Genomic DNA, 61,588 nt, shown 5'->3' on the forward strand with positions numbered 1-61,588 from the left:
AAGTCACACCTCGTAGTGAATACCTAACATGAATTACCCTTTCTTCTCATCCAGGCACTGCAGTTATTTTGACAACTGTATAGAATGAATATAACGATATATCAGAAATGTATTAATAAAAATAAAAAGAAGAAACAGAGTGCGACCCTTGGCGCATAATAGATTTCATGGCACGTAACTGATTAATACATATTGAGTGTCTTTGACCTTGATGAGGATCAGAAAACTGTTCGACATTCGTTGACATCACTGCCACATGATTTGGATAGGCTCCATCAATAATTAATTGGCTATAATTTTCACTGAGTCATTCATTTCATACTTTAACTTTGATTGTACTTTTCGGATTTATCCACTAATAAGTACATAACAATTATCAATATAGAGGTTTGTGGAGACAACTGAATATTGTCATGATCGCAAACCGATCTAAATTCAGTTCACGCTATTATTATAACTATGCCTTAGATACATATCTTGGTATTGCCTGTTCTTGTTTGTTGTCCGAATAATACCTGATATAGCGTTTCTACTGATTGCAATGTAGATGCCTTCAAGTCACCAGTATTTTATAGAACAAACTTAATATCCATTACAAAGTAGTAAGGTCTTGGTCACTAAATGTACTTGACGTCAGTAATTTAAACTGTGTTTGCCAAATTAGTAGCGTCACAGAGACCTACAAATTAGGAAAGAAAAATCAATATTTCAATCCACATTACTTATTAAAAGGCTTCAGTAAGTAGGAATCTATTACTAACATATTAAAAAATCCAAAGGGGATTTTGTGGATATTATAGTAATTTTAATAGTTAAGATTATGAGTCAATTGAAGTAAAGCGTTCGAGAGCGAGACCGATAGGTCCTGGTTTTGAATCTTATGAGGTAGAAGTTCTAGTGAGAAGTCATGACTAGTGGAGTTCAATCGTGTCAGTTGTGAGGCAGTTATTTACTGAAGACATTGGTGAACTCTGACTCAATTTTGTCGATTGGTTGAAGTTAGATATTAACACCATTGGATATCAGTCAGCTCAGTGGTCTAGAGGTCAGGCGTTCGCGATCGAGACCGATAGGTCCTGGGTTAGAATCTTACGAGGCGGGATCGTGGATGCTCACTGTCAAGGAGGAGTTCCACAATACGACGAAATGGCCATTAAGTGCTTCTAGTTTTACTATAGTGATCTAGTTTCAATTGACTAATGATCTCAACTATTAAAATATTTTTCTAAAAAAAGCCAAACTCATTGATTTGTTGAAACACCATGTACAATCTTGACCTTTAAACTTTGAACCATGTACGGAGGTCAGTAATGAATCATTTGACTGTTTTTTTTTTAAACATCCAGTCTAGTTATGACAAAAGACAATGCTAAACAGTATGTGATGATTTCACAATGATGAGTGTTAGGTAAATCATACTAGTTACCAGTAATGATTAATAGCCATTGATTGACCAGCCTCTATTGGATAACTGCCTCAATATAGTCATTTAGTTACAAGCCTTTGATGTATTAGATCGTAGTGGAATGTAGGATACATGTTTTTATCTTGTTTGAAACCCATCTTGATTCTTAGTGTTGGTATTCTGGACTTTAATAAGATGTCCTCTATTCAAATACATTAAAACTTTCAATTACAGGTCTATATTGAAGTAATTCAATCACTATAGAATAGGTTAGTGGTTATACGAACTCAGTTGCTCTCTGGATAACGCACTGGTGTTTAGAGTGAAAGGTAATAGATTCAAGTCTTAGAGTAAATTTCAATGCCAGAATTTGAGATTCCAGTATTAGTCACAATTTAAACATGACAGATCACAACAAGCTTAATAAACCAACTACTGAACTTCGACTCAGTGTTTATTTTAGTTGAAGATGTTTCGTTCAGATTGGTTGGATTCCTCACAGATTGGACTTAGTTAAAGGACCATTTGAAATCCGTAAGCAATGAATAACTGTGTTATTCTGTTATGTGACTCTCCAACTCTTCATATCCACGGACTCGATAGGGATCGAATGTAGGACTTACAAGTCTCTCTGAACGTTTTATTATTAAAACAACTGGGTTGGTGTCCGGTGATACAATGTTAGCTTCAATCGGTTTCTGATGTAGCATTAGGACTATCTGAATGTATACTTACTTACTTACACCTGTTACTCCTAATGGAGCATAGGCAGCCGACCAGCATCCTCCAACTCACTCTGTCCTGGGCCTTCTTTTCTAGTTCTATCCAGTTGTTGCTCATTCTTGTCATGTCTGTATCCATTTCTCGAAGTGATGTGTTCTTTAATCTTCTTCTCCTTTGGCCTTGAGGATTCCATATGAGGGCTTGTCTTGTGATGCAGTTAGGTGCTTTCCTCAATGTGTGTTCTATCCACTTCCAATGGTTCTTCCGGGTTTCTCCGCCTGGAGCCCCTCTGGGGCTACTGCCGGTTCGAAACCCGGATAAAGGAGGAGGGTTTGGCGCGGGGTTAACGACTCCACCCCGTAGAAAACTAACTCGCTAAACAAAACGCTAACCAGAAAAAATAATTGTGTTTTCTTTATGGAGATTAATCACAATGCTCGCGATAAAGTTGAGAGCATCAATGATTTCTTTCTCCGCTGGGATCTGTTTTGTTCTCTCCCACAGTAGGTTGTTGCTAATAGTGTCCGGCCAACGGATTCGAAGTATTTTGCGTAGACAACTGTTAATAAACACCTGTATCTTCTGGATGAATCTGAATGTGTGTTGTTTATAATTTCTAGTTTGGTAGTAAACTATTTTCCATGTGCAATCAAAGCTTAGTGATCAGTTCGACTCTCATTTATTCATAAAAATTTGTAATTTTGTGCTTTAATAACATTAGCAACTGAGTTAAACGGTTACTTACGGGATTAAGACCTCGAAATCGCTGAGAAAACTTTCAGCTCAGGTAGATGCTCTTGGTTTTGCTAAGTTCTTTGAGTGATATGACCCAGTTACTAAACTTTCACTATTGTTATGAATAACATTATCGAGACTTATTTCATGTAAACAAGGGCTGATGGTATTCTCTGAGCTGGATTGTTTGGTCTTGGAGCTTTCATCATTCTTCTGAACGACATCATCAGCACAAACCTCACGTAGGGGGTGTAGCTCAGTGGTAGAGCTCTCGCTTAGCATACAAGAGGGCTTGGGGTCGAATATATATTTGACAGACTATCAATATATCGAGACGTAACTAATCTAAACTGTATAACGATTGTAGTAAGAGTTGAGCACGGCATTCCCACTCGTAATCTGGTGCGGATACACGATCGAGTGCATTCATTTAGGTGAGTTCATTAAAACGTATGTGGTCAGCATCCATTGTCGAAGACTTACAGAGTTATTGATTTTGGGTATGTTTCTTTTTTTTTTTATAAAAAAATCATATGTACAAGTATAGATTGTGTTGTTTACTACTGATATCGACAGATATAAGTAGTATGTATCACTAATCGAAAGTGATATGTTTAGTGGTAGAAGTTTGAGAAGATCATAGAAAAGAGAAAGAGAACAAAGAATGATTAGTGTGGAAATGAAGGAACAATGAAGTCGGAGACAATTGATTGTAAATGAAGATATTTTGCAATTGTGTGTTCAAGTACATTTCATCATCCCCATTTGTATTCTCGTTCACTACAATTATCCCAAACATATTTCATTAATATAAGTATGAATATTGACTAGCAATGAAACTGGTGATACTCATTTCAACCTCTTTTGAACCTGTCACCTTGATGTACCTGCTCACTATGGGACTCGAATCTACTACCCTCACTATCAACATACTCGTTCTGTAGTTTGTCCAATGGAATAAATTTGATGATCAAAATTCATTGCTTAACATCAACAATGATATTAGTTGAAGGTGTTAGTACGGGTACTGATATTGTGGCATGTGCTACTGATGTCAACTTATATAAGTAGTATGTATCATCAATCGAAAGTAAAATGCATGGCAATAGAAGGTTAAGATGGGAGAAAACAGAACGAGAACAAGGAATAATTGGTGTGAAAACGAAGGAACAATGAAGTTTAGGACAATTCATTGACATTTTGTCAATGAAGTTTAGATGGTGGTTGGAGGTAGTCAACAGGAAAACCTGGACCCAGGTTTCGTGTTACTTGGTACTCGTCAGCAAGGTGTACCAGTAATCTTGAGGGAACTGGTCCTCCTTGGCAGATTCGATCTCGTGTCACCCAGCTTCACAGTTAGAGACGATAGCTTATGATATGCACTAATAAGGACTAGACACGCATGACATTGATCACCACCCAGTGATCAATCAATTGTGTCAATGAAGTATTTACTGTATGATTCTTAGATTTTACTAAACTATTCTGTAATGTTCTATTCAGTTACATTTACTAGTATCCATCGGTATTCACATTTTACTACAAGACTATTAATCTTTTCATTGATTTTCTATCATTGTTTATTGAAACGTTTAAATTCTATGACTTCAATAGAAGCAAACAATCAAATAGACCGCCGAAATAAATTGGCGGGAATTTGTACGTAATCTGTTTTTGTTTCCCATAGTAATTCAAACAAAATTCCTTCTTTATTTTTAAAAATGTTTTATGTTTATTTTATTATCCCATAATAAACAAATTAGTTAGAAGTCTATAATGAATATAACAGCAAAACTCTTTCTTTTTTGTTTGTTCAATTTTCCCTCTATTTTGTTTTTCTTTTCTTTATTTTATCTGTAACTGTGGTCAAACAAAATTTCGTTAAATGTTCAATCGATATTTATTATTCTCAAGTTGAAATCATGAGTCAATTGAAGCTAGACCACCATGGAAAACTTGGAAGCACTGGACGGCCGTTTCGTCCTGGTATGGGACTCCTCAGCAGTGCGCGTCCACGACCCCGCACCTCACGAGATTCGAGCCTAGGACCTACTTGTTTCGCTTTCGAGCGCTTAACCATTAGACCACTGAGCAGGCATCACACGGTGTTAATGTCTAACTTCAACCAATTCAATTGACTCATGATTTCAACTTGTGAAATTTCTAAAAATCTCCACAAAACACATTCTGATAATTTATTCTATGAGATTTCCAGCTTTTTATCCCATGATTTATCCACCGATCAAAATACGACTAATACAATCTTAGCACTGTGCCAAACCAATAACGTTAGACCGGTATGAACAACCTAGCGTCCTTATTGGTCCTATGTCCACCTAGCCCATCCATTTGAGTCCAGAACACCAATACCAGCTTCCACTATGCGAATTGAATCGAATCATTTATTTCAGACATGATGGGTTTATATATCAACCAAACAGACTGCAACGTACCATAAAATAGGAAATAACATTTGTATACAATAAAGCCAAAAATTGACTGTGAACGAGGGATACAGTAGTTAATAAACTGAGCATAGTTTAGTGACAGTAAATCGTACAATACTAAATTATAGGTCAAATTGAAGCTTATAACAAGGGGAATATAAATATGCCTAATCTAATTATTGAATAGTTATACCATAAGAATATATAGATTATATAAGTCAATTAATATGTCTCAGAAGTTACTGGTGATTTAATCTTCACTAGGATATAACATCTATATTTATATATTAACTTAGAAAAGATGGTATAACATTTTAATAGACTTTAGTGTAATATAAATTCACTTGATATTATTGTTTACTTGTATCTTCCTATTGTTACTTAGGGCTACAATTAGCAATATATGCATCCTGTGCGAATTGTCTCGATATTATATGAAGTCACAAGGTATTTAAACAAAGATAATTTCAAGTCTTGGAATGAACATTAATTCTGAGATGCAAATATATCCAATCGACGAGTTGAAAATAGAACGAAACGTGCATCAAACTGGATTATACTGCTAGCCACTATCTATCTTTGCTATAAAACCTTGTGAATTCCCGAAGCATTCCTGAAGCAATCCACACAGGATACATATATGCCAACAAGAAACTGGTCAGTTGCAGTTCTAAAAACTCATCGGAAGATACAAGTAAATAATAATACCATATGCATCTAGCAATAGATAGTTGTCTTTTTATCATTAAAAAAACTATATAGTGAAATGAATCTGTGATACTGTCAGTGATCAAATGAATAACCTACAGATTCTAAAATGCGTACTTAAACTGTCAATCACTGAATTGATATTAAGTGGAAATGAACTTTCAACTTCCGGTTAGTATAAATCCTGATAACTCAAGAGAAGTCTTTCGTTTTCCTAGACCGTTTATCAAGATTAAGATCATGATCATCTTGAAAGTTAGTGGAATTAGCCAATTCTGTTTGTTTTTTTAAAAAGTATTTTTGGTTAACAACTGCATGCCAAATCGAGTTCCTCCCCGCTGAACAAATTGTAATACAGTTTTTTTAGTTTAGAAAATCGCCTCTGATCATCTTTTACTTGGGTCAAGAAAGAAGAAATTGCCTGTAAACCATCATCAAGGTGGTAAAAATATTTATAAATAGTTATCTACGCAAGACACTTAACATCCAATGGCCAGATACCATCAGCAACAGTCTACTGTAGGAGAGATTAAACCAGCTTCCAGCTGGACAGGAAATTAGGAAAAGACGTGGTAATGGATAGGACATACATTAAGCAAATCGTCAAACTGCATCATGAGGCAAGCCCTAACTTGGAATCCTGAAGGTAGGCGGAAAAGAGGAAGGCCAAAGAACACAGTACGTCGAGAAATAGAAGTAGACATGAAAAGGATGAATAATAATTGGAAAGAGCTGGAAAGGATTGCCCAGGAAAGTGTTGGATGGAGAGTGCTGGTGGATGGCCTATGCTCCCCCACGAGGAGTAACAGCCGTAAGTAAGTTAGTATGTTTCTTTTACAACTGAAATCGGATAACAACATAACAGGTTGGTATACATATTCTTCTATCGATTTTAGTTTGCATTATTCAGTAGTTGCAATTGTTGAAACCTCTAAAAATCATTTAAATCGATAATGATATTGTTGGATTAAAATATAGCGGTAAAATCAGAGTTTTGCTTGTAAAGAACACTTGTAGGCTGCAAGTATTTAATCATAAATGCCTTTGAAACATTACTCTTATATGTAATTTGGAAGCACTAAGTAAATAACTTCTCCTGGTGCTCCCCTGGGGCTACTGTCGGTCCCAAGCCGTGATAAAGGAGAAGGGTTGGGCATGGGGTTAACCACCACATTCTATAGAGAACTAAATCACTAAAAACACGCTTAAAACTCTGAGTGAATAAGGTTCATATAACACGTTGGGTATTTGGTATAAACAGTGTAGATCAGTTGATGAAGTAATAAATATTCTTTGATTGACAAAATCGGGATTTGTATTACATAGACCTAACCACCATCCACTTTGATGCGCGATGCTGACCTGAGTAGGAACAACTTATAAAACATGATATCCATTCATGAAGTCACTGTTTATTGTTCAAAGTTATGTTGATAGATGCAGACTAAAAGACTATCATGATCAGTAGTTTGAGATGTTCAGTGAGGTGGTTAGTAAACCAGTGTGATTTAAAGGATGCATTTACCAGGTTTCTTTCCTTGAATCTCAGGTTTTCAAAATTATTTAGCGCTTTTCATTCTGTAAATTCATTCACCTAAGGTATTTTTACCACCTTTTATTTCACTATTACTTATACTGCCTTAGTATTCATCTTGATAATTTCAACGTGATATGTTAACTTGAACCGATACATATGTGTACCGGTTTCTAGATCGAATATTAAGAACTAAACAGTTTTGTTTTGTTTCTGATTGAGATCATAAACTGATTGATATCAGATCACCATGGAAAACCTGGAAGCACTGGAAAGCCGTTTCGTCGTATTGTGGGACTCTTCAGCAGTGTGCATCTACGGTCATGCTCGCGTGGTTCGAACCCAGGGCCTTCATTGTCGCGCGAGAACTCTTGACCTCTGAGCCAGTGGACCGGCATTTAACGGTGGTAATATCTAACTTCAACCAATCGAAGAAATCGCGCAACCATCGTCTATTGTATTGAGGTAGATACTTCTCTTTACCTGACACGTATTAACTCGTTTTGATTGTAACAAAAAAATTTGGTACTATTGCACCGAACGAACATCATTTACACATCATTCTTGAGTTGTGTCCTACAACGTCTATCATTCTTTCATCCAACTTGCTATTTGAACTGCTTCTGGTTTTCTTTCTGTTCTCCTTATGTTCCTTATGTTCAATCAAGTGTGTGACCACCATTGTATACCTAAAAGCATTGGATTGTTACTTCATCCTATTGTGTTAATCAGTAGTGGATATCTACAACTCTACAAGCAGAGGTCTAATCCATGAACTACGGTTTCGTGAGCGAATGCATAACTTTTGAATCATTGAGTTGTAAGTCAGAGATGTTGATGTCTAATTTCAATCAATTCATGATATTACACAATCAACTTTAATTGTCTTCCATGAGAAATTGTCTCATACTCAACGCAGTTAAACTCCATTGGTTACAGCTTTATGGAAGAAGACGGCCATTTAATCCTAGTGTATGATGGCTCATCAAAGGGCATCCACCATTGGAGTCCGATCCGTGTCCGATGGAGACAGTTATTATCCACCTCAGACAATTAATGAAGGATTGTGCAAGATCGTGAAGTGATTGAAGTTAGATATTAACACCATTGGATATCGGTTCAGTGGTCTAGAGATTAAGCGTTCGCGAGCGAGATCGAAGATTCTCAGTTCGAGCCTCACATGCGGAATCTTGGATACGCGCTGTTAATGAGTCTCATACTAGGACGAAACGGCCGTCCAGTGCCTCCAGGTTTTTAATGGTGGTTCAGCTTAGATTGACTCTTGAATTCAACTGTTAATCTATTCATATTAGTTGAACAAGTTAGTAAGTTTCTAGACTCAGTAGATTAATGAATAGCACAATGGTATTTGAAACGGTTGTAGTGACCTACTTTTACCAAGAGAACGCGATTGGTTTAATGGAAACAATTATTATTATTATAACCAATTGTACCAGTGATTGTTTTACTGTGCTAGTTTGTTTAACTGTACTGAAGGCATCCATTACTCCTCCTTTATTCTTCCGTTGACTGTGGCCTTGTACGCTCGCACGTTTGCCCATTGATTCCGCTCGTATTTCCTTTGGCACGATCTCGGTATACTTTCGACACCACGAGATCGCCAGCGAATAAACCTTGTTACAGCCTTTATCTACCTCCTGATTTTCTGGTACGCGCTCTTCTTGTAGTGGTGTTCATAGTCAACGGCGACTCGACTCCACGCTACACGGTAAACATTAAAATCGAATGTTATCATTCGCATCAACACAAAGATGTAACTTCCAGCTTACGAGTTCAATACTACTAACCAGAATTCAAACATACTAAACCTCTAACTTAGCTTTCTTTGAGATCTCTAAACTGATTAGCTGTTTAAATATACAAACAGTACTGAAACGTCTACTTTCGACTAAACTTCTTTGTTAACTGTCCGTTTTACTAGTTATCTTTGTATTTTAGCTAAAGGACTGTGGGATTCCACACAGCGATACAGAATATAATTATAGCATACAACCATTTGACTTCTCACATTGAATATTAAAATATATCCATTAGTGATCAGATTCAAGATGAATTTCTTCCAGTTTCAGTGAGAATACCAAGGGTTCTGTGCCAATTTCCCTGCTGTTACTGATCGTATTCAGCAGAGCTATACTTTAACTGCACAGTTAGACTGAAAAAAAGAACAATCAGTCCATTGTGGTGTATTCTACTGATGTTGACAGAGATAAGTAATATGTTAGACCAACCTAGTAGCCGAAGGTTGATAAGACTGAAATAAAGAGAACAGAAGAGGGAAACTGAACAATTGTAATAACAACAGAATTGAAAGGACAACTAAAGGGAGATGTGCAAATCATGTATTTAATGTACAGTTTTCATGTTCTAAGATATAATCTGTCGTAGTGCAACAAAAACTAAAAATTGGTCATCCCCACCAAGTCTTCGTTCACTACACCATTAGTCATAATAGACAGATATTTTGAATTATCAATATAGGATTGTACAGATTATTTAGTTTTTGATTGAAATCATGAACTGATCAATGTTAGACCATTATCGATAACCTGGAATCGCTGGAAGACCGTCTCGTCCTATTATGAGACTCTTCAGGCACTGGGTTCTAAGATCATGAGCGAGATCGTGGATACATACTGCTGAGAGGTCCCACAATAGGACGAAATGGTCATCCAGTGCTTCCAGATTTTCAATGGTAGTCTAACATCAACTAGTTCATGACCTTGATCAGATATTTTTAATTCGTAAATATACTACTATTTATTGGAAAAGTAGTTAAAGATTGTGGGCAAATTTATCCAAGCTACGTCAAAAAATCATTCATGCAAGAAAAGTTAAGTACTTATACATCTTATTTTCAGCATGTTTCATAGATTCAACACATCTTCAAAGTATAGACGAGATTACCTTGTTTATGGAGAGAACATTTCATTTTTGTAAGCAATGATGGATAGTGGCTAGCACTAGAATCCAGGACGCGCGTTTCGTCCTATTTGGGACTCGTCAGCTGGATGTACCTGTATCTCAGAGAGTTGATGTTCACTCTGGGACTCGAATCCAGTACCATTCGCTTCAAACGCCATCGCATCATCTACTCAGCTACTGAGTCCTGCTAGCCATTTGCTTGTGCAATGGGGTGAATTTAAATTCACTTGGTATTGTTTGGCTTGTATCTTCCCATTGAAGTTTAAGACCGCAATTGATCAGTCACTATTCATCATTGCTTACAAAAAGCTTGTGAATTAAGGCAATATATCGAGACTTACGCACAGTATGCACATATGCCAGTAATAGACTGATCAATTGCAGTCTTAAACCTCAATGGGATGATACAAACCAAACAGTACCAAGAGAACATTTCATTATCCAAATTCTCTTTTTCATGAATTTTATTCTAATTTGAACAAAGTCACTTGTGATAGTTTTGAATATACTTTCTATTAGATGTAAGCTACATCTAATGAGTATCTGAGGGCCTAATTATCTTAGACAGATTCTTCATTTTAGTTTCAGACTCTCCTTCAATTTGTATCCTTTATCTCATATGAAATGGGATTGAAACGTTGGAGGTACGTGATGATCAGAATATCATTGATAGAGTATAGAATTAGGCATATTCAGTGTCATACTCATTATGAAGCTTGTAAATCATTTGTTTAACGAAGTGAAAGATATTCAGATGAGAAATCTTGGAGAGTCATACATTCAGGAAGTATGTCAATTAGGTTCCATTCATTCTACATTTATCCTTATCTATTCATATGATCATCATGCATAAATTTGAAACTAAGCTATATTGTGATTAGTATATCGAAGAAGAGAGAGAAACAACACACTTTTTAAGTGACCAAATAGAGCAGCCCGCACAACTGACTGGTCACGTTATTTATTTATGTATTCAAACACATAAACATTGTCACATGGAGGCATCAAATGGATATGTGCCACATAAATCATTCGATTTGTATGAGGGCTGGAATACTGCCCGAGTGTTCAAATCAAAGCAGGTGGTGTTCTTAGGAGGCCATATTCGGAGCCTTTGAAATAAAGGTCTGATCCACAAGGAATGGGGAACAACGTCAGGAGATGCAGTCCCATGGTAGCCGGTCACCAACAATTGGTTTATACGCTATTTGTTCCCTTAGGATCCTGGAGCGCATGTGCACCATTGGTTTGGAATGAGAGTTTTTCAACTTCCTTAGGTGGATCTTTCACATCCACCAACCCGATTAAAGAGCAAGATATTCGCTTTTCATCCTCTCAATTTCGTGAAGAACACCCCCGTGGCAAGAAGTTAATGAGTAGGACTTCCCTGTCAGTGGTTGTGTGCACATGTCCATGTGAGAGTATTTCAAGCATGAGAGCTGACTCTCCCCATTCTCGGCCGTACCAGGACATTTAAAGGCCAATAGTCACATTTCAGATTATGGACACTGAATCACGCGTTTTCATATCTCACATATAGTTTGAGTTCATTTAAAATAACAAGCACAACTAATATGAACAAGATTCCCTGTTGACTATCTCCAACTAATTAACATCAAAATATGATGTACCTGATATTGAGTCATATAGTCTTATCACCCCATTCTAACTTCATGCCCTATAAAAGACTCTGGACTAGCATGATATTGGTTACTATTCAGTGATCCATTCATCTACTGACCAACTACATTCATTGTCTATAAAATACAGTATGATATCATGACTATGTAATGGTTATTTAGTTGTAACACAATCACGGTATAACAACTAATGAATATTTGAAAAGATATGGGACTTCATCTCATTTCATTGAATACATAACCTTGAGAGTAGGTTTTCTCATTCTAATTGTTGGCCCTTTTATCATCATATGAAGCGAATACATACTACTTCTTCACAAACTATTCAGTAGTATATATTTTCTAATGCTTGCCTTGATTACGTTATTATTAACAATATATTTTTATAAGAAAGATCATTTCGCAAGTAATATATATCCCTCTCTTCATTGAAATGAGTACTCAAAGTCAGCTGGTGAACATACTCCTTACTAAGATACGCCTTTTATCCCTCATAGACGAGTACAGGCCAACCATCAGTATTCTCCATCAAACTTGGACCACAGTAATCCTCTCCAGTTGCTACTCACTCTCATCTGATGTCTGCCTCCAATTATCGACTTAGTGTGTTCGTTGCTCTACCACTTTTCCATATCACTTAAGAATTTCAAGTTAACGATTGCCTCGTGAGGCAGTTTACTGATTCCTTCAATGAATGTACTATACAATTCCAACATCATTTCCTAATTTCCTATTCAGATGGAAGCTGGTCTGTTCTCTCTTACAGTAGGCTGTTCCTGATAGTATCCGGTTAACGGACATTGATTGACATAGATTTGAAAATCTCACACCATTCTCCACCCTTCCTCTCAATCCATCGCGTCCCATGATATCTTCATGTCCAGTGTTGTCCATTCCAACTTTGGCGTTTAGGTTTCCCATTTGAATTGTCAGGCCGTTCTCAGGTCACTTTACTATGATTGATTGCAACATCTCATAGAACTGATTTTTATCGTCGTCATTGTTATTGTGGTTGGTTGCATGACAATGCATATCATTGAATGTGATTCTCTCGTTCTTTATTTTGATGGATGTTTTGATGAATCTGGATTCATGAGATTTCCATCCTATAAGTGCATTTCATGCATTCTATTTCGTGGTATAACAACTAATAATTACCGAATGATATGTTGGATTTGTATTTTTGTAATTGATATATTGTTACTGAGGTTGATTAAACAAGCAGATTATTCAATTGGTGTTTTCCTCCCCTCTTATCATTCACTACTTTTCTGAATTCATTAAGGGTAGTCAGTTTGTAACTGTGTTGGATGAATTACTGTCAAATCTATTCTATGAGTTTTTAACTTTTGATCATGAATCGTGTATTTGATCAGCTACTGAATAGTTAGTCAGTCAGTCAGTCAGCTACAACATAGAACCAGGCACATATGTGCATCGGTCTGAGTTGCCATACCGTACTAACACAACAAGATGAACACCACATTCATTGAAGTAGTTACCTCAATAGTAGTAATATATAAAAGAAAGATTGCATATAAGTATACACATACGCCATTGTTATCGATTCTGAACCATGTCACACACTGTCTCCAATCTTTGATTACGATAATCATGAGGACACCAACGAAGTAGTCTGAAACTACCAACATGGCTCACACTAGAAGTTAATGACTTTAAGTACTGATGTCATATTTTGATTTGCCGCCCCTAACTTTCTTCCAGCCATCTCCAACACCAGTCAACATTGAGCGTCGTGGTACTCGATGTTCACATATACGTAAAACTTAACCCGACCGTTGTTGCTATCTTGACGTGGTGTTCGGGATTGCCTATCGTGATGAAGCAACCGAGCCATGCTGGCTGGAACAACTGTTCCTCAAGGTCCTACCATGTCAGACAGGTCGGTAAGACTAAAAGCAACAAACCCATGGTCCGAAGGCAAAGTCGTACTGCTGACTGTACAGAGGTGTAACAGCAGTAAGGTGTTTCTTTCGGACAACCAGTATAACAACGATGCTGTCTTCCCACAAGGAGGGGTGATGTTAGTAAGGTTGACCCTAAAAATGCACACCTTGCCTTATCCCACGGATATTCGTCTCCGGCGGTAAGGTCTCAACAAGTACGGAGCTAACACAAAAATTACTCACAAAACGGTCTCGTGTGACCGACCTCAAGCATTTGTCCCTTGGGCACTGCGGTCACGCTCTCAGGTTACTAAGACCACCTCTAATCCAATTTCCTTTTCAGGTACCTCCAGAAGAACCCTTCCACGGTGTGGTCAACCGGGAAGTGATAACCGCCCTCATACCTCTAACAGCAATCAAGACCACTGTATTTATAATCAACCTTTAAAACATGAGCAACCATCTCAGTCAAAGAAGATTCAAAACTTCATCAACTGAATAATAGTTCATACATCGTTAAACAAATTATTCGTTTATTTTCACGTGATATCATATATCGAATGGTTTATTTATGTTTTCTTTTTTCATTATCCAATATTCAATTTGTTCATTTGATACGCCCTTAAACAAATAATTAAAGCAATTGTTTCAATATGAAAAACAAAAGGATAAAGTAGGTTTCAATCAAATTTTCATTGTAAAGGAAGAAGGTTGGGTGTGAGGAGATCAACCCAATCCCTTAGAAAAAAATCATGTTAAAAACAAAATCCCAACTATTTACTTACTTACGCCTGTTACTCCTCATGAAGAGGAGCATAGGTCGTTCACCAACATTCTTCATCCAACACTGTGCTAGACAATACTTTACAACTCTTTCAAATTCTTATTCATTCTTTTCATATCTACTTATGTTTCCCGACGTAATGTGTTCTTCGAACTTCCTCCTTTCCACTTCCCTTCACCATTCCAAGTTAGCGCACATCTCATGATGCAGTTTCATGATTTCCTCAATGTATGTCCTATTCACTTCCAACGTCTTCTTATAATTTCCTCTTCAGCTGGAAGATAATTTGTTCTGTCCCACAGTAGACTGTCGCTGATGGTATCCGGCCATTGGATGTTGAGTATCTTACGTAGACAACTATTTATAAATAGTTGAACCATTTTGATGATGGTTGTAGTAGTTCTGCATGTTTCAGCTGAGTATAGTAGAACTAACTATGTTGATGTTCGTATTGAAGACTGTGACTTTGATATTGGTTGACAGGCAGTTGTTTTGAATTTCATATGTTCTTCAGTAGTAGGATTTCGACCCTTGCCAACAAGACTGAACAAATTAAACTCTACTCTGAAAGTTGAAGGAAGCTAAGATTCTTTAGAAGTCACGAAGTTGATGCCACTTCTAAGAATTAGAGTAACAATTTTTATAGGTACATGGAATGTATGGACGATGTGGAAGACTAGAAAGATCAGTTGAATAGCTACAGAAATGTGAAGATACAATATGACAGTGCTGGAAATCAGCGAGACCCTTTGAATTCATGCTGGACAGTAAAGACTAGATAAAGGAGAGATGCAGATGAACTTCGGTCACAAAGAGGAAATGTTCTACACATTCAGGGAATTACTTTGATGCTGTGCAAGAAGCACTTATAGGATGGGAATCTCATGAATCCAGATTCATCAAAACATCCATCAAAATAAAGAACGAGAGAATCACATTCAATGATATGCATTGTCATGCAACCAACCACAATAACAATGACGACGATAAAAATCAGTTCTATGAGATGTTGCAATCAATCATAGTAAAGTGACCTGAGAACGGCCTGACAATTCAAATGGGAAACCTAAACGCCAAAGTTGGAATGGACAACACTGGACATGAAGATATCATGGGACGCGATGGATTGAGAGGAAGGGTGGAGAATGGTGTGAGATTTTCAAATCTATGTCAATCAATGTCCGTTAACCGGATACTATCAGGAACAGCCTACTGTAAGAGAGAACAGACCAACTTCCATCTGAATAGGAAATTAGGAAATGATGTTGGAATTGTATAGTACATTCATTGAGGGAATCAGTAAACTGCCTCACGAGGCAATCGTTAACTTGAAATTCTTAAGTGATATGGAAAAGTGGTAGAGCAACGAACACACTAAGTCGATAATTGGAGGCAGACATCAGATGAGAGTGAGTAGCAACTGGAAAGGATTACCTTGGAGAAAGTTGGTGATGTTAACTATGAAGATCCAACAAATCCATTCCTAATATTGTTGTTAATTTCTACGGTCACATCACAACTATACTACACCAATTAAAACTATTTTCAGCAGTTGAGGTCATGAATCAATGGAAGCTAGACCTCGATAGAAAACCTGGAAGCACCAGACGACTGACCCACGATCTCGCCCCGCTGGATTCGAAGTTAGGACCTATCAGTCTCGCGCGCGAACACTTAACCACTGGATCACTGAGCCAGTCGGCATCCAACAGTGTTAATATCTAACTTCAAACAATCCATGAAATTCAGCGACACATCCATCATTGTCATCAATGAGTTACTATCTCACAGCTGACCCCGTTGAACTCCACTGGTCACTGTTTCACACTAGAACACCAGGAAATACTTCATGAATCCTGTCACTAGTGAGCATATGTTAATTATTATCAGAATGGGTTTTGTGGAGATTGTGGTTATTTCATTAGTTGAGATCATGAATCAATTGATGCTAGACCACCATGGAAAACCCTGAAAGCACTAGACGACTGACCCACGATCTCGCCCCGCTGGATTCGAACTTGGGACCTATCAGTCTCGCACGCGAACACTTAACCACTGGATGAATGGTAACCAACACTTTTCAGAATGGAATTTCATCCCAATCCACCACCACCATCACTATCACCAACCCCCTCCCAATTGGGCTAATAACTTATATTTTAATTGAATAGAGAAACAAAGGAAAACAAATTGTATTACATATGTGAGTTAATGCATTTTAATGCATAATCTAATAAGATAACTTATGTACTTTTATATCACATGTTGAATAAGGATTATTACATATTCTTTCATTCATCATTAGCATAAATCAACACTTGCATTTAGATAATACTTTAATCTAATCTATTCACATATAAAGTTTTGTAATATAACAATGTTCATTCACAGATGAAAGTCCTATTGAATAATCAAGACGATCATCACAATAGTTATGATTAGACGTTTAAAACGATGTAAAACAGTTAGATTGACAATAGATTTGAGTTGATGGAGAAGATTTGTAGTATAAGTGAATGATATTGATTAGCGCTTTTTTTAGTTTTCTACGGAATGAGATAAAAGACGCAGTAGACGCCCAACGTTGAGATCCATAGGCTGGATTCTGTAAAGATCGGTCGTGGACAGACCAAATTGCGATACTATGGATCATTGTTGAACAATCAGTTGAGTTAAACTCGTCATTATACATCCACTTCATTGATTATGAAAAGTCATTTGACAGTGTAGATAGAAGAACGTTATGGAAACGTTTTTGACACTATGGAGTTCCTGAGATGATTGTCAACATTATCCGGAACTCATACGACGGACTACAGTGCAAGATCATGCATGAAGGACAGTTGTCAGATGCATTCCAAGTAAGGACCGGAGTCAGATAAGGCTGTCTACTCTCTCCCTTCCTCTTTCTTCTGGTGGTCGACTGGATTATGAAGACCTTGAAATCTGAGTGCAAACACGGCATACAATGTACAGCTCAGAAGCAATTAGACGATTTGGACTTTGCAGATGACCTAGCCCTCTTATCGCAGATAAAGACAGCCAGTGTATCAGCAGTCTTTGCATCAGTAGGCCTCAACATACACAAGGAGAAAACCAAGGTCCTCCAATACGACACGGAGAACAATCCAATCACACTTGATGGTGAAACTCTGGAAGATGTAGAATCCTTCACATACCTGGACAGCATCATCGATGAATAAGGAGGATCAGATGCAGACGTAAAGGCGAGGATTGGCAAAGCAAGGGTCGCATTCCTACAATTGGAGAACATATGAAACTCAAAACAACTGTCTGTCAATCAATATCAAAATCACAATCTTCAATACGAACATCAACATAGTTAGTTCTACTATACGCAGCTGAAACTTAAAGAACTATTACAACCATCATAAAAATGGTTCAACTATTTATAAATAGTTGTCTACGTAAGATACTCAACATCCAATGGCCGGATACCATCAGCGACAGTCTACTGTGGGACAGAACAAATTATCTTCCAGCTGAAGAGGAAATTATAAGAAGACGTTGGAAGTGAATATGACATACATTGAGGAAATCATGAAACTGCATCATGAGATGTGCGCTAACTTGGAATGGTGAAGGGAAGTGGAAAGGAGGAAGTTCGAAGAACACAGGACTTCAAGCACCGATGCCACGTTTTGATTTCGTCGCTCCTAAGTTTATTACAACCATTCACACCACTAGTCAAAACAAGGACTAGACCATTGGTTACGATAGTCACGTGGAATTTTCAATTTGAAGTAGGATTTTCTGTTGGATTGAGAGTATTTGAAGAATAATTGTTAACGGTTTAGGAAATATTTACAGAAATTAAAAGAATATCGGAATTAAGTCATTTTGAAATTAAAAGCGTTTAGACACTGACTTGTCAGTGGGAAAAGCTCTAAGAGTAGAAAATATGAAACAACTATGTAATACAACGAAGAAACCAGCAGGGAAATATAGTAAACCAGAGAGACTAGTCAAAGATAAAGAATGCAAGTCAAGCACTGAGATTCAACAACAGAGAAACGAATGAGTTGAGTACTTCGAGAAACTCTTGAATAGACCAGATCCAATGAACTCATCACACATCGAAGCAGCACACACAGACCTTTCTATCTATGTTACTTCACTAACGATCGAAGGAATTAGGATGGCCAGACAAATTGAAAGCGAGAAAGCAGTTGGACCTGATAATATACATTGAAATCAAATATAAAAGCAACTGCAAACATACACCATGTTCCATTCAAGAATGTTTGGGAGGGGGAACAAGTGCCGACAGATTAGAAAGTAGGATATTTCATCAAGATACCTAATCAGGGAGATCTGAGTAAATGTGGGAACCCAGCTACAGAGTCATCACGCTACTGTCAATGCCAGGAAATGTCTTCAACAGAGTGTTGCTGAACCGGAAGAAAGATTCAGTAGACGACCAACTTCAAGATACATAAACCAGATTCCATGAGGATTGATTCTGTATCGACCAGATCGCGATACTATGGATTATTGTTGAGCAATCAATTGAATGGAACTCGTCATCATACTTACTTACTTACTTACGCCTATTACTCCTCGTGAAGGAGCATAGGCCATTTCTCGCTCTCCTGGTAGTTGACTGGATTATGAAGACCTCAACATTTGAGGGGAAGCATAGAATACAGTTGACAGCTTGGATTCAACTAGATGATTTGAACTTCGCAGATCCCCTAGTCCTTCTATCCCTTCACATCAATAAATACAGGTGAAGACAAACAGTGTAGTGAATTATGACTAAATTAACCACTATCATTTGATTTCTATCTCCAGCTTATAATTGTCAATTTAGTTAGAAGGTAACCAAAAAAACAAATAAGCATTAACTTCTTGTTTGTTATTTACTGGTCGATTTATAAACTGATAACTTATACCACCTAACAATATAACTGAGCTGATCAATAATGGTACTAGAGGGGTGAAAGAAAGAGATGGAGAGAGAGGAGGAGCAGGGGAGGAGAAAAGAACAACTACCATCCTGTTATTACTGTCCTAACACATAGGAACTAATACAACTGAAGCATATAATACATTTTTTGACATAACAACCAATACCAGCGTCATAATGTGAATAAGATGAGAAGTTCTTATTTCTTAGATTGAGGACAAAACTGATAACTAACCTTTTCTAATGTTACATAACTTATGAACTTATGTCACTTATGATGTAATATTGATTATTGATATGAATGTTAGGTTGTTACTTTCTTTTTAGAGTTTCATGTCTGGTTGAATATTGATATAATGATAAGACTGTAGTACAGGACAACCAAATGTACTTCCACAAATTACACAATCCCTTATTGAAATAATTCATTGACAAAATGTCTTTTGTTTCCACACTAATCACTCATTGCTCTCGTACTGTTCTCTTCGATCTTCACCTTCTGCCTTCAAGCATTTTACTTTCGATACATGGTACATACTACTTATATAAGTCGACATCAGTAGCACATACCACAACATCAGTACCCATATTAACACCTTCAACTAATGTCATTGTTGATGTTAAGGAATGAATTTCAATCATCAAATTTGTTCCATTGGACAAACTAGAGAACGAGTATGTTGATTGTAAAGATAGTAGGTTCGAGTCCTATAGTGAGCATTAACTATTGAGATGTAGGTACATCAAGGTGACAGGTTCAAAAGAGGTCGAAATGGGTGTACCCACTTTCACTGCTAGCCAATATTGATACTTATATTTATGAAATATGTTTGGGATAATTGTAGTGAACGAGAACACAAGTGAGGATAATCGGATATTAGATGATGGTTGGAGGTAGTCGACAGGAAACTCTGGACCCGGGTTTCGTGCTACTTGGCACTCGTCAGCAAGATGTACCTGTAATCTTGAGGGAACTGGTGCTCCCTGGTGGATTCGATCTCGTGTCACCCAGCTTCACAGTTAGAGACGATAGTGTTCGATCTGCATTAATAAGGACTAGAGACGCATGACATTGATCACCACCCAGTGATCAATCAATTGTGATAATCGAATGTATTTCAACACAAAATTACAGAATCCCTTAGTAAAATCTGAGAATCATACAGCAAATACTTCATTGACAAAATGTCAATCAATCGTCTTAAACTTCATTGTTCTTTCGTTTTCACACTAATCCTTCGTTGTTCTCTTTCTCTTTTCTTCGATCTTCTCAAACTTCTGCCACCAAAGATATCACTTTGATTAGTGATACATACTACTAATATCTATCGATATCAGTAGTATATACCGCAATATTAGTAGGGAAATCAAAACCATAACCGGATATATGTAACTATCAATACTTCATTATGATACTTCGTATAACTGTTATTTTGGTTGTTGGAAATCAAAAATTAATAAATAATTATAATCAATATTTAAAATAATTGATGCATTCCGGTTACCATAGTAACCGATAGTATTTATCTCGTCTATTCGATTTACAAATGATTGGAAGGTGATTTATGATAATATTAACTAATGAAGTTGATCTCAAAGGTTGGTAACAATCATTTTAACATTATATTAGATATTCTGGTTTAGGTTACTTTAGGAATAGATTTATCAAACAATCATTGTGGATAAGTTGGATGCTGGTCAGTTCAGTGGTTTAATGGTTAAGCGCTAGTGCGCAAGACTGATAGGCTCTGGGTTCGAATCTCATGGGGTGGGATCGTGGATGCGCACTGCCACTGAAGAGTCCCACAATAGGACAAAACAACCGTCCAGTACTTCTAGATCTTTCATGTTGGTCTAGTTTTAATTGACTTATGATCTCAACTATTAAAACAATCATATGATGGACAATTGAATTTGGAATCTGTGTATGTGTAAATATGATCCGATGGATGTGAAATGTGTGGTTGAAACGACTATGGTTTATTCTTAATAACCTACGGTATAAGCACAGTATTTAGATGGTGATTTAATAGTCCTTGATGGAACTCCAATTAAGCCTGGTATCCTTATAAATAATCCTTATCTTAAGCCACATTAGTTAATAAAGGGGTGAGACTATAATTTATGGACGAACCAATCAGGTATAAGATAACAGGTCACAGATTTTGGCGCGAAATTCACTCATTCATTTGGATAAATAGAGTTTTGGCATTATAGTTGACATATGTTCGTAATAAAAACTCTAAATGTAAATCATCATTAACATTCTTCACACTGGTTTACAAGCCTCAATTAGTCTTAGTTATTAGATGGATACTCTCAAAGTCAATCTGGAGTCCCTCAAAGGTTGCCAATAAATAGAGGAATTAAATAAGCCAAATACGAGAATGAAGTATGAATACGTACACTCACTGATCTGGACAGACAATCAGGGTAACGAAATGACGTACAGCGGAGATGATGAGTGAGCTAATTCGTTTTGACCCTTGTATTTGTCGATATTTATTGTCAGGCAAATATGAGTTACGGACACTTGATGAATAGGGTAAGCAATTAACATATATATGATCATATAAAGACGGTTAAGGTTAATAAGAGAATAAGTGACAAGGTCAGAATATGACTTGAGAAGAATGAAAAAATTGGTTAGAATAACCTATATAGGTTTGACATGGTACCATCTGCTATAACGCTACGCATTTTCAATAATCTGGTCACTTCTCTAAATATTTAGAAACATAACAAACGAGTAGTAGATAATAAGAATATTGTAAGATGTAATGTATTTTATCACATGAAGTGTAAGAGATATTTAATTGCTTAGTTAAGCCTGTTACTCCTCGTGAAGAGGAGCATAGGCCGCTCACCAACATTCTCCATCCAACACTGTCCTACGCAATCCTTTCCAACTCTTTCAAATTCTTATTCATTCTTTTCATATCTACTTTGATTTCCCGACGTAATGTGTTCTTCGGCCTTCCACTGTTCCAAGTCACTTCAGCATTCCAAGTTACGACTAGCCTCGTGATGCAGTTTCATGATTTCCTCAATGTATATCCTATTCACTTCCAACGTCTTTTCATAATTTCCTCTTCAGCTGGAAGCTGGTTAGTTCTGTCCCACAGTAGACAGTTGCTGATGGTGTTGAGCCATTGGATGTTGAGTATCATACGTAGACAACTATTTATAAATAGTTGAACCATTTTTATGATGGTTGTAGTAGTTGTGCATGTTTCAGTTGCGTACAGTAGAGCTAACTGTGTTGATGTTCGTATTGAAGATTGTGATTTTGATATTGGTTGACAGACAGTTGTTTTGAGTTTCATATGTTCTTCAATTGTAGGAATGCGACCCTTGCTGTGCAATGCTTACCTTTAAGTCCATATCCGATCCTCCTTATTCATCGATGATGCTGTCTAGGTACGTGAAAGTTTTTATTTCTTCCAAAGTCCCTACACTAAGTGTGACTGAGTTGGTTCTCTCTGTGTTGTATTTGAGGATCTTGCTTTTTTCTTTGCGTATGTTGAAGCCTACTGATGCAGAGGCTACTGCTACATTAGTTGCTATCGTCTGGATTTGTTCATGTGTATGAGATAATTGGCTAAATATTCTAGGTAATACTACTACCTTAGGATGTTATGTAAATATTTCCTGTTATTCTTCCCTGATATGAGCCATTTAAGTAGTGAAATCCCAATAGATTCTATAAATAACTTATCATTATATGTTATACACCTATAACGTATCTGTTAACACCCGATTAAGGAACCGTTTTATTGAGGTTTTTTTAATTAACTTGAAATCTCAAGCATTATAAACGAAGATCGATAATGCTAACAGTGAAATCCAGGACACGCGTTTCGTACTGTTTGAGACTCATCATTTGGACGTATCTGCATCTCAGAGTTGATGTTCACTCTGGGACTCGAACCCAATACCGTTCACTTTAAACGTCATCAAATTATCCACTTAGCTACTAAGTCATGTTAACTGACTATGAGATAGATCCTGGTGATAATAATAACCAAACCATCTAACTCAAAACAGAAAGAAACAAACTCAACAACAACAACACTGAAATAATCTTTAATACAACTTTCTATTACGTAATTAAGTATTTCAATACAATAACTCTGATCACATATTTAAATGTAAATAATAAACAATTGGAAACATTCATTATTCTTTATAAGAAGGAATAACTATAAGGTATGATAAATATAACCCTCCCTTTCCCCCCAGCGCCTCCCCCAAAACAAACACCAACTTCTATTAATCTCATTATTCACAAAATCATTAATAGTAATACTACTTATAATAGTTATAAGTAATAATAATAATGGATAGATATTCAAATGGTATTAAAACAAGTAGCAATAACGACGACGACCACCACCACCACCACGACAACAACAACAACAACAACAAAACACACAAAAAACTCACTGAGAAAAACAAAGAAAAACAACATACGAAATAAACAAGAAAAAAAACAGTAACAAAATGCATGGTAATTTTCTTCTGTTTTTTAGAAAAAAAACCAGAAGAAAGAATACTCATTTTTAATTGTTTCAACGAGAAAAAAAAAAGAAAGAAACAAACCCTCCATCCATTTTAATGTTTCCATAGAGGTTGGATGGTTTACAAAAAATGAAGATACAAAATAAGATATCCATGATATGTCAAAGTGGGATTCGAACGGTGAAAATATGGTGTTGATATGTCCTTTTATTTATTGATTGGTTTGTTTATTGATTGATTTGTTTGTTTATCGATTGATTTGTTTGTTTATTGATTTGTTTGTTTATTGATTGATCTGTTCGTTTATTGATCTGTTTATTTGTTTATCGATTGATTTGTTTGTTTATTGATTGATCTGTTCGTTTATTGATCTGTTTATTTGTTTATTGATTCATTTGTTTTTGTTTAAATAAAGGAATGTAAAATTTGATTGAGCAAGAAAAAAATATGGAAAAACTGTTCAACATTAACTATTGAATATGAATATTTAAGTAGTATATATATCATTCTTATGAATTAAAAGGAAAATAACAATAACACAATTGATTTTAATGATTTAATAAAAAGTAATTTAAGCACAACGTAGATTTGTACCAGCTTTTAATCCTTTGGAACCAAAGTTTTTAATATAACAATCTGTAAAACAGGGAAAAAAAGATGCTTCATTAAGTACACACACATATATATATAAGCAAAGATGGATAGTGGCTAACAATGGAATCAAGAATGCCAGTTTCGTCGCATTCGAAACTCGTCAGTTGAACATACTTGTATCTCAGAACTGATGTTCACTCTAGGACTCGAACTGAATACTGTTCGCTTTAGACGCCATCGTGTTATCCATTTACCTACTGAGTCCTGATAGCTACTTGCTTATGCGATGACTTAAAGTTTAAATTCACTTGGTATTGTTTACTTGAATCTTTACATTAATGTTTAAGACTGTAATTCGTCGGTCTCTTATTGGCATATGCACATCCAGCTGACGAATGCCAAGTAGGACCAAACGTGCATCCTGAATTTCACTGCTAGTTATCATCCATCTTTGCTTATAGAGTTTGTGACGTAAGGCGATATCAAGTCAGTTCACACAGGATGCAGGTACGCCAACAAGAGGATGATCAAATGCAGTTTTTAAAAAAAATGGTAAGATACAAGCAAATAATACTAAGTGAATATATATATATATATGTTTGTAAGTAGTCGGTAGGAAACTCTGGACTTAGATTTTGTCCGAGTATTCGTCATCAAGACATATTTGTTATCTTGAGGAAATTGTCGTAGTACAACCAGTACCAGTCAGCTTCACAATCTGACTATCTCGTAGTGGAAATCCAGATTTTTCTCAAATCTTTGATGAATACGAAAGGGCGAAAAATATAAAAGAAATTTGATTGCGGTACAGAGATTTAGGACTGGAACATTGGAAACAATCAATGTTAGATTCGATTCCTACTACTGTTAATGTAGTGAATGAGAACCCAATGAGTGACAACCAAATGTATTTGAATACAACAATACAGAATCTCTTTGTAAAATCATTGATTCTTCATTTTCACATTCATCATTCTTTGTACTTGTTCTTTTCTCTTCGATATTTTTTTTAACCTTCTGTTCATCAGACATTCGACTTTCGATTACTGACACATATACTACTTATATCTATCAATATCAGTAACATACACCATAATCAAAATCTATCATAACTCAAATGACTAACTTCTAATATTCTCTAATAAATAGATTAAGCTCATATTTCATATTATATAATAATCACTAGGATTATATCATCATGAATACAAGTGATTGTTTCGATCATGTTCATTGAAAGAACAAAAAGAAGTGAGAGGAGATCAAATTACATTGTTTACAAGTATTGTAATAAAATCTGATCCACCCATGAACTATTTCAGGGCGTATGACCTTAATTCAATACAATTATTCAATTAGAGATTACTTATATTAGATAGTGTAATCAGTATGATTGTTGTTGTTTAGATTGATGAAAATTGAGATGACTGAATTATTGTTGATTAAGGTAGTCAAAGTATACATAGTATGTATTACTGATGTTCATAGATATAAGTAGTATGTGTATCATCAATCGAAAGTGAAATGCTTGGAGGTAGATGGTTGAGAAGATCGAAGAGAAGAGAATAAGAACAGAAAATGATTGCTGTGGAAACAAAGGAACAATGAAGTCTAAGACGATTGATTGACATTTTGTAAGTGAAGTATTCACTGTATGGTTCTCAGATTTGATTAAGAGATTCTGTAATTGTGTGTGTTCAAATACATTCGATTGTCCCCACTGATGTTCTCGTTCACTCCACATATAGTTTGTATGTTCAAGCATAATCTAAGTCAATTAAAAGTATTGGGTATTATCTTAGTAAGACCGTTGATATCAATCATCTATGTTGTAAAATGAAGGACTGTTTAGTTGAAGTTCACGAGATAACCGTGATAATCTTTTGGATATATTCAGTAAAGTGGTTTAAAACCAATTTTGGTATTTCAAATTCATGGATTATTTGTCAGAACCTCTTCTCATAATAATCATCGTATGCTCACTAGTGACTGTCTCCGTGTTATACTTCGTTATTGATTGAATGCGATTACTGATGCGTCTTACTCGAACGAACGAAGGATCAATGATTCTGCTAACTCGATCAAGAAGTCTGGGTAAGGTGTAGAAAGTGTATTCTACAGACAAACAGCAGATAACAAGTCAGGCAGGCAGATCAGATCAAGCATACAAGTCAAGCGTATTTATACAAATATTTACAATCGATATTGTCATGGAAGATTTTTGAACATTAATCAACAATTGACTGCTATTTGAACATTTAATCGATAGTTCATCAATTGACCTATTTGCGCCTTTAATCGATAGTTCATGAATTGACCCCAATAAAAATATCTAACATTTAATCGATTCGATGATCGATAAGATAAAATTTAAAAATATGAGTTTGGGGATCTATCGTCCCCAACACTCCTCCCCCTTTAATAGCGGGCTTTCCTGGGGTCAACCTGCATCCTGACTGTTGCTCGCCGTTCTCGGATAGGCCACCGTCTGTGACGTGTTTCAGCTTGTTGTTGAGGTTTTTCTTTTGGTGGGTTTGCCGGTAAGTTGAATGTGTCTAGCAGGATGTCAAGAGGAATACTTGATTCTGTTGATGGGCAGTCTGGTGCTAACCGTTTGCGTAACTGATTCCGATGGCGTTGCCACCTGTCGCTGCCTACCTCAACTTCGTACATGACTCGACCAATTCTTCTGACCACTCGCGCTTCTGTCCATGGACTATGAGTCGGTCTGTAATCACGGGCAAACACCGGACATCCCACTTCGTACGTGGATCGCTTTTCAAACTTTGTCCGTACTGGTGTCGGTGCATTACTTGGATGCATCAGACTGTGGATCGTTTTCAGTCTTCTTCCCATTAGGATCTCTGCTGGGGACTTTCGCTCAGGCAACGTCTCATTTGGTGTTGTTCGATACACGTATAAGAAATTTTGCAACGCGTCTGCTGGCGTCCCCTCCCCTTTTGTTTTAGCCAAGGCTCTTTTGAACGTATCCACAAACCTTTCTGCTTGCCCATTCGACTGCGGGTGGTATGGTGGCGAGCGTAAGTGCTTTATGGCTAGTCGTTGACAGAATGACTGGAATTGGCTTGAGGTAAACTGTGAACCGTTATCAGATACAATGGCATCTGGTATACCATTTCGGGAGAAAATTTCTGTGAGGATCTGTATTGTTTTAGTTGTCGTTGGCGGTATGATAGGGTTGATTTCAGGCCATTTCGAAAGGGCGTCGACTACAACTAGATACATGGTTCCGTTAATCGGGCCTGCAAAGTCGACGTGTATTCTGGACCAAGGATGATCAGGTTGTGGCCATGAAACTGGTGGAACTTTGGCGTTCATTTTTGCCGCTTGCTGACACCGCATACATTTCCCAACCAATTCTGTTATATGTTGATCCATTAGCGGCCAATACGCATGACTCCTGGCTATGGATTTCATTCGTCTAACCCCGGATGACCAAGGTGGAACTGTTTCAGCACTTTTGCACGAAGGGATTCTGGCACAACCACTCTCTCTCCGAACATCAAGCAGTCGTTCACAATGCATAGAGAATCCCGCCGCTGATACAGCTGTTTTATATCACCATCAAACTTCTTAGTCGGCCAACCGTTGGTGACATAGCTCATAGTCATCCTGATGATGGGGTCGCTCTTAGAAGCATTTTGTATGTCCACTGCAGATACCGGCAAAGTTCGTATTGCGGTCGTCAGATAACATTCGGCGTGGTCTTCCGCTAGCAGAGATGCGATTACCATGTTTTCCTCAGCCGCCAACTGGTCACTAATGAACCGTGATAAGGCATCCGCCTGACCGAATTGTTGAGTGCGTCGGTACTGGATTTCGAAATCATACCCCAAGAGTGCTAAAGCCCATCTCTGAAGGCGATTTGCTGAATGAGCTGGAATGCCAGATTTCGACCCGAATATTGCGAGTAAAGGCTTGTGATCTGTGAGAAGCGTGAATCTCCGACCGTGCAGGAACTTGTGGAAACGGCGCACAGCAAACACAAGTGCAAGCGCTTCTTTTTCTATCTGGCTGTATTTTTTTTTCTGCTGGGGTTAGTGTGCGGGCAGCATGCATAACGGCTTTTTCCGATGCATCCGGGAACTGATGGGAGATAACAGCGCCTAGGCCATAGGCGGAAGCGTCTGCAGCTACGATGATCGGCATGGCTGGATCGTAGTGTGTCAACAGCAATTCAGAACAAATAATAATGGACTTCAGTTTACAAAAGGCAGCGTCACACTGTTTAGTCCAGTTCCAAGAGCTGTTCTTCTGCAGTAAGCTATTCAGTGGGGCGCGAATATCATGCATCGATGGAACGAACGCTGAGTAATAGCTGACAAGTCCCAGGAAGGAACGTAGTGACGAGACATTAGTAGGAGTTGGCATCAGTTTGATAGCTCGGATATTCTCAGGATCCGGCCTGCGGCCGTCGGCATCGAAAATGAACCCCAAGTATTTTACCGACTGCAAATAAAACTGGCATTTCTCTAGGCGTAACCGGAAACCGTTGTCACTGATGCGTTGCAGTACCAATGTCGTGCGTTCTCGTAGCTGTTCTAATGTCGTTGCTACAATTAAAATGTCATCCAAATAAGCCGCGACTCCCGAGATACCTGATAGGATGGTATCCATTAGTTGCTGGAAAATAGATGGTGCAGTTTTGACTCCGAAAGGTAGACGGTTATACTGGAACAAACCACGATGAGTATTGATAGTTAACAGCTCTCTTGATGCTTCATCTACTTCCACTTGCAAATAAGCATCAGCTAGATCCAGCTTAGCGAAAAATCTTCCCCCATTCAGCATGGTAAATAGGTCTGCGGGAACAGGCAGGGGATAATGATGTTGTTCTAGAGCTGCATTGAGACCTGTTGAAAAGTCAGCACATATACGTATCGTGCCGTTGGCCCTCTTAATAACCACAATAGGTGCTGCCCATGCAGAGTAGGAAACGGGAGTGATAACTCCTTGTTGTTGAAGGCGGTTCAACTCTTCATCTACTGTTTGTAATGTTGCATAAGGGACAGGTCTCTTTGGGCGAAAAACAGGCTTAGCCCCAGTTTTCAATCGAAGTGTTGCTTTCATGGCAGAGCAGCGACCCAATCCAGGTTGGAAAATAGTCGAAAACTGCGTCATTAGGTTCCTCGTATAAGCTTCCAAGTCGTGTGGTTGTTGTCGTAGTTGGGGTTGTGATACCAGGTTGCATATGGTATTCAACGGGACATCAGCTAAATTTAAGTGGTCGAACCAATCTAACCCGAGCAAATTTAGGTCAGCTGGCGTTATGTAGCATACCCCAACAAATGCCAAATCACGGAAAGTGACTGTACATTCCATTTGGCCTAGCAGGTGAAGGTAGTTACCACACGCAGTACGAGGCTTTTGCGTTGTATGCTGCAAGTTTGGGCTGCCCATTTTGATCCAAGTCTTACGAGAAAGGATAGTGACATCTGATGCTGTATCTATTTGCAATTTAGATGAATGCCCATTAATGTTAACAGTAATAAATTTTCTCTGACTTGGTGATGAGCTTTGACACGAAGATACTAAGCTCAATGAATTGGTGCGGGATCTAGGAAGGGTCTTTTTGGTATTTCTGGATTGACTTGGAGTCTTCTTCGTCAGACAAAAACCATCCCTATGACCAATAACCTTACACTTCTTGCATCGATGTTGATTAAATGGGCAGTTTCGAACGTAGTGCCATGCACCACATTGCCAGCAAGGAGCAGGAGGAGTTGCTTTAGTCTGTCGTCTAGAGCTGGAGTGAGATGGACTGGATGAAGCGGGGACGTGTTTGTTTTTGCGAGGTGTCTGTTGCACCGCTCGTACTTCAAATCGGCTAGACCCACCATTCTGGACCATAGAAGTGTCTCGTTGAAGATTAATGAGACGTTGATATTCATTAGCTATATCACTCAGGGTGAGTTTTGGCTCTTGATCCAAACGACTTAGTAGCCTTGTTCGTAAGTCACTGAACTTTTGGTGCTGTAGACTGCAAATAAGGATCAGGGCTTTAAACTGATCTTCAGTCAAGGACTTTAACCGGAAGCGTTCGCATTCGCGGTTGACGACGCCCACATGCGTAAGAAAATCATCATCTTCGTTCATAGTTAGCTTCAAGCAACGATAACGAGTATTAAACAGTGACGAGTTATCGCCAAAATGTTGGCTTAATGTTTGAATTGTGTCTGCAAATGATCGGTCTCGTGGGTTCAACGGCAGGATCAGATTGCAATACTTGTCCAGCTCATTCGCACCCAGTTTACGAAGTAGCAGCCGCACTTTCCAAGCATCATCTTGATTGGCGAAATCAAATTTAAATAGATCTTCATATCGCCTGAACCACATCTCAAAAGTAACATTAGAATCAGGATCGTAATGAAATTCAGCTATGCTATTTGCGATGCCATCTACTGATGGTGCCGTGGTTGAACTAGACGTGCTTGGCTGTAAGGGAGGCGTAACCTTGGTCTCCATTAACATTTGCATCAATTTTAGCTGCTGTTCAAGTAACAGTTCAAGTTTGGCAGGGTCCATAATTCAAAACCACCGTCGCCAATTTGTTATGCTTCGTTATTGCTTGAATGCGATTACTGATGCGTCTTACTCGAACGAACGAAGGATCAATGATTCAGCGACTCGATAGCCTATTCTGGTCCGTTGTCCCCAACTCTGCTAACTCGATCAAGAAGTCTGGGTAAGGTGTAGAAAGTGTATTCTACAGACAAACAGCAGATAACAAGTCAGGCAGGCAGATCAGATCAAGCATACAAGTCAAGCGTATTTATACAAATATTTACAATCGATATTGTCATGGAAGATTTTTGAACATTAATCAACAATTGACTGCTATTTGAACATTTAATCGATAGTTCATCAATTGACCTATTTGTACATTTAATCGATAGTTCATCAATTGACCTATTTGCGCCTTTAATCGATAGTTCATGAATTGACCCCAATAAAAATATCTAACATTTAATCGATTCGATGATCGATAAGATAAAATTTAAAAATATGAGTTTGGGGATCTATCGTCCCCAACACTCCGAGAGTTATTTCCTGGAGTTCTGATGAGAAGACGTGACCAGTGAAGTTCAACCGTATTTGTTGTGAGATAGTAACTCACTAAAGGCAATAGTGGACCATGAAGCAACTTTGTGTATTGGTTGAAGTTAGACATTAACATGGTTGAATATGGATTAAACGTTCGCTAGCGATACCGAAGGTTCTGCGTTCGAAGTCCACGAGAGGGATCGTGATTGCACACTGCTGAAGAGTTTCATACTAGAATGAGACAGTTGTTCAGTGTTTCCATGTTTTTCAATGGTGGTCTAACGTCAATTGACTCATGAATTCAACTTTAAAATTACTAAAATCTCCACAAAACCTCTTCTAATAATAATCATCGTATGCTCACTAGTGACTGTCAACGAGAGTTATTTCCTGGAGTTCTAGTGAGAAGCAGTGATTAGTGGTTTTCAACTGGGTCTATTGTGAGATAGTAACTCACTGAGGACAATGGTGGACGGTAGCTCAATTTCTTGGATTAGTTGAAGTTTGACATTAACACTGTTCGATGTCGGCAGGTTCAGTGATCTATAGGTTTATTGTTCGCGCGCGAAACTGATAGGTCCTGTGCTAGAATCTCGCGGACAGGAATCATGAATGCGCACCTCTGAGGAGTCCCACAATAAGACGAAATGGCTATTCATGTATCGATGGAAGGTAGACATCAACACCGTTGAATGCTTCCTCAGTGGTCTAGAGGGTAAGCATTCAAGCACGAGACCGAAGGTTCTCGGTTCGAATCCTGTGCGCAGGGCCATGAATCCATACTACTTAGGAGCCTCATACTAGAATGAAACAGTTGTGCAGTGTTTCCAGGTTTTTCATGGTGGTTTAGCTCGACTCATCGACCCATTTGGATTACATAATTCATATTACATAATTTAATAATATTATGCAATATGTACAGTTATATATATATATCAACCTATGTGACATGTATGCATGAATTACATATATCGGTCAAATTCATCATTTCTTAAAAGACAATCATCAACTGTACTATGAAAACTATGTATATACATATACATATACACAGAGTTTACTCCGAATTAATCTACACCTAATTAGCAATGGACAATCTTTATTGGGGTGATGCTGTATATCCAATTTGATAACCTTAAGTTAATGAAATAAGAGATAATCATATGATAAGAGAAAAGAAAAACTTATTCTATTTAAGATGTAACAATTATGTACATAAATTATAATGAACAGATAATATTACTGATATTTAATTTATTAGTATAAGGTTGCATTGACACCTGAACTAATGATAGGAAGTGAAATAGTTGAGCGTGTCGACGGTTTCACTTATGTTGGGAGTCTCATTAGCCCCTGTGGTCTAGTGTGTGACGAAATCTCAACACGAATACAGAAGGCTCGACTAGTTTTTGCTAACTTGCGTTATTTATGACGTAGGTGAGATATTCGTCTACTAACCAAAGAAAGAGTCTACTGCGCAGCAGTTCGTCCCGTCCTACTATATGGCAGTGAAACATGGCCGGTAAGAGTAGAGGATATTCTTGGGTTACTAGAATTCGATCACCGGTGTCGTCGAAACATTGCTCGTATATCCTGGGACCACCGAGTAAGTAATGCAGTTGTTAAGAAACGGGTACTAGGTAAGGATGGCAAATCAACTGACGGGGTAGTGAAACGTCATCAGTTGAGATGGCTAGGACACGTGTTACGTCTGCTCAACCACCGACTGTCCCGACGTGCGATGTTTTCTGGTGTAGGAGTAGGTTGGAAGAAAGCTAGGAGCGGCCAGACCGAAACATAGCACAAATCTACGATGTCACTGACTAATGGACTGAGACATGCTGGTAGTGTAGACTACATAGTTGGAGTCCGTGTGACGATAGCAACCGATGGTTAGAGACCTTGAATGTGACATGGCTCAAAATCGTTTGCAGTGGTGCAGGTGCATCCATTCTTTGTGTTCCCTCAAATTTTAATCTTCTCAATTCATCATGTCCCATGTTTTTCTCTTTCCAAATTTATTTCACTGGATTATACTCCTTGAATAACATCTTCAAATCCTAATGTTTCCGATTTCGGCTTATAAATTTACTACCACTACGGGATTTGAACCGACAATTGTATCTGTGTGCTGATGTAATATGCCAACTCGAACTGATGTACGTACTTACGAAGTTCTACGTTGTAACTGACTGACTGACGGGAGTATAAGGTTGTAGATATTGTTTATGCTTTTGTTTGAAGTTTGTGCTACTGATTATGATGATGTTGTTGTTTAGAAGAATGATGAAAGCTCCACGATCAAATCATCTAGATTAGAGAACAAAACTTCATCAAAATTGTTTATGATTGTTTGAATAGGATCAGTGTGACTCGTTGTGTATGTGAAACATTCTCTGCTTCATGGTCGGAGCATAACAGGAGCTCTCCTGAAGGTAATTTTCGTTGTCCAACCTGCATTCAATTTATTTCACTGATTCCAAGCATCTCTAGGTTGTAGCATTTTATTTCTGCAGAAACTTGGTTGACTCTCCCGTTCTCCTACATTGCACCTGAATTAATGGTTGCTCTGGTTGTCAGAATAGATATCAACCTCGTGACTTGTGAAGGAACTCAGTTTTCATCAAAAGATGTCATAACACTTCTAAATGAAAACCTCCTAACTCCTAGAGTAGTTTCAATGGTTGGAATTATTTTATCTAGTTGACGTTTTTTAGCGAGTTAGCGTTAAACGAGAACTGGGATCGCTAATCCTACACCCACTCCTCCTCCTTTATCCGGGCTCGGGCCCGGTAGCAGCCTCAGGGAGGCTCTAGGCGGAATTCTCAAGGCCAGAGAGGAAGAGGAAGGTCAAAGAACATATTACGCCGAGAAATCGAGATAGACATGAGAAAAATAAACAAAAATTGCATAGAACTAGAAAGGAAAGCCCAAAACAAAGTGGATTGTAGAATATTGGTCGGCGGCCTATGCTCGATTGGAGGTCACAGGCGTAAGTAAGTAAGTGGAGAGATTGTTTGAAAGTTATTGAGATCACGAAATGATCAGAAGTAGACAACCATTGAAAATCTAGAAAGATTGGATGGTCATTTTGTCCTGATTTAAGACTCTTCAGCAGTGAATAACCATGATCTCGTAACCGGGGATCGAATATAGAACGTTTGTTCTCACGAGCAAATACCTAACCTCTAGACCACTGAGCCGGTATGCAGTGGTGTGCAAGTCTAATTATAATCATTTCATAACATTTCATGACTGCCTTCCCTTGTCTTCGGTAAATATCTTCCTCAAACTTGACACAATTGAACTCAGAGAATTCGCTCACTGACCAGTGAAGACATGATTTTTAAGTTATTGGTTTTAAATTACTGAAAGAATATAAGTTGTCAATATCTATTCATCAATGTGTCTTCGAAGTATTATTTTTGTGCATGGTAATAGTGCCAAATGAATATTGCTGCGCGTTTCGTCCTATTTGGGACTCGTTAGTCAAATTTACCTGCACCACAGAGTTGGCGCTCACTCTCGGACTCGAACCCATTAACTTCGGCTTCAAACGCCATCGTGTTATCTATGATGGATGAGAACATAGGTGGGTGAAACCAAAGGTGCATTTAATACAAAATAACGGAGTTCTTTGGCAGAATATGAAAACCATACGTGCAATACTTCATTTGCAAATCTTCCATCATTTATCTCAAACTTCAACGTTCCTTTACTTCCACAACAATTACTGTGTGTTCCCATTCTCTTAGATTCGATCTTCCCAAACTTATGCTGCTAGACATCCTACTTCTGAATAGTGTTATACACTACTTATTTCAACAAAAGTAGCATGCATCACGTATCCACTTAGCTACTAAGTCCAGATAGCCACTAGCTTATGCAATGAAGCTAAGTTTTAATTCATTTTTGTACTGTTTTTTAGTCTTCTCATTGATGTTTAAGACTACAATTGATCAGTCTCTATAGGACCTAATGCACGTCCTGGATTCTACTGCTAGCCACCATCTATCTTTGCTTACAATTCAGTATATTCATTTGATTTTAAGTAATTCTTTATAGATCATTACGATGTAAATGGATAGGACATACATTGAGCAAATCATCAAACTGCAACACGAGGCAAGCCCTAACGTGGAATCCTGAAGGGAAGCGGAAAAGAAAATGGCCAAAGAACACATTATGTCAGGAAATAGAAGCATATATGAAAAGGATCAATAACAACTGGAAAAAGCTAGAATAGATTGCTCAGGACAGGGTTGGATAGAGAGAACTGGTGGGTGGCCTATGCTCTTCCACGAAGGATAACAGGCGTAAGTAAGTAAGTGGGTAAGTATAGATCATTGTTTGAATTCGATGTTAGCTAAGTGAATGGAACGTAAAGTAAGCATGTTTTTATTCTTCACTACATTGAATTGTATAGTTCGAATGCACAATACATTTGCACAATTCATTTGATGTTGTTTCAAGTGAAATGTTGATTCATATTCATTATTTTCAAAATTAAAAAAAAGTGATTATCTAAGGTAGTTATTGTTACATAATGATGAAGAATACAATTGCAATCAGAGAATAAGAAGATTACATAATCAAGTGAAAAGAGTTTAAAATATAATTTACAAAATCAGTTACTTAAAACGTTGGAGTCAGTCAGTCGGTCTGTCAGCTACAACGTAGGACCAAGTACATATATCCGTCGGTCCAACTTGCCATACCTCATTAACACAACAAGATGAACATCGGATTCAAAGGAGTAGTTAAATCAAGGGTGCTAATATAGAAAAGAAAGATTGCAATAAGGGTATGGTACAAGAAAAAAGAATTAGTTCGTAGAAAGAAAAATATGAAGCGATTTTAATCTCATAGTTTAAGGGAAGACATAGAGTGTATGCACCAACTCCATTGTGATCGATTCGGAGCCGTGTTACGCAGAGTCCACAACCATTGGTTAAGGTAGTCACGTGGTCCCCAACCAAGTATTCTGCATCTACCAACATGGCTCAGACTAGAAGTTAGTGACTTCAAGCACTGATACCACATTTTGGTATTGTCGCTCCTAACATTCTTCCAACCATCCGCAACACTAGTCTGCATTGCACATCGTGGTAATCGGTGTTCAGGCATACACGACACGTGACCCAACCATCTCAGTCAATGAAGATTTGCAACCTCATCAACTGATTTACCATCATTCCTTAATATCCTGCGTCTAACCTCACTGACACTTACCCGGTGATCCCAGCGGTTGCAAGCAATATTTCTAAGGCATTTCTGTAGTCAAATACTAGTAGCTTACGAATATTCTATACTCTTAATAACCACGTTTTGCAGCCATAAATTAAAACAGAACGAAGTGCTGCACAGTATACTCGTCCCTTAATTGACAGACGGATATCTCGCCTCCGCCATAGGTGACGTAAGTTGGTAAAAGCTAAACCAGCTTTTCGCGCCCGTGCTGAGATTTTGTCAGATTTCTGTAAAAGATTAGTAGCATATCATCATCTCAAAGGTGATTATTCCGAGTGTGGACAGCTATTGGTTAACTGTTTATAAATACATCAATTTTATTGTGAATAACCTGACGAAAATGCAATAGGTATGTTTATCCAAATGTTAGCTTTCGTCTATAGACAACGATATGTAGAGCTGTTTTATGAAGAACATGTTTGAGATGAAAAAGATTTCAAGAATGAGGTAGATGGTAGCTGAGAATCTCCTAAGAAGCAGATCGGATCGATACACATCATTATCAAGTTCTAGAACGCTTATAAGTGAATATGATTGATTGACTATAGGAATCCTTAGATGATCTAGGTTTCGTGTTAACTAACACTCGCTAACAAGATGTATTTGAAATAATGATGCGATTGGTGATTCTTGTGAGATTCTAATCCACAATAGCCAGTGTCACAGTTTCAGAAGTTTCCTTTGAGCTATTTGGATCGTGACTATTCTCCGGTAAGAGCGGAATATTTACTAATGCCATCTTTGTCTAGTCTATAATGTTGATCGAATTTTATTGATCAAACTGTGATTTAGTATTTTGTAAGATAACAAATCTACGACCAGTGTAATTACATTCATGTATATAAGTGGATGATGTAATAGCATTTGAAGCGAACAGTACTGTGTTCGAGCCCTGGAGTGAATATCAACTCTGGGATGCAGATAAATCCAGTTCATAATAACAACAAATAAGCAGTTTTCTGAAAATTAAATAAATAGTTAACGGGATAAATAAGCTTGAAACTATTTACATTAAATAGTTTGAATTATTTTTTCTCGTTAAAGTTTTTTGAGCGAGTTAGTGTTAAACAGGAACTGGGGTCGCTAACCCCATGCTCAACCCTTCTCCTTTATCCGAACTTACGACCGATAGTAACCCTAGAGGGGGCTCTATGCGTGTCGGCAAAGCAAGAGCAGCATATCTAGAATTGAAGAACATCTGGAAGTCAAAACAACTCTCTATCAGCCAACACCAAGGTCAGAATTTTTAATGACAATGTCAAAACAGTTCTACTCTATGGGGCGGAAACTTGGACAACAACGAAAGCTATCATCTACAAGATACAGGTGTTTATTACCAATTGTCTACGCAAAATACTTCGGATCCGTTGGCCAGATACTATCAGCAACAATCTACTGTGGAAGAGAACAAAACAGATTGCATCAGAGGAAGAAATGAGGAAGAAGTGCTGAAAGTGGATGGGATACACATTGAGGAAAGTACTCGAGTGCGTGACAATGCAAGCGCTCACTTGAAATTCTCAAGTTCAAAGGAGAAGAGGAATTTTAAACAACACGTTACTTTGAGAAATGGAGACAGATATTAGAAGAATGTACAAAAATTGGATAGAACTAGAAAGGAAGATTCAGGACAGAGTGGGTTGGAGAATGGTGGTCGGCGACCTATGCTCCATTGGGAGTTACAGGCGTAAGTAAGTAATTCATCTCTTTCTATTATATGAAATAAAAGTTCCTCCCTTTTGAATTTCGCGCAAGACGCTTTACTCGATTCTGATTGGCTCATTCCTACACTCCTTACAATTTTAACTATAAGATTTGCAGTACGTGATATTAAAATGCAAATGTGTATACGTTTCTATGATTTACTGTAAATGGAAGTAATACTATACTTTACAAATATGAATATATATCACACGTTTCCATCTTTTCTAACATGTAGATTTTTGATTGAGATCATAAATCAATAAATGTTAGAGCATTATTGAAAACCTGGAAGCACTGGATGACCGTCTCGTCCTAGTATGAGGTTGCTCAGCAGTGTATATCCACGATCCCGCACACATGATTCGAAACAGATATCTAGTGCCTCTAGGTTTTTAATGGAACTCTAATATTGAACGATTCATGATTTCAATCAAACCTCAGCAATCACCAAAATCTTATACAGAAAGGGAAACGGAAAATTGGAAGGCCAAAGAACACACTACGTTGGGAATTAGAAGCAAACATCAAATGGATGAATAGCAACTGAATACAATTGTAAAAGATTGTTCAGGATAGAGTTGGAAGGAGAATGCTTATGGATGGCCTATACTCCATCACGAAGGGTAACAAGCATAAGCAAGTAAGTAAGTAAGCTTAGAATAGATTCTTTTATGTGTGGTAGAGTTTTAGAACAATGGTGAGACTATAATTTATGGACGAGTCAATCAGAAGCGTTTGATGGATTTCAAGGTCAGAGCGCCAATTTCAGTACCTGATGCTCACGTACGATCAGTTCACAGCGGAATTTAGAAAAAACGTGATAACTGAGCGATTACAACAAATGGGACTACTAAGAAGTTCCTTTACTTGTAATTTTGTTAATCACACTTGTGAAAACTACCGTGATGATGTTGTCTTTCGAGGTAATATATGTTGGAGGAAGAAGTTTGTTAGAATAGGTTTTCGTCACTCGATCCAGATTGAAACTAAGGCAAATTTCAAACTGGATAATGAAAGCATCAGTAACACTGGCTACAGCCGTGTACTACAATATATACGGATGATTGGAGAGAGTATAGATGCCTACATAGACTTGATTATGTGCATCGTGTCGTTATCCACAAGTGACATTTTGTGGACCTAACAACCAGAGTGCACACAAACAATATTGAAGCTATGTGGTCGAGATTGAAAGAGTTTTCGAGATCTCACCATATCTCCAGAGGTCAACTATTATAGAGCTATATAGATGATTTCCTCTACCGTATGCATTACGACTTTAGACAAGTTTTTGAACCATATAAAAGAGTGTATTCACTTTATTTCTTTGGTTTTTTATAATATACTTTGACTTTATACATACTGTTTTCTGATGGCGTTTTGTTCTTTGAGCTGGATGGTTTGGTCATCGTTCTTCTGAACGACATCACCAGCACAGACTTCAGATAGAAGTGAAGTGTTCAAATTTCTCCATATGCATTTCGCAGATTGTTCTGTACACCTCGACGTCCAACTGAGCTACAAATCTTCTCCACCATCTCAAGACTGTTTTCTGATTGGCTAATATTTGAATAAGAAAGATTAGTTCAACGTTCTGGAGATTGTTAAGTTCTTGATTGAGATCATAAACCGATCGATGTTACACCACCATTGAAAACCTGGAAGTATTGGATGGCTGTTTCGTCTTATTGTGGAACTCCTCAGCAATGCACACCCACGATCTCTCTCGTGGGATTCCAACCCAGGGCCTTCAGTCTCGCATGCGAACGCCTAACCTCTAGACCACTGAGCCGGCATCCAATGGTGTTAGTGTCTATATTATACCAATCCACGAAATTGCGTGACCATCTTTCATTGTACTGAGATAGATACCTGTCTCTACCTGATACGGATTCGTTTCATTGGTCACGGCTTCTCACTAGAACTCCGAGAATTCCTTCATGAAGCTAGTCACTAGTGAGCATTACGTTTTTGATTGAGTTCATGTACCGATTGAACCGATTTCTCAAGGTCACTTAAGATTCGTTCAAAGGTCATCTATAAACAAATAATTGTTATGACAAAAAAAACCAAAAAAAACCATTAACTTACTATGACAAAATACTTCACGATTATGATCACATGCAGTACCACGATCAAGAAGACGTTGACAATCATTACATTTAAAGCATAAACGATGAAATACTTTACCAACTGCATCTATTCTTTCATTTGCATAAACAATATCTGAACAATTTGCACAACGTGTTGAATTACAATTTCCACTAGACCATCGTATACGAAATGGACGTGGAATATAATTACCACTATGTTCTAAATGAGTTAAACGATCTTGTGAATGATAATCTTGTGATTGACTATATATTGACTAGATTAAGATAATGAAAGACTTACTTTATCATTGGACTATGAGAATGTGAATAACCATTCATTTTAGTACAATCTCTGTAGAATAGTAACAAAAAAAAAACAAAAAAAAGTAGAAACAGAGGGATAGTGAGATAGTGGAGAAGATTTGTAGTTCATTTAGATGAATTCTGTTAGAGTTTTATTCTCTGAGCTGGATGGTTTGATCATGGGAGCTTTCATTGTTCTTCTGAACGAAATCTTCAGTACAAATGTTAGGTAGAAGTGAAGTGTTCGAATTTTTACACATGTGGTTCACATTGAAGATCTACAGTACAAGTTGTGAACTATATGTGTAGAAATTCGAACACTTCACTTCTACTTGAAGTTTGTGCTGATGATGTTTTTAAGAAGAACGATGAAAGCTCCATGACCAAACGATTCAGCTCAGAGAACGAAACTCCATTAAAATAGAGGAATAATTTTTGAAGATTTCTAGAAGGATTAATTCTTTTGTTGAGACTGTAATTTATGGACTAAAATGATCTTGGAACGTCTATCTAATGACTAGGGTTATAGATTAGTGTGAGGAATTAGAATTCAGATTTATGTTTAAACTTTACGGCTAGAAATTAGATTTAGTGTTTTCATCAGGAACTGACATCAGTTATAATGTCAAAACCTGAAAGCACTGGACGGCCGTTTCCTTCTAACATGGGACTCCTCAGCAGTGCGTGTCTAAGATTCACGAGACTCTTCTCTGATTATAATTATCATATGCTCATTAGTGAAGGTCTCCAAGAGGTATTTCCTGGAGTTCTAATGAGAAACAGGGAACAGTCGAGTTCAATCGGGGTCTGTTGTGAGATATTAACTCACTGATGACAATGGTGAACGGTGGCTCAATTTTGTGGATTGGTTGAAGTTAAACATTAACACTGTTGAATGCCAGCTGGCTCAGTAGTCTAAGGGTTAAGTGTTCGGTTGCGAGACCAATAGGTCCTGGGTTAAAATCTCTTGAGGTGGGATCGTAGATGCACGTTGCTGAAGAGTCCCATAATAAGACGAAACGGCCGTCCAGTACTTCTAGATTTTCCATGATGGTCTAACTTCAATTGACTCATGATCTTAACTATTAAATTACTACAATCTCAACAGAACCCCTTTCTGATATTATTGTATTTAGTTAATGAACAAAAAATGGGCGTTATATAAAAAGAGATTCAGTTATACATTTAGACAACCATTCTCATTTAAATGATGAGTAATTATAGTTTGCTATGAATTCCACCCTCGTTTATTGCTCTGATTTATTCATTATTATATATATAAACTGTTTTGCTGAAAAACACTGTGGAGGGAAGTTATAAAAACATAAATTTACAAACTTCAATACAGATTAGTACAGTCCTGAAATTCGTCAGGAATTACATTTTTCACTTGTCTTGTCGTTGCTTTTACATTTTCTCATTTACGTATTGTCTAAGTACTACTTCGTTCCTGAATGCCTTGGTACGACCGAGTGTGAGAGGAGCCAGCTCTCCCTCTCCAAATGCTCTCTCACATGGCCACGTGCATACAACCATTACTAGGGAAGTCCTACACACTGACTTCTTGTGGAAAGGGTGTTGTATACGAAACTGAGAGGACAAATGGCGAATATCCAGTGCTTTAACCGAGTTGGTGACTATGGAGGATCCACCGAGGGAAGTTGGAAAACCCCCATTCAAAACCATTGGTGTATATGGGATCCAGGATCCCAAGAAAACCAATGGCGTATGAACCAATTGTTGGTGACGGACTACCATGAAACTGGATCTCCAAACGTTTCCCCACTGCGTTGTAGATTAGAACTTTAAGTCAAAGGATCGATATATGGTCCCTTAAAGAAACCACCTGCTTCGGATTTCATAAACAGAAAACTTGTCGAAAGTTAATTGTGATGAGTAGACTAAATGATCTAGAATAGTGATTGAATTATGGTTCAATTATGAATAACAACTTCTATCTAGCTGAGAAAGTATATTTGTTGACTTTGGAAAGAAATTACAATGTTCATTAATTAGTACCCGAATGAAAACATGCCATTAAGATCAATAACAACTCAAGTTGTCATACGTTTTAATACAAGACAATTGTAGCTATTCGAGTCGCTTATCTAATGTACTAAGTAGTATACTAGTTTTGTAAAGGCATATCTATCAGATCAAATGATTACTTTAAACCAGTTATCAAACAAATTGTGTGTTTTTTTAATATTAACAATTTCAGTAGTATATAGATTAGAACAATACATACAACAATATTATTTTGTACTAGATCTTCATCGGACTTTACTCTAATATACATGAATATATATACATGGATGGTGGCTAGAAGTGGGATCAAAGATGCATGTTTCATTTTAATTGGAACTTTTCATCTACATGTACCTACAACCCAGAGTTGATGTTCTCTCTGGGAATTGAACTCAGTACCGTTCACTTTAAAGTTCATTGCGTTATTCACTTGGTTTATTCATTTGAAGTGAATGGTACTGGGTTCGAGTCCCAGAGTAAACATCAATTATCGGATGCAAATACATCTAGTTGACGAGTTCCAAATAGAACGAAACGTGCGACCTTGATTCCATTGCTAAACACCATCCATCTTTGCTTATAAAGCTTGTGATTTAAGGCGATCCGCACAGGATGCACATATGCCAATGAGATACTGATCAATTGAAGTCCTAAACAACCATGATAAGATATAAGCAAATAATATCTATTGAATATATATGCACATTTGAGAAATAACAAACTAATCAAAGTAATTCGGAAGTCAATGATAACAATGAAATAGAATACGTGATTCATCATAATAATTAGTAGGTACACGTTGATAGTGAAATGACAAGTGTGTTAATTGTGAATGAATAGTAAAGAGCATGATAGTATGAATAAATCTACTTAAATAAGAAGTAGGTCAAAGTTTGAAGAAACAAACAGTCAATTTATGCATATAAATGTTAAAGAGGAGAATAGGAACTAACAAATGATAGATATTGACGAAATCTCGGAACGGATACAGAAGGCTCGACTAGTTTTTGCCAACTTGCATCATTTATGACGTAGACGAGATATCCGTCTACTAACCAAAGGAAGAGTTTACTGAGCAACAGTTCATTCCGTCCTATTTTATAGCAGTCAAACATGGTCGGTAAGAGTAGAGGATATTCTTGGGTTGCTAGTATTCGATCATCGGTGTCTTCGAAACATTGCTCGTATATCCTGGGACCACTGAGTAAGTAATGCAGTTGTTAGGAAATGGGTACTAGGTAAGAATGGCAAATCAATTGATGAAGTAGTGAAAATTCGTCAGTCGAGATAGCTGGGACATGTGTTACATATGGCCAACCACCGACTGCTCCGACGTGCGATGTTTTCTGGTGTAGGAGTAGGTTGGGAGAAAGCTAGGAGCGGCCAGATCAAAACATGTCATAAATCCATGATGTCACTGGCAAGTGGTCTGAGACATGTTGGTAGGTGTAGACTTTATGGTTGGGATCTGCAAAACGATAGCAACCGATGTTTAGAGACCTTGGATGTGACATGGCTCGAAATCATTTGCAGTGGCACAGGTGCATCCATTCTTTGTGTTCTCCCAAATTCCAATTTTCTCAATTCTTCATGTCCCTTATTTTCTTTCCAAATTTATTTCACTGGCTTATACTCTTTAAATAACATCTTCAAACCCTAATGTTTCCGATAACTGCTTATACTTTTATTATCTCTACCACTATGGGATTTGAATCGACCACTGCATCTCTGTGCTAATGTGATATGGCAACTCGAACCGATGTACGAACGTACGAGGTTCTACGTTGTTGCTGACTGACTGACTGTTAGGTTTGATTTCAGATAAAGAAAAGGACTGAGACATTCGGAACCTTTTTTGAATACGAACTCTGATGTTGTTAGCTTGAGTCATTATAGCTTCTGTCCTAAGTAAGTGACTGTCGTAACTAATTGTTGAAGACTCTGGATGACGTGGCTCAGAATCGATCACAATGGTGTAGGTGTATAAACTCTCTGTCTTATATTAAACGATGAGAATAAAATCGCTTCATATCTTTCTTTCTACGAACTAATTCTTTCTTCCTGTGCTATGTCCATCTTTCTTTTATATATTACCACCATTGACTTAACTACTTATACGAATCCGGTGTTGATCTTGTTGTTCTAATGAGGTATGACAACTTGAACCGATGCATATATGCACGCGGTCCTACGTTGTAGCTGACTGACAAATATGAACTTTATATGAAAAATGTTTAATTAATCGCTTTGAATGCTACTAATATGACCAATCTATTGACCAAGTTGGATAAGATAGAGTTACACATTTGTCATGCTTGAACCATTACGAACCTTTTTAGAATATTGAGTAAGTTGTCTTGTATTATTATGGAAGAAACTTTCTTCAAAGAAGTATTTAAATTACCAAATTTATAATGGTGTACAAAAAAACAAATAAATTGAGCCTAAGTTGAGGTGTGATTTGTGCTACTTATATCGACGTAAGTAGTGTATAACGCGAGTCTGGCAGTAGAAGATTGAGAAAATAGTGAAGGAAAGAAAGGAAACAGAAAGCGATTGGTATGGAAATGGAGGAACAGGCAAGTTTAAGACAACTGATTGACATTTTGCAAATGAAGTATGGTTCTCAGTTTTTAGTACAGTATTCTGTAATTTAGTGTTCAGATATAATCGGTTGTCCTCACCTATATTCACCTTCACTACAGAGGGATAATCATTGGTCAACCAGAAAGTGCGTAATGGAGATAATTTCACGGTTTCATCTACCTGGTTATCATATCTGTTCATCGCCTTAAAGTACATACAGAACTTAAACGAACAGTAATGTTTTGAGCTAATAAATGTTTCGTTTCTAACGTGCACAACTTTAAAGATAAGAACCTTGCGAACTTAGTCTCATAGCTGATTACCACTGAGGACAACTGCTGTATAATGTGTAGGTTTTACATGGTGAATATGTTCAGGATAAGACGAGTAAGTAACCCACAGCCCTAAATGCCCTAGTACGGTTGAGATTGGGGAGAGTCAGCTCTCCCTCTCCAAACGCTCTCACATGGCCACACGTATACAGTCGCTACTAGGGAAGTCCTATTCACTGCCTTCTAGCGATGGGAGTGTTGTTTACGAAATCGAAAGGACGAAAAGTAAATTTCCGACAGGGGAATAAACCGGGTTGGTGGACAAGGAGGTTCCACCTAGGGGAATCGGAAAACCCTCATTCCAAATCAATGGTGCACATGGGCTACAGGATCCTGAGCGAACAAATGGTGTATGAACCAATTGGTGGTGATGTGCTACCATGTGACTGCATCTCCTGACGTTGCTCCACTGCCTTGTGGATCAAGTCTTTACGTCGAAGGCTCTGGGTGTGACCCCCTAAGAAAACCACGTGTTTCGACCTGGACACACGGGCAGTATCACAGCTCACACACAAATCAATTGACTTGTGTGGTGCATATGTTTGGTGCCCTTTTCTACTAATATTAATGTGTTCAAGTAAATAATAAATAAAAATAATCTACTTATCTCATGGTAATGACTTTAGTCCCCTGATGTCAGTTTTTGATGAATATCACTGAATCAAATATTTCTACTTCACCAAAATATACCATAAATGATGAATAGTTGTACTCCCTGCTAAACGTAAGTTTTTTTTTCAGTTGTATTCCTTTTGAACCGATTTTTCTGACTGCATGAATAATTTCAAAGGAAAATTATAGGGATGCAGAGTGATCAGAATGAAATGGATGATCCAGTATTAATATTTCCGTCCTTAACATCTATCAAGCGAACAGCTGTCTTCAACTTTAAATTGTTCATAAGCCCTTTGATTATTGCTGTCATTCAGTCAAAAGAAACGTAAAATGTGGAGCATGTGTATATCAGTATAAGTTGCCATACTCTGTTAACGCAACAAAATGGAATCTTCATAGTAAATAATAGAGCAGTGAAGGTAGTTACGTTATTAATAGTTACAAAGAAGACTAGGCACCAAAGACCTGATTCTGGAAGAAAATATAAATTTGTGAAATAATGTAGAGGTTTTGGGGAAAGTAGAAACTCAAGGTCTAAAGAAAGACTACGAGTGAATACACCATTGCATTTGTGAATGATTTTGATCAGTGCTACCAGAAGTACCCAAAAAGTAACTACAATGGCCATGCGAGCTTTAACCAGGTAGTCCACACCTAATTACATGACTGAATTCAACAATCAGTGTTTCCGTGAACTCATGCTATTTCTTAGTTTGGCTTTCCCTAGATTTTTTCCAACCTACTCCTATATCAGCCATCCTTACGTTTCTAGGTAGTCGGCAGATGGAAATACGCACTGCACATCTAAACCACTACACAATTTCCTTCCAATATCTGGTATTTTCAAATAATTTATAGCACGATATCACTTAAATGTTTCTCAGTATTCGACATTATTTTGTTTCATTATAGACTGCTATTCTGAGTGGATAAACTAACTATATATACGATTGTACTGCTTAATCAAATAAAATCATCAAAAAACTATTTTATTCCCCGACTTAGTTTTTATACTTGTTCATTGATATAACAAATATCTTTTAGGATTTGAAAATTCAGAATTATTTGGATATTGTGATTTAATTTTTTTATAGCTTAACATTTTTTTCCCAATTTAGACAGAACATGAATAGATGTATACTGAATAATGCCTCCAAATGCCTTGGTACGGCCAAGAGTGGGGAGAGCCCGCTCTACCTCTCGAAATGCTCTCACATGGCCACGCGTATATAACCTCTGCCAGGGAAGTCCTACTCACTGCCCTCTCGTGGCGGGGATGTTGTTTACGAAAATGAGAGGACAAAAAGCGATTGTCCAGCGCTTTAACCGGGTTGGTGGACATGGTGAGTCCACATAGGGGAGTCGGAAAAGCTTCATTCCAAAACAATGGTGCACATGGGCTCCAATATCCCGAAGGAACAAATGGCGTATGAACCTATTGTTGGCCACTGGCTACCATGGGACTGCATCTTCTTACGATGCTCCATTGCCTAGTGGATCAGACCTTCAGGTCGAAGGCTCTGGATGTAGCCACCTGAGAAAACCACCTGCTTCGGTTTGGGCACCTAGGCAGTATCACAGCCCTCACACATATCAAATGAGATTTGTGTGACGCATATGTATTTGGTGCCTCCTTGTACTAATATCTACGTGTTCAAATAAATAAATGCTGAATAATATACACCCATAGTTTCGGCTACACTTTATTGAGAGATTTTTTTAAGAGAGTTGATCATACTATTCAACTGCCTAAATCCTAGTATAATAAAATTTCACTCAGTAGCTCATTGGTTAGAAATTGAAATCTCCAATATGTGGTCTAAAGTCTTGAAAAAAGCGAATTTTGTTTTATTATCTATGTAATCTAAAATATAACTTTTCTGAAATTATTGGTTTTGTCCTTTTGTCACATTGACATACAGTGGAAAGTTATTAGTTAAAAAGTTTAGACAACACATTTTAGGCTCAAACTTGTCATACCCTCTGCAGTTTGAACAACTAAACACGTATAACAAAGTCAGTAAATTTGAGAATTCTAATTAAAGCATCGGTTCATCCAAAGTTGCAGAAGCACTTTGCTGAAGGATATCAACTAACAAGAAACTTGGACTGGACAAAGTTTCACATCGACCACTTTAGACTACTTAACCTTATTTATTTAGGCTTTAGTTTATAAGTTTTACCACAAAAGCTTTATAAAATCAAAATATCTCTCATAAACTTAGCGAGACGTTTGATAAAAATACCGGATAAATACAGCCTTCTAAGACCCTGTGTTCCTTGCTTCAATAAAGAAAAATACATGAATTTGAAATTTATTTCATGCCTTTGTTCTGTAATCAGAGAAAAGGTTTCTTTCCGACACAACATAGACTAGTATTTATTGGTGGGTGATGAACATGATTGTGATCAGATATCTGTATTCATCACCCTCCATTCAAATAATATTTTCATATCTTTATTTTTGAGACGAAACCAGTTGCTGATTTTTCATTCGGTGTAAATTTTAAAACGCCCTTCCAACTGCTGTTAACATAGCCGATAAACTCTCTCTTCCACACTGTGTATGCATTCTAATCATCCCCTCATAATCCATCTAGTGGAAAAGCATGAACCTTACTGAAATTACAGGTAACTGCTCGAACGACATAATTATCAAAATGACATAACCACAGATGTTACGAACCAAGTTTTTTCAGTTCTTATAAGTGATTGGTGTCGTAAACGGTGTGTAGAGCTTTTAAGTTTACCACAATAGTGTTTACCACCCATTAACGCTTTGCCAGGAACTTAGACAAATTTAGTTTTAGACACATTTTTAAATAATATTCTACTATATTACAATTATTAAGTTAACTTATTCATAATCAATTTTGATGATAGTAACTATCATTTGAGGTGTCATTTTTGAGCTTTTCTCAAGTTCTTTTGTGTGTACTTGAGTGAATTTAGCTTCCTAGTTTTTAAAACTGATGAACATTATGGAAAAGATGCAAAATCAAGATAAGAAAGCTGGAAATCTCGATTACTTACTAAGGAAACTTGAGAAGTTATATTTACTTGCTACTTTAAAGGTTCAAAAACGTACTAAAAATGTTTCTACTTAAAAGTTTGGTAAACCTAAATTATTTCGTCATTGCATAAAATACTTAAAACACTACCAACAAACCTTCACTTCAAGTTGCATAAAGATTCAGAAATTCATAAACAATGCGTATTGATAGACGATAACTGAATGAAAAATTAACATCACTACAAGTTATTCATGTAGTTACAGTAAATAACTTGTCTAGTATGTACTGAACATCGTCAATAACGGACCTCGAGAACGGCGATCGTTGCAGCTGCTTACTTCTGCATTCGAGGCCCTCTAGATTGCTAATTACAATATACTGGCTTTTATCTTTGTAAGTTCATTTAGTCTTGTCTAGAAAACAGTAGGTCAGCAGAGTAAAAGCATTTATTAATTGAGAAGATATTTCAGTCTTTGAACTTAGATTATTTTCTCACATCCTGATAGAATGCAGTGTCACACATGTGTGAATGTACACAGTAAATCACTAATTCTTATGTTCTGAATTATCGAATTACCAGTGTAAGCCATTATACAAAAACAAGTAAGCTTTCAAGAGGAAACTTGAAGCCGGAGATTATGTCTTAAACTGTTTTAGTAATTGTTATTACCGGTGATATTTTATATATGTTACTAGTAGGAAAATTCAAAACAGTTGAAGATCGTCATAAATGGAAAGAAAAAAATCTACTTACCGAAGATCATAAGTACTTCTCATTAGTGTGCTATTCGTTGAAAAACCATAGACATTTGGTCCGTAGTTCTTTGCATAGCAATTTTTGCAGTACAAAGAACCCTTATGATCATTTGCAGTAAAACTGTCTAGAGCTTTGGAACATTGACCTATAACGAAGGTCAGTCAAAGGCCATAATCTTACAGCATTTGAAACATTGTTTATGAAATCCACGACCCATAGCCCTTACTTCTTCTGCAAAATAAACGTTTTTTGAGCAAACAGGACATGCTATTGGTTCGAATCTGTTTTTCATCATTAATTAATCAGCTATGAAGTAAATCGAAAGAAACCCATGTATTTTGAATGAAGCACAGATACACAGGACATGGCAATTCAAGGTTGCTTGTTATATTGAACAGGTAAAACAGAATAAGGGTTACAATAATTGTGAACAAAGACGCTCGAACTTGTCCCTATTTAACCTTATGTCTAAGATTGTAGTATTTTTCATCTTTGTGTCCCATTCAGTGAGAGTGAATTCTGAAGGATTCAAACGAAACTATCTGAAGTACTATAGTATGAAGTGAAGTTTGAGGCTCAGCTGTTCGTTGGAAGAAAAATACTCACACCGTAAAATGACCAGCAAGGCCATATTTTTACCTTTTTTACTTTCTGTTTTCTCTTAATAGTCACAACAGTGACGTTGAATTCCGCCATCAGTTTTCTCTGGTCTTTGTTGTCGAAATAAGTCTATTTATTGCACATTCTTTGACATTAAGTAATACCATTGTCCAAATTATCATGGTGCTCTCAATGGTGTTTTTATCCATAAATGTCCAACTGATCTTTTTGTCTCTTGAGTCACTACGTTCTGAAAAAAGTATTATGTTTCCTCTCAACACATCTCCTAAAACTAATTTGCTGTTCTTCAGATTATTAACCTGTACACTAAAGTTATAGTATATTTGAAGCTGTGAAAGCTTTTTGTGGTTATTTAAAGTATTTAAATTATTGTGCAAACTATGAATCTCAGAAATAACCCAAAACGACTAGATGGGCACAAACGGAAGTATTGTATTTGGAGTTCGAAATTAGGCAATCATCAAGTACAAAGGAATCATTAGTTCGTACGAACATCACACTTTTCTTTATTTTTTTAAAGCGTAAAATGCTCCTTGAATCACATGTGCAAAATGCACGATTATATTTTGACGGACAGTACGGTATGTGGTGGTGATGAGTTTGAATTTACGGTTAACAGAACTTTGACTTACAGTTGGGACTGTATAGCTCAGCCATAGAAAAGTACACTGATATCAACACCATAACTGAATCCCACAATGTCCTGAAACCAAGTTATTTTAACTTCTGCATATTTTCGAGTGAGATAATAGAGGGTAAGTTCCAGCAATTTCGAAGTTGGAGATGGTTATCTGCTAGTTATAAGTAAACACAATTCAATGGATGGACTTCAAGTATACTGCTGGCTATCGTTATAATGCGTTTAAACATTTCTTTTAACTGATCGAAGGACAGCTAGAGACATGATACATAGTTTTGGTATAAGAAATAAAAATGTCTTGGCTCCTGAGCTCTGTGAAATCTCAGCGGACTATATGAGATGTCATAATGACTTCATGGAACGTCTAAACAGCTGGTGTGTAGTGGCATAGGGCCCTAACCACACAATCCCTAACGCTGATTGCTAGACAACTAGGAAACTTGATATTCAACATTTAACGCGGAGAAAATCCCAACTATGGAGAAGGCGGGAAGAAGGAATTGAATTAATTCGAGTTGACCGAATGGCAGGTGTGGTCTCTATTGGATGTTACCTTATATCTTCTACTCATATAAAATATATTGTTCTATCTCCAGCCTAAATGTGTTCTTCATCATATATTGATAATTGTTACGATACGATGGGTCAGTGTAGACAGTTATGTGAATTCCATGTCAGACCTTATAGATTAAGCAGTTACATCATGATTAGTTCACAATTTTAGGATCAGGTCTATTATTAGAGCAGTACTAATATCATAGTAGACCATAATTCTACAAGTGCTCATGTATGAAAAAAGCAGAGAAAAGGGAATCCATAATGATGAACAAAGGCAGCTAAGCAATACTGACCAACTATTTTTTCAAATATTCTATACAATTAGCCAGAGTTTTTAGCCACCTAACTCGGGTACTCTTACACCGAAACTATCTAACATTTTAACGATCATATAGTCTATGTCATGTAACTTGGTAGCTAAGACATCCCACAATCTATTGAAAGAATAATGCTTCAACAATCTTGGTCATACTTGATAGGTAAAAGGGATAAAGTAACAATGCATACTGAAAATGGACAAGCTTCTGCACGCGCTACAATTAGTCCAATCGGAATCGTCAAACCTGATTCTGACGAAATAATTTAGCATTTCGTGACCAGTCTTTCGAGTTCAAGATGTGCATGACGTAAAACAGTAACATAATTGCAGTTCGTAGTTATCTAAGTAACTTGGGGTAGTATCATCTGACACAATCGCCGAAAGTAGGAGACTAAAATGGCAAATACGTTTTCTCAAGATTTTTCATTAACACATCTCTGCGAAGAAACTGTTCCGAAACCACAAAAATGATGGACTTTATTCTAGATTCAAGATACAATCACTGACCACTTAATAGCCAGAGTTCCTTGACAAATTTAAAAACTTTAACTAGGATACTAAATTATATCCATCCCTTCCCTGGTATTTGTTAAGCTTTTGATTTAACGGCCTATTCGCACCCTCAGTCTAATTATTAGAGTTCATACTCAACAGAGAAATGTAGCCACAAAATGCCTAGAACAACCTCGTCCCCTATTCCGTATTTGCGTAATTACTTCCCAATATTCCCTTCAACCCTATCTATTTTCACTGAATATATGTTGAGTCACACAGTCGATTCCCCATGGGGTATAGGATATATGTATTGCTTCGACCCTGTTTGCATCCTTGCCCTTTCTACATGTCACCTCACAAACATAAAAAGCACGTAACGTGATGCTTACTTCTTAGTGTGGTGCTTTGGTGGTAGAATCTATGGGTATGGCAAAGCACACAATAAATATGTCAGTTCTAGCTGTCACTAACATTGTGACTTTCAAATTGTGACTCATTTTCGATATCAGTCACCCGTTTACTATGTTACGAGTCCATTTATGACTACAAATGTTATAGCAATAAAAATGAGTTATAATAAATTTGACAAAGAATAAGCAAATTGGCATTCGAACACTTTATTTTCCTCACTAAATTTAAAAAATACATATAATCCTGAACTTTTAGCTCCTTTGAACCGTTTTCATGTGTACATTACTTTGCTCATTGAACACCATACTGTGGTTTGTTTTCTTTAACCTGATTAAATATGATTGCTTAGAAACTTACCTAATAAAAGAGAATGAGTTTAAGTGGTAATATCCTAGCTGTTTCGTTACAAATGACTAAACTTCAGTAGTCATGACCACTGTCCGTTATGCTTTCCGCCCATCCCTTTCTATTTTTCAGTTCCCTCATGTTATACCACCGAAAGCATCTGTGGAACATACGACTTTGTCCTGCGCCATCACTTTTACCTTGGGAATTCATCTGGGATCACCATCAAGAAGCCCGAGTTAATGCACCCAATCTAACGTTTTTGAGTGGCTACCCTGGACTTTAATTCTATTAATTCTCGACCACCAACTGCTTGTCAGTATCAAATGCAATGAGTCAATCAAATAGCAGGTAACAGAATGTACCTATAAGTGTCGTACTTGTAAGCAGTGCTATTCATTAATGATTCCGGATTCCGTTAATAGAAATTCATTAATTATCCTCACAACAGACTCATCATAAATTATTGTTAATTAAACTTGGTTTAGTTAACATGCTCACAACAAACAGGCATCGTTAGACTTATGACGAAAATGTGACTGATTAATGTTGCACTCATAGTAATGTTATACACAGTTCCTTGCTGCAACCTACATTTAGCAAACAGGTATGAACATCCAAGTTCAACACTACCATAATTAAGGAGGTGCATGAAATGCAAATGTTTTCTTAGCTCATTTTTGCATATAACTCCGATATGGGTAAATAGATGACCAACATGACCACAAGTTATAAACAGTTAGAAAAGAACGTTAGTGTCCACTCGTCAGCATAGCCAAAAGCAATATATGCCTATGTAGTACGTGCTTGCCATAATTAAAAATCGACCATCTGTTGATGAATTCGTCTTCCAGATTAAACGTTATTTATCTCCACAAGTTATCTTGTACAATATTTGAATACTTTAGCAATGTTTGTTTTATTACTGAGTTTCTTGGCCAGAAAGGAGATGTGAGTGTTTGAAATTTGTGATTTAGGTTGGATTGCTCGTTCAATTTCCACCAAGTATTAGGCCTGAATTACTTTGGATTTATACCCAGTCAGTCTGTAATGCAGTAAGAATTCAAGAAATAACTCATTGATACTTGTTATTTGATTCTAGTTCTTCTAGGGTTGTGTCGTATCATACGCTGAGAGCTTCAAGTCCCCATCATATAACTATGAACGCCTCACTATGTTATTAGTTTACTTTATACCATGTTTATGATGCCAATCGGTTGGCGTAATTTCTTCAACCTTCAGTTTACAAACAGTTGCCGACATCCACGTTCAACACCACCATAATTAAGGACATAAAATAAATGCAAAAGTTCTTAAAGCACACTTAACCATAAAACTCTGATTACGGTCTATTTTTTGACTTGATAAATGGTGAATTTTACTAGCCTAAATTAGTAATGTTACAAATAACCACATTAAGCCTACTAAATATTCACACGGGTTATTAGCAACAAATATGTAAAACTACTAATAAACTGCAATAAATGTCATGTAACAATCACAAACGTTATGAAAATTATCATGAGACGGAAAATACCTGATGAATAACGACATCCCGAAATCCTCGATAATATGTTGCGCATGCGCGAAAACCCACGGCGTAACGGCCTGATTGTGCTCTGCTTGTCTAAACACCATACCCTCAAAGCGCGCCAATGCTCATATTGGACATTAGAGTCATACTAACATTGATATTCTAGTATATGAAAATTTATCCCCTTTTTATATTGCTCATGTGCCTGATAAGACATCAACACAGTTGAGCAACCTAAGAAAGTAAAGCCTGTGGCATTTGTAAAACTTAGTCTTGCTTGTAAATTGGCATGCCTCATGTGACATATTGTTATCTGAGGATACAAATTATTACTATCTCTCAATAATTATTCAATTTTATGAACCCGATAATAGCCTGTTTAATTATTCTTCCTTTATTAGTTGACACTTTTTCGGTAAGTGTTTTTAACCCTTACCATTTATATTGTTCTATTTCGTTCTACTTTCGACACTGTGTCACGTTTTGTAGAACTTTCGAATGATTCATATTAAGTATCTATCAATTTTCCCTCGTTCTGTTGTCACATACTTTTGTAATCTTTGTTACGCATTTGTCAATACGTTGTATTGATAACGGTTATCATAATCATACATGCGTTTCAATTGTATTTTTTGAACTATGATCTCTATGTATCAGGAGCTTTCTTATTAATCTATATAATAACGAGTTTGTGTCGTGTGTATCTAATTCCAGAAAAACCTGATGAGCTGAATATTATGCACTTCCTTTTGACTGAGAATTATGCGCTTTATACTGTTTCCTGGTTTACAAGCTTCCGTACAAAATGTCTGTTGGTAGATCGCTACTTAATACTTTTCTTATTAGACACGAAACGTGTCATGTTATATAACATATAATCCTTTGGATCTTTCCCCGTAATTTTCAGATCAAAACCATATAGAAAACAGACGTCTGCACGCTACTTATCAAATGTTATTACATGTCTTGGAATTTAAAATTAAGTATCCATAAAAAAATGGACCAGTACATCTACTAATAATATCGACGCTATGCAGAATCTCTGTATTCACTGACGGGTCAGGTTTAAATATCAGCCGTTGTTGGATTATTAAAGCAGAACAAAAACATGTTTGACTAACTAATATCAGTGCAGTTTCAGCAACTAATGAACAGTGTGATTATTTATCTGATGACAATCTTTCAGTTTTGGATAATGTGTATAAACTTTAGCACGGATTTTCGGAAAAGTGTAAATTTACAGCTTTCCAGACATTTGTGGATCTCAAATCGAATCTGGATGTGTGTAGGCCTATTAAAATTTAACCTATATAGCCACTTGGCTAGATTTGACAGCTCAATTCGTTTCAAATGAATGCTGCTTAATAATTGCAATATAAACACTTAGCTTGAAAGCTTCTTAAATTAAATCTAAAATACACAATACCTGCTTATAAGTCAGTAATGACAAGAGTGTTTCGGCAAAAAAAAACAATGTTATCAACGAATATTCATGTACCGAAAATTTCAGCATAAGATTGAAAAGAAAATTAACCAAACATTTCTGTGTATAGCATAGGGTTATGTAGAGATCATCCAGCACGAGTTACTTTTCGACATAGTAAACTTCAAGGACTTGACACTGGGTGTGAGTAGACTTCATAAGTGTATGCGGCAGTTGTAGGGCTGTTATACTGAAGGGAATACATAAGTTAGAAGACGTTGTTGAAGAACTCTTACCAGTATGCGTTTTAATAACTTCAAGGTGACCTTGTTTCTGTGAAAGTCTAATTTCAATCCATTCACTCAGGTAGTTTCAATTTTCTGGACTCCTTTAATTGCAAAATATTTATCGACCGGATCAACAGAGACAAATGGTCCTCTATAAGATTGTTGCGGTATATGTCTCACGGCATCCACTCGAATCAATAAAACTTTGTAGGTCTGTGTAAGCATACTGGTCTGGTTTTGGTAACATATCAGGGTATCACTTTTTTAAACGACGCATGTAGTTTGAAAGTCAGTCGTGTAATCAAGTAACGTCACAACTTCTTGTTTCAAGAGCTGGCGCTTCAGGTCAACGGAGAATAGCACGGTAAGTCTCGTAAAGCAAATACATAGACGGACATCATACTTCTGCTGAAGAATTAGACGTGAAGCAAGGCGCTGTCTGATGATGAGCTGAATGTGCCAGACTTCCCATTTCGATCTCAAACTTCTCGTATCTAGAACATCGATAGTGGTACATCTGTAGCAATCATATGCAGTGGTGTTGATCCTGAACCTCACGATCTTTGAAGCTGAACATATAATTACTGTGATTTACATTCAACATGTCGCGCTTAGATACGGCCAAAAATGGAGAAGAGGAAGATTGATCGGTTTGGTATGACTAGGTTTGCAGGTGTGACCATTCTTTTAATTCATTTTCATCCACATTGAATATATTATTATATCCTCAGTTTAAATGTGCTCCTCAGAAGAACTAAACACCATGTTGCCGATTTCCATAAGAGGCCGAGTCAACATGAACAGTGATGTGTTTTCCATACAAAATCTTGTAGATTTGATGGTCTCATCAAGACAGACCTACGGTTTTGAGACCTATTATTATGATATTAAAGGTGAATGTACTATTAGAGAATTCGATCATAACTCCATGGATAGACCTTTTGGTTAGTAGAAGCTGTCTGAGGATGACTTTTTAATTTAAGGACTTTGAAACATCTGATAGTATATCCTTGTGTCATTATTCGAATGTATTAAAGCATAAAAAGCCTTCAGGACGTACTGATTTGTATTCTCTTCTTTTGTGAAATACAGAAAACCTAGGCTTGCATCGAATGTTCTAACCTGTCTTCATTGCACTTTTGGTAGTTCTAAAACATTTACGAATATCTTCCGCAAGTTGTGCTGTATCAACAGCGAATGGCTTAACCAATATACAATCACTTTCGTTAGGTGCTCTTTTGAACTATGAAAAGCGTGACACTGCAGTGGTATCGGATCCCAACTACACACGTCCACAAGCTGAATGTATAATTACTTAAAAGACTGGCATTCAACACACAACACCTGAGGTAGGCCGGTGATAGTGAATGCGGTAAGAATCACTCAGGAAGGCATGGCTCGACCATGTAGACGTGGTCATGGCATGTAAAACGTATCGTATTTTTATTAAATAGGTTGTTCTCTGCTGACCCCAAATGTGTCCTTCAGAGGTGTTAGACAATGTATTGCTGATTCTTACGATAGTACGGGTTACTGTAGACACTGTTATGACCTCCATGTAAGATCTTACTTATTAGACAGTCACATCATGATATATCTATAATTTGGGAATTAAGTTTCTTGTTATGTTGGTGGAGATAAATGTATCAACCCCGAGGTAGACCATAATTCAACAATACAAAACCTGCATGTGGTATGGTTTTTTCCACTTAGTGCACAATGGTGAAATCACAAGCATTCAACTTCAAATTTCATCTCTGGATTTTGTCGGCAGATGACCAATGAAGTGACTTCCTTGGATGGTAACTCAATTGTAACACCTAGTGATCAGTTACAAAATGGAATTTTATATAAAACAAGTACTTGTGCAATCATTTTACTGTCCTTACGACAGCTAAAACCTTCTTTTGGGCCTGAGAATATCTTTGTTCACTCTTGGTTAATAGTATCGAAATAAAATTAACGGTTTTCGCATTCCGCTGTGGAATCATACCTAATACCAAGAGGGACGCATCTGTAGTAATGATAGATTTTTCCGTCTGTGAAAGAAGTCTGAGACTGACCTTACTATTAAATACTGCTAAGAATTCCCTAATTTTAACTCGTGTCGTTGTTCTCATACAAATTCTTTACTAGAAACACATTTAAGAGATGACGATAATATTGTGCAAACTTAAAAATAAATCTGAAATAGAATTGAATGAGATCAATGTACAATCTTAGTGCTGAGATATTCTTAGGTGATTGTGCTTGAATCACTTCAAGTTTAAAACCATCAGCATCTACAGTACAGCCCAAGCAGTTGACCGAACTAAGTTGAGACTGACACTTGAATGGATTGTCGTCCATATATGTATCTCAGAAGCGTCTGAATAAGTTTAAAAGTTGTTCATTCTGTTACTTAATATTTCCAACATGGGCTTCGGTAGCATCTTTATACATTTTGATACCATTAAGACCTGTAATAATCTGATTTTTAATCTTCTGAAATATCTCAAGGGAAACATTTAACCCGAACGGCAGGAACTTGTATCTGTACAGCCCGAATAGGGCATTAATAGATGTTAGTTCACTCGGGATTTTATCTGGTGGAACTTGCAAATTTTCACCTTTCATGTGTGTTTTCGATTAATGTCTTGACCCTCATAATTAATAAAGAGTATCTTCACTTTCTTGAGCGGTGCAACTCTGTTGAGATAGATCGTACAACAGTAGCCGATAGGTCACATTAAAGCTTACGATAAGAGGAATATGAAGTATACATATAGTCTAGATACCTAATAGTTATACAGTGGAGATATATGTAATAATAGTTCATAAATAATTTCCAGCAGTAACCATTCATCTATTCCCCGTTAGGATAGAACAAGTTTCACACAATGGAATTAACAAGTACCCATCTTTCTGATCTATTTTAGAAAAGTGGAAAAGCGTCTTTAGCTTGTTTAGTGGTACACCCGTATTGCGATAGCCGAGTATTTAGTTTCAAGTGGTAATCACCAGAAGTTCCAAATGTTTTATCTCCCACTTTTAATGGACTCACATTGTAATGCCGGATCTTTGATTTCCTCAAGGGAATGTTAACTGTACTAATGATTAGTAACTGCTGGTCAGTGATACCAGTTACTGTACTTCTTGTAGGTTTCAAATGAATATCATCATAAAGAAACAACAAATTTCCCGCGGAAATAATTGACTCTATGCTACCAAATCCAACAGTAAACGGATAGAGCTTGCATGTGTGAGTAATCAGTTTTCGCTTTAAATGTGAGTCGCTACTGCATTTTTCAATAAGTCACGAGTTAATTCTTCTGTCCTAGTCAACTGATTCTGACCAAAAAAATTTCAGTATCCTTATGGTGAACTATTCAGTTTTTTCGCACTTATGGGAACGTGTATAGCAAGACCAAAATGAACTATGAATATTCAGTTTACTACATGAAAGACAGAATTCAATACTCAAAGGACAATTAAAAGAGCTTTCTGAATACTTCACATGCTTAGCTGAATCGGAGTAGTTCCTGTTAAAAGTGAGAGACTTCTGTAATGTAGGAGATTTATTGATGTTCGATAACATAACATCATGCTGTTTCGTGAACGCACCACAAAGAATGTCAAAGTGTTCATGAGTGAAGAAGCGAACACGTTACCTGAAGAGTGCAAGAAGGCATTCGCATAAGACGCTTCTCTAGTTTAGGACCAATAATATGATTTATCATGCTGTCAGGAAGTTGGATATGCAATCGTTTATCGGAGTCGCATTAAAGCTTGTGCTTTTGAAGCTGTAGTATGAAGTCAATTACAGCAAGTGTAGTGGTTAATCAACCCCTGAAATACATAGCACGGTAAGCCTTCGACGTCTATGTTAGTCTCATTATTTTACTGGACAGTCCAGTCGAAGGCACTCAGTCACACATCAGTACCAAACCATGAGCGGGTATGAACTGCTATTCATATGATGCAACTATTAGCCAACATAAACCAAACTCTTCTCAATACACCGAATGCCTTCCAAATACGTCTTCGAGCTCATTCACCCTTGACATCTGACCTGGGTGTGTTGGTATACCTTGATTATAAGTATGTAAAGAACGAAAGTGTTGTCAAACCCTGAATATGTGTTGCTTCTGTATGAGCGTGAACCACTTTGCTCGACTGTAGTCTTTAAAACGTTTTGAATGATGTTACCTGAAAATGATCTATTGATAATCTCTTAAGCTTTTTGGATGGAAATGAAACACGTGTTTCAGGATGTAGAAGATTCCTTGAACAGCGATACGCCCTTCCAATAAAATCTGTTGAGGAATGACCTGAGATGTGGATTTAAAATAGTCTAACTAATT

General features: G+C 37.1%; 1 protein-coding gene across 1 annotated transcript; it reads right to left on the bottom strand.

Annotated features, from left to right (window-relative positions):
- Positions 1 to 23,847: 23,847 nt before the first annotated feature.
- CSRP1_2 (Cysteine and glycine-rich protein 1) lies at positions 23,848 to 51,057 on the bottom strand. Its single transcript, XM_051217188.1, has 5 exons — positions 50,793 to 51,057; positions 50,610 to 50,757; positions 41,279 to 41,329; positions 40,976 to 41,241; positions 23,848 to 24,913 (listed from the first exon to the last, which is right to left on the bottom strand). The coding sequence occupies exons 1-5, from the start codon at positions 50,905 to 50,907 to the stop codon at positions 24,849 to 24,851; spliced, it is 645 nt and encodes a 214-aa protein (XP_051065840.1). The 5' UTR covers positions 50,908 to 51,057; the 3' UTR covers positions 23,848 to 24,848.
- Between the last annotated feature and the right edge of the window lie 10,531 nt (positions 51,058 to 61,588).

The sequence above is a fragment of the Schistosoma haematobium genome, chromosome 6 (assembly GCF_000699445.3).
Source record: "Schistosoma haematobium chromosome 6, whole genome shotgun sequence".
Classification (NCBI taxonomy): domain Eukaryota; kingdom Metazoa; phylum Platyhelminthes; class Trematoda; order Strigeidida; family Schistosomatidae; genus Schistosoma; species Schistosoma haematobium.

What these genes read in the sequence shown, in the direction of transcription:
- CSRP1_2 (XM_051217188.1), bottom strand. Translation starts at nt 50,907, where the DNA reads ATGATGAAAAACAGATTCGAACCAATAGCATGTCCTGTTTGCTCAAAA. An exon ending in TAAACAATGTTTCAAATGCT is followed by an intron (nt 50,758 to 50,792) that starts GTAAGATTATGG and finishes CCTTCGTTATAG; the next exon opens with GTCAATGTTCCAAAGCTCTA. An exon ending in TCGTGAAGTATTTTGTCATA is followed by an intron (nt 24,914 to 40,975) that starts GTAAGTTAATGG and finishes CCTGTTTTACAG; the next exon opens with ATTGTTATATTAAAAACTTT.